This window comes from Schistocerca americana, chromosome 5 (assembly GCF_021461395.2).
Source record: "Schistocerca americana isolate TAMUIC-IGC-003095 chromosome 5, iqSchAmer2.1, whole genome shotgun sequence".
Lineage (NCBI taxonomy): Eukaryota > Metazoa > Arthropoda > Insecta > Orthoptera > Acrididae > Schistocerca > Schistocerca americana.
In genome coordinates, this window is record NC_060123.1 from 463,762,962 (window position 1) to 463,835,050 (window position 72,089).

A 72,089-nucleotide genomic window follows, 5' to 3' on the forward strand; every position below is an offset into this window, starting at 1 on the left:
CAGATGTTGTGAATGAATGTTCTTGTGTTAGTGTTGCATTGATAATAATAGTGCAGCTTGTCTGAACACGAGATATACAGTGAAAGAGGTCATCCAAGAACACGTTCACCGGCTGCGAAGATAAAGAGCCATGGAAGGGGAATTCCAATCTGTGGCCAAGGTCACGAATGTGTGTACCCTGTGCACAGTTATTTTGAACTCGAGTGTAATAACAGTGGTCCGATTTTAGATATTACAAGAGTGGTGGACAGAGCAACTGCTGCACTAACATTCATCAATCAATGGTGCTGAGAATTGGCAAGGAGAAGAAAAGAAAGGAAGACGTGAAACTCCAGGCAAAAAAAGATATTACGACAGACAGATAACGAAGATGGACATGTTGCAGCATGAAGAAATTCGGAGACATGTGTACGCTTATTATCAGCGCAAGGAATATCCTACCTTAAACGAACTTCTTTCCAGCCTCAAAGAAGAAGAGCTGTTCAATGGGAGTAGGTTGTTACTTTGAAACTGTTTACACAAGCTTGGTTTCCGACACGAAAAGTTTTCATCTCCAACATTTATCGTTGAGAGAAGCAATACAGCAGTGTGGAGAGAGAGATATCTGCACCCAGCGAGGAATGTTTCGTTTGAAAACATTGTGTGGCTGGAAGAGAGTGTTAATGCATGTCACACATTGACAATGGGGTGGACAGATCACACAGCATAAAGAATGACGAAAGTGCTGATAGGCAAGGGTGGCAGCATAATCATCCTCCACATTGGCTCTGCTTATAGTTTCATTCCAAACTGTTTATTGCTGTTCCTTTCCAGGAAGCAGGTCAATTATCATGAGGAAATTAATGCCAAAGTTTTCATGGAGTGGTTTTCTGATGTTCTGCTGCAGAATATTGCTCCAAATATGACAACAGCAATGGAAAATGCAACATACTACTCTGTTGTGATAGATAAAGCTCTGACAATGCAGTGGAGGAAAGCAGATACTTCGCTCTGGGTGCAAAGAAAAGTTCTGTCAGATAAGGGTGAACCTGGCACGAATAAGGCATAATTAATGGAACTTATAGCACTTTACAAGCCAAATCCCCTACCCTATCAGATCAACAAACAGTCTACCGATAAAGTGCATAATGTAATCAGGCTTCCTCCATATCACACACATTTAAACCTTATTGACAACATATGAGCACAGGTGAAATGTAAGGTGGCAAACAACAAGAAGAAGTTTATGTTCAGTGTGGTTGAAACACTGACAAAAGAAGCCATTGCAAGTGTTATCCCTCAGGACTGGTTTCGTGTTGTCAGCCACACGAAGAAGGTAGTTGAAGAGACGTGGACTTATGAAGGACTGCTGGAAGAATAGATCGAAGAGGTGGTAACTTCAGTCGGCACCAGTACCAGTTCCTAGAAAGAGGACAGTGACGGTTCTTCCCTTGGACTCGCTCCACTTACACCATAACTGTTGAGTATGTATAAAAGATCATTGATATAACTGTTCTGTTCATTATTGTCATTTCTTTACCACCAAAGAATTTTTGCCTGGCAGCCACGAACTTTCAAGACGTAAGGTAGGCATGGCTTTATTACCAGCCGCTGATGTGCTCGGCACACGCTGGCTGCTACGTTCCCCCCAACTCGCCTTGTGCAGAACTGTCAAAAGTCGCAACTAATTTTAAATGCACTATAACAGGGAAAAATAAAATGAGAATGTAGGTCATTTAAATCCTACATTAGATATATTTGGAACACATTTGGCAAAGTTAAGATCAATGAGTGAACACTCATAAGATCACTGAACCTGTGGCAAACTTGACTATAATGGGATTACACTTTACCAAAGTCTCTTAATGAACAGATTTATTTTACAAGTGCATATATACAATAATCTGAAATATGATATGAGGAAATTACTTTAACAAAAAATGGTTCAAATGGCTCTGAGCACTATGGGACTTAACATCTGTGGTCATCAGTCCCCTAGAACTTAGAACTACTTAAACCTAACTAACCTAAGGACATCACACACATCCATGCCCGAGGCAGGATTCGAACCTGCGACCGTAGCAGTCGCGCGGTTCCGGACTGCGCGCCTAGAACCGCTAGACCACCGCGGCCGGCTAAATTACTTTAACAGTAACCCCCACAAGCTCTGAATTGTGTCATGCAATTTCCAGGGCCTGAAAGTGAATACTCTTATTGGGAGTTACAATGTGTAATATTAAGCCTAGGGTTCATTCTGACCACCTTATAGGGATCTAAATATTTTAATTATTCCATGTATTTATATTTACAAACTTTTTACATGTAGCCTGTTTTAAAATTTAGGATACTTAAGTATCGCCAGGATCTTCAAATTAAAGTAAGGCACTTGGGGGGGCGGGGTTAAACATTGGACAATACAATGATTTCAGAAAATAATTTTAAGAAACTTCCATCTGTAACAATACAATTTTACTGACTTTAGGGGATTGCTGGAAGATGAGAACTGATTAGGTTATCATAGTGGGAATAATATGAGTAACTGGTAGTACGCGAAGTGGAAGTACTTTTATGTATGTATGTATGTCATATAATTGTGGTCTAAGGTCCTTTTATGCTCTGGCTAGAGGGCAGTACCTAACAGAGTGTATTTGACAGACTGAATAATGTGAAGATTGATGAGGAATTGAAACATTAATATTAATTTCAAGGAACCTATTTTTATTACCCTTTTTTGGTGTCAGTACCTAGGTTACTGTAAGAGGAAGAAGTGGGGAGTTGTGATATCCTTTGTCCTCTGTGCAAGGAAGATACCTTCCCCCCTTGCTACAGGAAAATAGCTATTTAATTGTAATTTAATTGTAATTATCTTGGTCTTTGTACCACTGGTACCCTATACAGAAAACCCATATTTTTCTCCACTGCGGATTGGCCAGTTTCTGGTTGGAATTTGTTCAAATAGGAGTGTCCACTGGAAATGTTATAATGCACTGACATGTTATAATTTAATGATGTTGGTCCTCTAAGAAGTTTAAATTAAGATTAGAAAATAAATATTTTTGTCTATTCATGAATAAAAGTAACTTAATGTTTTATATTTTATAATTGATTTTATAGATTTAATTCATTAAATGAAAAAAAGAAGGATGACAGTTTGCTATATACTGTTTTCTGGTCTGTATAGTAATTAAAGGGTATGGGTTCATAACAAAGGAAGTTTGTACTGCTTTGATTTCAGTGAATCGTATGGTTAGGTTTGTGAAATTTTCTTATCTATCTCTCTAACTCTCTCTCTCTCTGAGAGAGTGGCGGTTAGGCAGTCAGGGGGGCATGAAGATTAACTTAGCTTTATTTAGATTGTTAAGTTCACTGCTTACCTTGGTTTATCAATAAGATTAAAGGGTAAGTAAGAGGTGCTAATAACTAAACAGCCCTCTTTGCAGTTTAGTCCACATAAGTACATGCCTTGAAGAAGAGTAGAAACAGTTTTACTACGCTTAATGAATTCAAGAACGGATTACATGAATGGATACTTTGTAGTACCACTCAAGTAACTTCAGTATAAAGCAATTTTTTAAATCTAATCTGGGAAGGAGTAATTAAGGACACATATACATGAGATTTGGTAATTGTAGCTTTTATGAAGCAAATATAATTAACATGAAAGTTTAAATAAAGGGACATTTAATGAACTACATACAAGGTTTATTATACATGAATGTTTTGATTTGAAATTATGTAACAAACAGTAAGACACTCACTTGCTTGGGGCAGATTATGTGAAGGTTCAGAATTTCTATGTAGGTAAATTCAGCATTTTTCCCTTTTAAAGTCAGAAGTGTGAAGTATGTAACTGTTCCATCTACCAATATTGTAATAGTGCACAACTCCACATTTTGCATACGGTATTGTGTGTTAGTATATATATTTGTTTGTATTGTGTTGTTATTCTGTTTGAGGTACTCTTAGCATGGAGTGCAGAGTTCAGTTCACCAGTTGATGCCCAAGTTGCATCATAACAAGAACATCAATGAACTTCCAACACCACATGGATGTTGAAGGAGGACCTCGGAGAAGGCAATGTAGAACTTCATCAACAGTGTATAGGATAAAAAAACTTTGTGTGCATTATCTGCAATTGAGTTCACCAAATGGAAAAATCAGATGAGAACCATGTCACGACTTATCTGTCTAAGATCACTGAAATACACAAATAATTTAACAGGAAGCCTATCAGAAGATGTTTCAGGTCTCTTATAATCATAAGTTAAGGGGAGCCGAAACGATCCATCTCCTCTCTGTTAATGTTAGCAAATAGAGGGAACATTTTTTCTAAAACCTTTTAACATATGGCTCTGAAATTTGGGATACATGTTCAGTGAATATTTCTCTACAAAGTTATAAAGCCATGTTAAAAAGTATTTACTGGTTTTTGTTTTACAATTTTTTTTTAAACAGATGCTTATTTTTTTCCTCCAAAATTTTGCACTTTTTCTTCTATAAATCTTTAATTATACAACATTTTTTTACAATTTGTTATAAAAATGAAGGAAAAGACATAAACAATACTGTGTATAAATTTCATTGATATACTGTTAGCAGTTTTTGAGAAAATGTTCCTCAAAGATGAAAATTTTAAAGTTACAGAAAATGGCTTAAAAAGTTTTTAAATACATTCCTGCCCCATGTGATGGATTATCAGCATCCTCTACTTTTTCCAGTGTTAGTTTTCGTTTCACTGGTCTTTTCTTCACTTTTGCTGCATGTTGTAGGCTTTTGTCTCTTCTTCCTGCACCTCTTAGTCTTTCTTCATCAATTAAGGTGCATTGTGGAAATGGTATTGTGTCCTGGTTGGGAACTTAAACGTTTCAGCACATCACATTTGATAATGTTTCCTCCATTGTATGTTGCCACTGCATCATACACTCCAAAATGCAAGGTTTTATCTGTTCAAACACTCTTTTGGAAATCCTAACACTGTTCCAATAAACTTGGCTGTGATAAATCTCTGAATATGGGCTTAATTACATCAATTACAGCATTTGGCGAACTGTTTTTATGGGCATATTCCTTTCCTGATTGGTACTTACACCATGAGTCATCACTAGGGCCTGGATTTTAATGACAAGTCATATTTTTTTCTGAACTACAGAGTGAATTTTAGAACAATTTATACACAAATCTAGGCATTTTAGTGTCGAAAAATGTATTTTGATTGTACATATAAAGTCATATTTCAACAAATTTTAGTAATAGGTCATATTGTGGCTAATTTTTAATACAATAGGTCATATTTCCGTCAACTTTTGCCAAAAATGCATACACCGTTTTTCTCGTATCTTACAGGACACACAAATAAGAAAATGAATATGTTGCTCATGAGACAATATTTAACGTGCTATTATGAAAGATAAACAGATAAATTAGTACACAGCTTTATTTCTCAGAACTGTAGCAGAATATGGGTGTACCACAACAGTTGTTTCCCCAACATAAAACACTGTTGCGCAGAGTCGACAATACATTCTCAGAGGTAACAAAGGCGGCTTCTGCCGTAATAATCATCGCAGTCACACAGATGTTCCCAGTAACCAGTTTGAATACAGCCTTTGCCTTGTTCAAAATGCCTAAAGCAAAGAGCTCAGACAGTGTGAAGTTGCGAGGATATGTTCGAGAATTTGGAGAGAAGTTCTTTAGTACTGATGGGAAAATATTATTTTGTAGACTGTGTGAAGTTAAAGTTAGTGCAGAGAAGCGCTTTAATGTGCAGCAACACTGTAATACTACTAAACACAGCATCTGTGTGAAACTAAGTGCTGAAAATAACAGCAGGCAAATGCTGTTATTTGAACAGACAGGTCAATCGTCAACCATGCAATCATTCTGCAAGGATTTGTGTGAGATGGTGTTGTAACAACAACAAAGCTGTACTATTGTACATATAAGTAATTTTTTTTCCATCTGAATTTTCGATAAACTTGAGTAATTGATGTTTATCTTTCATTCCTTTTTTTTTTTTTTGTTTGTTTCGTGTCATTATGTTAAGGAAACTGTAAACAAATTTCAATGTGAATATTAATGTTTATGTCAAATGTCAAGCAATATTGTAATAGAATTGAAATGTAACAAATGTCGAGACTGTTGTAACATGTTTAAAATTGTAACTGTGTGTCTGGTCCATACGTAGGCATTGTGTTACGATATGTAGAATGCAAAACCTCGGGTGAATACCCTATCTGTAAGGAAGCGGTAAAAGGTGGATGGCAGATGAGCGTGGGAAAATGCACGCAGGCACTGCACGGCATAAACGGGCTCAGCAGTAGATGTTGGAGTTTGGCATTGGTCTGAGCAACACGTTCTGGAGCGAGGAGGCTCTCCTGGAAGACGTAGTTTCATTGAGCCTCGGGTATGCCGTTCCAACGCCCATACAGCATGGCAAAATTCCATAGGCACTAAATGGAAAAGTATTGCGACGCTATGAAGAAATAAAGTGCCGATACGTCAAGAGCCATAGCTGTGGCTGTATGTGTGCTCTGTGCCTCGCCATCTCGCCGCCCGCCAACCGCCGCATCGATACAAACAGGTTGAAACTTTTAGTACTGTATTCGTATGGACCAGTGTTACTTTTGTTCCATACTGTTCAATAACAACTTAAATTTTACCAGAACTTTCCTATCATTTAATTATCCTCACAACTAACCTAGACAGGGTCCTTTCCAAATGTTGTGCAATCCGAGTGTCCCGAGATGAATAATTAAAGTTTGTGTTAATAATAATTACCTGCAGATCTAACTATGTTAGAATGGTGTTTAAAGAACTGTTTTGTTAATGAACCAGTAAATGAATAACGAAGGTCTGACAAAGTTGGAAGATAACTTTAATATTGATTTAGTAATGAAGTTTAATTATTTCGAGACAGATAAAAAGGTATTTAAATAAACAAGAAATAAGATAAAAAGAGTAGTAACTCGTACACTGGAAATCTTGAGCGCATAATGAATTCAGTAATCAATTTTTTTTTAATACAGTGATCGTAATAGTTTCAGGGTCCCCCCCCCCCCCCCCCCCCTTTTATTCATCTGAATTCTGAAGTGTTCTAAATTGATTTGACCAGCAAAAGTTAAAGTCAATATAAAAGCCAAAATTTATCAGTGTTTTATCTCTATTAAAATTGACATTTTGTTTGTGGCTCGAAGTTACTATTTCTAGGGTAACCTATGCCCGATTTTAATCAGATCAATAGACAGTACGAAGTTTTGTAGTATACATTATAGTGTAGTGTTATGTATTTATGGTTTTTCCATATCAGTACAGAACGTGAAACTATTAGTTCAATAGAGTTTCTGGTTCTAAAATTTACTATATTATGCAGTGTTACTATGTGTTGGTTTGCATGAATATACACCAACTTGTACAGGAAAGAAACTCAGCTAATGCCTACCATATTTACTCGAATCTAAGCCGCACTCGAATCTAAGCCGCACCTGAAAAATGAGACTCAAAATCAAGAAAAAAAAGTTTCCCGAATCTAAGCCGCACCTGAAATTTGAGACTCGAAATTCAAGAGGAGAGAAAAGTTTTAGGCCACACATCCAAATCGAAACAAAGTTGGTCCATTGTAATACGAGACACAATTTAGGTCGAATAAATGACGATACAGCTACAGTAGCTTGGTTCGAGTCGTAAGCTTAGCAGTTAAGCGTCAGTAGCTCCGGCCGTATTTATACGAGTACCCTTCCTTTTTCACATGCTTCGTCTGGTTTGAATTGATTGCTTATTTTTCTTTGATCTGATAAGTGCCGTTCTCTTTGTTATAGGTGTTTACGTCACTCTAAGCTGAAAATGCATTACTGTACTGTGTCATGCATTGTTTGTCGCATTCTGATAATGAGTGCTTACGGCCTGTCGCCGCTCGCGGCATGGGTTGGTTTTGTGCACACTACCGCCGCTTACAATTTTAAAAAGAGAGAGAGAGAGAGAGAGAGAGAGAGAGAGAGAGAGAGAGAGAGGAATCGTCTCATTATCGAAACAATGGCAAGAGACTGCTATTTGTTGTTACTTACACTGCTGCTTTCTTTGATAATGATCAACAAGAACCAAATAATAGGCTGCGTATGATAGAAGCTGTTCTGAACGAGAGTTGAGCGAAAATTTTTCTCCGTTTGAAAATCTTTGCAGACGCCTCTTTAGTACATTATATTCTGCACAGAAATTAGTCATCTTAGATTTAAAAATCTAGTCAATTGCCGTGCTTCAATTCTGACTGTATCACTATTAGGCATAAGAATAATACGAATATAAACATGACATGATATGTGTATTCTTCCGCGTTTGTTGTTGTCTCACTCTAGTTTCGTAGTTTATTAGGAAGACAGGATTTAAATGAGACAGCAGCAAATACGAAAGAATGCATGGCAAAATGTTTATATTCGTAATATTCTTATGGTGAAGAGAATACTGCGTGTGATTCACAATTCATAGAAGTTCCTATTAGCAACCATCTCTTCTCACAGGTAGGAAAAAATTCAGAACGTAGAGTTGGCCATATTGACAAATATCCCAAACAGTCTTGCCAGTCGGATTTTCGTAGTACACTGAAATGCTGCTACATTCGAAGATGAACAATATGGAATTTGTATTTACTTGTTGGATAATGTATGAAAATGAAGTGGTTGAAACTCGGGGCGGAGAAAAAAGCTCGTCTTCCACATTTTTTTAAATTTTTTACTGACGCAGAGGTTTTGGCGCCAGTATTTATCTTTGTGTCTGCAAAGCATGCCTGTGTAGCACTACACATACTCAAAGGCAGAAGTTAGTTGTGGCGGCACCTACCAACATTTTTCAGAACTTCCGCTTACTTTGCACTCGATTCTAAGCCGCAGGCAGTTTTTTGGATTACAAAAACCGGAAAAAAAAGTGCAGCTTAGATTCAAGTAAATACGGTAATTAGGCTGGCGACCGTATTATTAACAAATTGGTAGCATCTGCTGTGCTTTCTTTTGTCCGTCCTGACGTGTAGTTGCATTTCGAACTTACTTGACGTATCATTGTTATTACCGAGTGAGTGTAAGTCTGATTTGCCTCCATTCAGGTACACGCGGTCAATATCTATACAAAAATCCTGTCTCGTAAGGTAAACCCCACTCACTTACCATAGTACAGGGTTTAATGAGTATCGTGTGCCCCACGCGCACGTTACAAGTGGCTCCTGGTGACAGGACATCCAGTTGTTGTCGGTCACAAATTAACGTGAATACCGAACAGTGGATGTTCAGTGGCACGAATTGCAATAATATTCAGTAAACAGCAGTGAACGTCAAGTACGGTAGTGAGGTGTAATTTGCGTTCAGTATGGACAAGAACGTAGACATAGTAGATTTGCCGAGCGTAATGAAAGATGCGGCTGGCAATGACAGGAGTGTATGCGGCCAGATAACAGATGGCGTTAGCGGAAGACAATTGGCGTACATACAATACCACGAACATGTTTACGAACAGATTGAAATGTCGAGATCGCCTCGAACACAGCAAGGAATAAAACAGGAAGTAGAGGATGACTTTGTAGACGATAGTGGGTACGTGAACGAATCCACTGACATGTTTGATTCACCACAGATAAAGAAAGAATCGAAAGAAAATTTTGAAATAGGATCGGAATACACCAATTCCGTAGAACAAAACAATGTGAAAATTTTAAGCATGAACGATTTATTTGAACAATTAACCAAACAAATTGCAGGACAGAGTGAGCAGCTCAAAACACACGTTGCCGAGCAGCTCAAAACACAGAATAATCAGATTAAAACACACGTTGCCGAGCAGCTCAAAACACAGAATAATCAGCTTAAAACACACGTTGACGAGCAGCTTAAAACACAAGTTGGTCAGCTTAAAGCACAGGTCGAAGAACAAGGAATTAAAATTAGTAAACAAATAGAACAGGTAGAACCAAAAGTGGGTAATTTAAGCTCTGTGGTAAATACTATGAAGTTTGAAATTGACACAATTAATAAAAATATGGATACTATGCAGGGGGAAATTAACGACATTAACAGTAGGTTTGATGTTGAAATTCTCAACATCCAAGAGAAAGTAGAGCCTCTAGTTGAAACAAAAGTATACGAAAAAGTTTTCGGTCTTAAAACTGAGATCGTAAACGAATGCCATCATGGAATCTCACAGTTGAAAAAAAGCAGTTTCAGATACTGAAAGAAATTTAGGCGAAAAAGTTACCGGATGTGTTCCAAAGTGTGAACAAAATACATCGAAAATTCAAGGCAAAATTTTCTATCTCGAGAGTAAAATCAAAGATAGGCCTGGTGTTGTCTGTAATGGCACGCCACTTACGAAGCTGTTGGACGGTGAGGAGCACTTCGATCCCGCCAAGAAACATAGCGGATGGCATCCGTTGGATTTCATTAAAAATTGCGAGAGAATGTTTCCTGAACACTTGTCTGGTCAGGAGAAGATACACGTAGTAATTAGCGCCTTAGCAGGTGACGCTAAGTGCTGGGGAATTAACTCGAATACCGAACTAATGACGTTCGAAGAGTTTAAACAAAAGTTTACGGAAGAATACTGGTCCGAACAAAACCAGGATCATTTGTGGTGCGAGTTATCATGGCCAAACTTCATGATAACAGGGGCAGGAATTCTTTGAAAGATTTCTGCGAATATTGGTACCGAAAGTTGACACATTTAAGAGGGAGAAGATCCGATTCTGAAATCGTATGGGAGCTATATAAAAAGCTTCCAGAAGATTCAAAGAGATATGTGGGAAGCAATCATCGTAGCTTCCAAGCGTTTCTCGAAAGGGTCGAAGACAAAGACCACTGGCGCGAAAGTCGTACCAATTATCAGAATTTTGGTAACAGAAATAATCGTAATATGATGAGAGAAATGACGGCGATGGGTTTCGTGTCAACATAATACAGAGAGGCAGAGGAAGAGGAAGAGGGAGTTATCCAGGTCGCGGTAGAGGGTACACCGCGCAAAATAATAACGACGCGGGAAACTGATTTCCGCGAACGTTGCGGGCCAAACGGAAGCGGACAGAACATACCGGCCCCGATTTAAGAAATGTTACTGGACTGACAATAAAGTTATGAGACAGCTTAGAGACAGGCGTGAAACGATGCAACGTGTTGTTGCGAAACAAGCGTCAGGTGCGAGCGCAGATGACTCATCTTTGCCGCGCAGAGCGATACATGTTAACAGACAAGTGGAGCATGAGAGGGCAACGGCCCACCCTAGCAGAACAGCTGTTCAGAGAGAAGCCGCTAGCAATGCGGCAGCATTAGGTACAAACATTGCCGTAAGAGCTGGTGAATACATTATGTGTGGTAATTCCGTGGCGAAGGAAATAGTAGATGGAACAGTGGATACACAGAGAGGTGCGGTTAGCAGTGTTAGCAATGAAGTAAATGGCGAGAATGAATTAGCAGAAGTAAGTAAATGGCATGTGCAGATCGACGATCTGTACAAGGGCCTCAAGCAATGTGAGTGGGAGGATTTTATAAAGGAATATGAGGTAAGGAGGTCAATTAGTGAAAAAGGAAATAGTAAGGACGTCGATAAGGTGACGTGGCCCAAATTTGAAGAGGAGAGAGTAAATAGTGCCACGCAAAGTACGCGTGCTGCCGATAGGACGAAGGTTAAAGATAGGAAGGAATTGGAGGATGAAATCCTAAGCATTGACGAGGAAGTAACTTCTGTTAACGATCCGCCAACAGTACAAGCTGCTACCGAAAGGCACTGTGGGGAAGGAGCAGGTAATTACCTAAGAGTAACTGAAGTCCACCAGGATTACACTAAATATGAAGTAACAGTGGATGTGAGTAAAGCTGATAATGAGGCTGTTTTGCCAAAAGAGGATATTGAGTTACAATCAAAGTCTGACGAAAATGCAGAGGAGGAACTTAGTGCCTGTCTCAGAAAAGCTTTTATGTTAGAACCTGAAAGCGATCCAGAATGGTCGGATTCGGACGATAGTTCAGATGACGAGTATTTCGGTACTAGTGAAAATAATGGGAATACAGCTAATTGCGATATTGTACATACTCATGACGAAGTTTCAAAACAGAACCCAGATGTTGAGACTGAACACAGAAAGAAAGAACCACCTGATGACTCAGTGTTTATTTTGCAAAGAATTCAAGTAAGCAAAGTCTTTGAACTCCAGAAACCGAGAAAGCCACCAGATATAAATGGTTCACAGGTCAGGAACGTATCTTGGGACTATGTCACAGTCGACCAACGTGCGTTGTGGAAAAAAACAGGAAGGGGCATGATGTAGAGCCTGGGGCAGATTTATATTGGACTTTGAGAATGTCATGAACACAGTACATCATGAAACTACTGGGTTCCCACCGGAAGAAATGTTGTTAGGTAGCAGAAGTAAAAGTTTAATTGAGGAAAAACCAGAGTTTCCACCTTGTACAAGCTTGGGGTTGAGTCAAAAGAAATAATTAGTCAGAAAAAGGGCAAGGCAAAAAGCTGAATCTAGATCTAAAAGACATGATGAAAAACTGAAAGTTTCAAAATTTAAAATTGGGGATTATGTTATTTTAAAAACCCACGAAAAATCTAGTGAACTGAACCATGAAATTTCCAAATTTTAATACATTTATAATGGACCGTATATAATACAGAACACTCCACACGATAATGCTTACTACCTGATCTACCCAAAATCCAAAAGACCTTTAGGTGTAAGAAACGTTGTGGACCTGAAACTGTATGTTCCTAGGAGTGGGTGACCTAAGTACAATCAGAAAGCAATTTGCAGTAAATGTGCTGTATCTTATGCTGAAACTATTTTATTCTAAATGTAACAAATCTTTGTAAGTGTATGTATACTAATTTCAGTGTGCTAATGTACTTATGTAAGTTTCAGATTACCAAATGTACTATAAATGTAAAGATGTATGGAAAAAAAGGGCTGAAAAGAAAGGGTAAATGCTGCAAGCCAAATAAAAGATGGGACTGCCAAAAATCAAAGTGGGCAGTATATGAGTCATAATATAAAGGACTGCCAAACACCAAAGAGGGCAGATAAATAGTCAAAGGAGAATTGTAAGTGTGGTGCAGGTGATGTGATAAAAAGATGCGAAATGGACTGCCCAAATCTGAATAACAGGCAGCAAATATATGTAGTGATTTTCTAAACATTATTGTGTGTTTATTAGTAAATAAGGAAATGGACTGCCATACAATGCAAGCAGCAACAAATTGTCTTATAGTATACATAGGTATTTGTATATGCTTTGTAGTTAAGTGTTTCGTGGTATAAACTTTTATGATGGCACATTCACGCAAAGATTCAGAACCCCTGTATAAATATAAAGTTTAGTGTACCCATCAAATTTGCACTTAGTGAAATTTACTGGAAACAGGGGCATGTGTAACAACAACAACGCTGTACTATTGTACATATAAGTAATTTTTTTTTCCATCTGAATTTTCGATGAACTTGAGTAATTAATGTTTATCTTTCTTTCCTTTTTTTTTTTTTGTTTGTTTCGTGTCATTATGTTAAGGAAACTGTAAACAAATTTCAATGTGAATATTAATGTTTATGTCAAATGTCAACCAATAATGTAATAGAATTGAAATGTAACAAATGTTGAGACTGTTGTAACATGTCCAAAATTGTAACTGTGCGTCTGGTCCATATGCAGGCAATGTGTTACGATTTGTAGAATGCAAAACCTCAGATGAATACCCTGTCTGTAAGGAAGCGGTAAAAGGTGGATGGCAGATGAGCGTGGGAAAATGCACGCAGGCACTGCACGGCATAAACGGGCTCAGCAGTAGATGTTGGAGTTTGGCATTGGTCTGAGCAACACGTTCTGGAGCGAGGAGGCTCTCCTGGAAGACGTAGTTTCATTGAGCCTCGGGTATGCCGTTCCAACGCCCATACAGCATGGCAGAATTCCATAGGCACTAAATGGAAAAGTATTGCGACGCTATGAAGAAATAAAGTGCCGATACGTCAAGAGCCATAGCTGTGGCTGTATGTGTGCTCTGTGCCTCGCCATCTCGCCGCCCGCCAACCGCCGCATCGATACAAACAGGTTGAAACTTTTAGTACTGTATTCGTATGGACCAGTGTTACTTTTGTTCCATACTGTTCAATAACAACTTAAATTTTACCAGAACTTTCCTATCATTTAATTATCCTCACAACTAACCTAGACAGGGTCCTTTCCAAATGTTGTGCAATCCGAGTGTCCCGAGATGAATAATTAAAGTTTGTGTTAATAATAATTACCTGCAGACCTAACTATGTTAGAATGGTGTTTAAAGAACTGTTTTGTTAATGAACCAGTAAATGAATAACGAAGGTCTGACAAAGTTGGAAGATAACTTTAATATTGATTTAGTAATGAAGTTTAATTATTTCGAGACAGATAAAAAGGTATTTAAATAAACAAGAAATAAGATAAAAAGAGTAGTAACTCGTACACTGGAAATCTTGAGCGCATAATGAATTCAGTAATCAATTTTTTTTTAATACAGTGATCGTAATAGTTTCAGGGTCCCCCCCCCCCCCCCCTTTTATTCATCTGAATTCTGAAGTGTTCTAAATTGATTTGACCAGCAAAAGTTAAAGTCAATATAAAAGCCAAAATTTATCAGTGTTTTATCTCTATTAAAATTGACATTTTGTTTGTGGCTCGAAGTTACTATTTCTAGGGTAACCTATGCCCGATTTTAATCAGATCAATAGACAGTACGAAGTTTTGTAGCATACATTATAGTGTAGTGTTATGTATTTATGGTTTTTCCATATCAGTACAGAACGTGAAACTATTAGTTCAATAGATTTTCTGGTTCTAAAATTTACTATATTATGCAGTGTTACTACGTGTTGGTTTGCATGAATATACACAAACTTGTACAGGAAAGAAACCCAGTTAATGCGTAATTAGGCTGGCGACCGTATTATTAACAAATTGGTAGCATCTGCTGTGCTTTCTTTTGTCCGTCCTGACGTGTAGTTGCATTTCGAACTTACTTGACGTATCATTGTTATTACCGAGTGGGTGTAAGTCTGATTTGCCTCCATTCAGGTACACGCGGTCAATATCTATACAAAAATCCTGTCTCGTAAGGTAAACCCCACTCACTCACCATAGTACAGGCTTTAATGAGTATCGTGTGCCCCACGCGCATGTTACAGTGTCCTGCAACATCCCATTGGAAAAGCTGAAGAATCCACGCTTCACACGGTTCTTGGAGAAGTACACAACACATCCAGTTCCAGATGAATCTATACTGAGAAAGAACTATTTATCCGTATGCTACAATGATGTGCTCAACAAAATACGAATTACTATTGCTGAGCAAAAGATCTGTCTGTCGATAGGTGAAACTTCGGATATTAGTGGGCAATATATTACAAATGATGATGTTTGTGTTCTAAAAGTTGATGGCCCTGGAGATATGTTCCTACTAACGTGTGAAGCTCTCAACAGAGTAAACAATTCGATGATTGCTATTTTTTTTGACAACTCTCTGAAGCTACTGTGGCCGAATGATGTGAAAAGAGAGAACGTTTTTCTGCTTGTAACAGATAGTGCTTCATATATGGCTAAAGCAGACGGTCTGCAGTTTCTCTACCCCAGTAATGTATACGCCACTTGCCTTGCACATGCATTGCACAGAGTTGCCGAAGAGGTGCGATCAAATTACCCTGACGTGGACAAATTAATTTCCTGTGGCAAGAAAATCTATGTGAAGGCTCCGCTACGGGTGCAGAAATTCAACGCCCCTCCCACCTAAACCTGTTCTTACACGATGGGGTTCTTGGCTTAATGCTGCCGAGTATTACTGCACCAACTACACCCAAATAAAGACAATCTTCTGTGAGCTTGATAGTGATGAATCAAGTGCTATCAAAACTGTGAAAGAAGTTTTTACAGATACATTGTCTCGAAACTTGGCATACATCAATGCCAATTTTTCAGTGATATCAATAGCCATCTAACGACTGGTAGCTGTTGGCACTCAGGTATGTGAGGCCCTGAGTATTGTGCAACATGTGCAGAGTGAGTTGGGTCGACCTTGTGGCCATGCGGCTGACAAAGTGAAAACCAAAATTCAAAGTGTTCTCCAACGGAATCCTGGATATTCTACACCGTGCAAAATTAGTGACAGTCTTTCGGGGAATGCCGCAACATTTGAAGATACTGAAACAAAGCTGAACTCCAGTGACATGGCTGCCTTCAAATAAGCTCCAGTGACATCTTGTGAAGTGGAGAGGAGCTTTTCCAGGTACAAAACTATCCTCAGCAACAACCGTAGATCTTTGAAAATGGAAAACCAGAGAATGCACCTTGTGATCCAGTGCAGCATTACAGATACTGAAGATTGACATACAGTATCAAATAATGTGAAAAGCTTTAAATACTATGCAGAAATAAAAACATTGTTTTACTGTTTCGATAGGTGATCTTTTCACTGTACTTTGTGTTTAGATAATAAAAGATTCAGACATTCAAAAAATAGGTGCAAATTAGCCACAAACCCTACAGAAAGAAAGAACTATACTTACAATATTTTGAGAAGTGCATTTTGTATTACTTTATGGTGAATAAAAAAAATAAATAAACAAACAAGAATGCTTTAAATAAATTTCTATTAAGGTCATATTTATGTAAGTTTTAGGTCATAAATGCTTGCATATTCCACTGTTTTTTAGGTAATTAAAATCCAGGCCCTAGTTTCATTGCCATAAGGTTGAAGTTCCTCTATAGCTTTATATCCCTTAGAATCACCATCCCCTTGATAGACAGTGTATCGTACATTATAATACTACTCCTGTGATCTCGAAAAAATTGCTTTCACGCCCTCTACTTCCATCGCTCCACTCGTGCCATGAAAATTTGCTTCACAACTTTCACTATGTTCTTCCTTGGTATTGCCCTTACATCTACAATGTTTTGAGATAATAGCAACATCAATTACTTTGCAACTGTCTCCACTGGTAGCCGTCACAACTCCATTTAGATATTTATGACCTCTATGTTGCCATGATTCATCTAAAGTAACAATTAAATCTCTACAATTCCCATTATCTGTCACAGCTTCTTTGACTGCTTTCTTCATTGTTGCTTGAGCAATATCTTCAGCAGCAGAAGATCCCACCAATTCATTATAAAATCCAAACTTGGTTGGTTGTTTTGACAACTTCATAATTCCACATAACATTCTCACTGCAGCACTACCCTTGCCAATGCAATGCAAGCCATACACTAGCCTAACACTTATATCATACACCTTCTTTCCACTATTACCACTACGAGGAATACTGTTAGAATTAGAAAACAAAACTTCTGCAGCACATCTGTTACACTTCAATAACATTTTACATGACAAACCAATGTGTGAAGTTATTTTCAATTTCAGTCCTCTTTCATTGCAAACTTGGCATAATACATTGTGTTTCAAAATACTATAGAGCAAGGAAATGTTAATTATTTCATATACATCATAACTGTCACTTTCATAGTTTTCAAATTTTTCTTTGCTGTCACAAAGTTTCTTGCTGGAAGAAGTTCTATCACATTCATTTGTAGTAGTCGGTGAAGCAGTCTGAGCAGCATCTTCCTTTGAAACAACAAAAGATTTCTTCTTCCACTCATTGTGCCTTTTCTTCAACACATGATTGCTGAAATGGGGCATACTGATATCCACAAACCAAATACGTAAAACAGGTGCGAGCAAAATTCGTCAAATACGCAAAATTGAACAGCTAAACAGCACAAAGCAAACTCCACAATAGCGTTTATGTTTGCCGATAAGAATAGTCACAGAGATAAAGACATACAATGTTGGAAAACAAAACACTGTCTAATTCCGCAAAGATACCCTGCTTGCAGCCAGCGAGCGGTGCAGTCAGAGGTGACACACCAAGTCACTACAACCGTTTACACGGTACGTCATTTATTTGCAGCGATAAAAAAAACACTTAGAGGGTGAAACTTGATTTGTTTTATTCAGAAAACTCCAAATAATTTTATAATGAAAAAACAAAAAAACGTTAATTTTGTCATTTTCATCGTTCGGCTCCCCTTAAAGAACAAGTACGTATCATTAAATATAAAAATTAGTACTCACTGATGGGCTTTCTTATTTGGCTATCCTGGGAGATTCCAGTGGTACAACATTATCTTTTCTAAGAAATATATCATACAGTGGTCGACTGAAGAATGCCAGAAGAAAACTGGCAGTCAATAAACCAGCAAATGCACGTGGATTTCGTTTTATCCAGGGTTGGTCTTTCAGAACTTTTCTTCTTACAGGTGACTCCTTGCTCTCTTTCATGCCAACAGCAGTTGTTATACCTTAAAATAAACACTAATTTGAGACATTAAGAACAACTTTGAATAACATTTTCACAATAATGAACTGTAGTTATTCAAGGCAGGTTACTAAAGAATGATGCAAGAAATATAAGAGTGAACTGGAGGAAAACATAAAGAGGGCATATAAGCGGACAAGACAAAATAATTTCCATATTTTTCCCAGTTAAAAACACACTCTTTCCAGAGTGAAAATACACTATACTCCAGGAGAAAGCACATTTTTCTGTGTTAGGTGACAATATACTTTTCCTCAGAGCTGTAAAACTTATCAACCCTTTGAATGGTAAGTGTCTTGTATACTGGTGTAGAACTTTCCAGCACTTCTGGAAATGAAATCCATCACAAAACAATGCATTTTGGGAAGATCTTTGCTGTACGGTAACCTGAACTGTACATATTACTAAAGTATAAATACAAATTCCACCAAATACAGCACAGTAGCTTCCAATGGACTGAAACTGAGATTGCACTGCTTTTGTCTGCCAATCGTAGCTTGTGTCACTTTATCTCGCCAGCCAATGAGAACAGATACTCAGGGAACAGGACACGTGATGTAGTCAGCCAATATCAACATCACTGTTAAGTAGCAAGAACACACATGAGAAAATAATGGTTTAAGTTAGTACACATGCTGTAGAGCTATAAGATAAGCTAAGCTTTCATGTATAATAGTGGTCGTCAAAATCTTTCCGCAGCTGTTTTCTGAGGGTGTGGGTAGGCAGGATCCTAAGAGCATAGCTTAAATTGCAGCAGCTGACAAGCATGATCATAAACTTCACTGCTGTGCGCCGAACATTTTGTGGGTTACCTGGCTGATTACATGTTCCGCTGAGCACTTCAGCTTTTCCATGGAATAGTCAATTACGCAAGAAATTGATCAAGAGCTCAAATCACACTTTTTTGAAGGTTAGTTATGGTTTTTGTAATTATTGCTGTCTAATCTGTAACCTATGAAAGAACTAAAATAAATATGAAAAACTAACTTTAAAGCTTGGTCTTTTTTTAGCAAGTTTTACTCTTTAAATACATCAAACACAAATGTGCCAGTAATATTTAAATAATGGCATAAATGGCTGTTGTTCTAGATCCAGAATAAAACGTAAAGTTTTGAATGAGACTCTAACATTCCGTGATTTAAGAAGTTCATCCCACATTACCACAAATAAGATAATTCATCTTGCATGCAAGGAAATTTATGTTGAAAGCAATGATTCTCAAACCACCAGTCACAATATTTTCCCACGACCTGTTAAAAATGTAAACAGTTGTGATATCACACTCATCAAAAACAGCTTGTTGTTATGAAGTACTGCATAGTCTTCATCCTAAAGCCTTTTGACCTATTTTGATGTGGGCAAACAATTGCGTGTGCACTGTGTTTTGTTGTTGTAAATGGCAAAATTTCTTTGAAACTTAATTTTTATTTTGGTGTTAATCTCTCATTTTTGTTTTACTGCTGCATTATTATTCTTTAGTAGCAGGGTAATGCAAAATTCTGTGTTAGATTATCAGTTCTTATCAGTCAAAATTATAAATATTTAACTGAAAACTAAAACAATAAAAAATTCCGACAATTCAAAAAATTTCCCAGGTTTTTCCCAGATTTCCCAGGGCATATAGAAGATGATAAAGCAACTGAATATGGTCACATGAATTCATAACTACATTTTTACAGAAAACAAGTTATAAGACACCTACTTGAAAAAGGTCTCTGTACAAATAGCTGAAAAATATTCACCAATAAACTCCAATAACGATGATATTTTCATTGTGAAGCTGATTTTGTGGCTCCTCTGATTACTGCCAAATTTCACACACAATTTTACGATATCGTGAATTCAACTCTGGCAAAGATCATTGTCTGTGATAGATGTCCCCTTGCATCTAAGATTCAGATTTAATAGTAGAAGTAATTTGTACAGCGAGCCATTACTATGGTTGGAGGAAAACACAGTTGTACTATCTCCAATACATGAACACTTAACCCTTAATCGTGTTAGTGTGATCTGCGAGAGAGTACCCAATTTGATGTTACCATTACTTTTATTAAACAATGGAAAATCGAGGACGCAATAGTGACAATATTATAAAAGAGTAGGAAAAGACAGATTACTACTTACTGCAAAGAAGACACATCAAGTTGCAGATAAGCACAATTCAAAGACACTTACATGAAGCTTTTGGTAACAGCCTTCATCAGTAAAAGAGAGAGAGACACACACACACACACACACACACACACACACGCCATCCACACACACAAGCAAGCACACCTGATGTAAGCACAACACCAAATTCCAGCATCTCGGGCCGGAATGGCTACTTCACTACCTGAGCCATCTGGATCCTTGCCCCCATCACCACCTTCTCTGAACTGCACAGATGGGAGTTATCCTTACAACACATTCTCCGCTCCTGTAATCATCCTGGCGTCAATCTACATTAACATACTGTCTCAACACCCTACAGCCAACAGTTTCCAGCCCCTCTGTCCTATTGTCTCCTCCTCATTCTCATCTCCCATCCCGTTTATTTGCAGCCCTCTATCAATGTGTCTGCCTGTCATTGACCGCTTCTCTCCTTTGGCGATTGTGTGAGCGTGAGGTTGCTTGCGTGTGTGGAAAGTGTGTGTGCCTGTCTCTCTCTCTCTCTTACCGACAAAGGCCACTGCCAAAAGCTTAATGTAAATGTTTTTTAATTGTGCCTGTCAGCAACTTCACATATCTTCTTTACAGTAAGTAGCAATCTGTCTTTTCCCACATTGTTGATATTCCTACCTAGAGTTTCCATTGTGTAATTTTATGAGAATGACAGATTTCTACTCACAATATAGTGGAAATGTTGAGCTGCAGACAGGCACAACAAAGAGACGGCTAAACAATTAACCTTTCGGTCAAAAAGTCTTCCTCTGAATTACTTACACTTACTTACACACACACACACACACACACACACACACACACACACATGCAAAACCACTGACTCTGGCCTCAGCAACGAGAGACAGTGGTCATGCATGTGAGAGTTGTATTTGCATGAATCTGTGGCACAGAAGCTCACTGTTATCTTAATTTACACTATTGTTTGAATGCTGGGGCATGCATTACGCATTACTGCAGCTCCAACGTGATATCTTGAGTAACTAGCTAAAGAATTGAGCAGCTTTGCATCTGCAGTGCAAATATAATCAACTGCAACTAACATGAACATGTGAAAAGTAGCACATACAAGTTACTCTAAATCCTAACATAGAGCAGTTACTAAAGATACGGAGAAAAAGTCATTCAGAATATGTGCACTGTACACCACAGAGAACCCGTCACCCATTATTTAGAAACGCAAAAATATTAATTCCCCTATTGGTCTATACTTGTTATGAAATTGTTATCTTTTTAAAACCAAACATGAATTATTTGTGGGAAAGCATTCTGCTCATTCACACTACACAAGAAGCAAACTCGTCAATACATGTGCATGAACATTTATGATAAATTAAAAGGGAACAAGTTAATGCAGATAAAGTTAGGTCTGCCAAAAAGAAAGCTTTCGTAGGCATAGATACTGAAATGCCATGTTAAGTTCAGTCAAAATGTCAAAACAGCTATTTCTAAAACTATAATGATTTGCTATAATGTTCTAAACAAAGAAGGGAAAGCAGAAAGGTGAAAGGAGCATTCAGAGGATCTATACAAGGGTGATGTACTTGAGGACAATATTATGGAAATGGAAGAGGATGTAGACGAAGATGAAATGGGAGATATGACACTGTGTGATGAATTTGACAGAGCTCTGAAAGACCTAAGTTAAGAAAGCTGCCGGGAGTAGACAACATTCCGTTAGAACTACTGATAGCCTTGGGAGAGCCAGCCATGACAAAGCTCTATCATCTGATGAGCAAGATGTATGAGGAAGGTGAAATACCACCAGTCTTCACAAAGAATATAATAATTCCAATCCCAAAGAAAGCAGGTGGTGACAGGTGTGAAAATTACCGAACTAGCAGTTTAATAAGTAATGGCTGCAAGATACTAACAGGAATTCTTTACAGACGAATAGAAAAACTAGTAGAAATCGAACTCGGGGAAGATCAGTTTGGATTCTGTAGAAATGTTGGTACACACGAGGCAATACTGATCCTAGGACTTATCTCAGAAGATAGATTAAGGAAAGGTAAACCTATGTTTCTAGCATTTGTAGACTTAGAGAAAGAATTTGACAATGTTGGCTGGAACACTCTCTTTCAAATTCTGAAGGTGGCAGTTGTAAAATACAGGGAGCAAAAGTCTATTTACAAATTGTACAGAAACCAGATGGCAGTTATGAGAGTCAAGGGGCACGAACGGGAAGCAGTGTTTGGGAAGGGAATGAGACAGGGTTATAGCCTATCCCCAATGTTGTTCAATCTGTATATTGAGCAAGCAGTGAAGGAAACAAAATTCTACCAGGCGGCTCCCTCTTTCATGTCTTACCCCCAATCCATATTCACCTACTATGTTTCCTTCTCTCCCTTTTCCTACTCTCGAGTTCCAGTCATCCATGACTATTAAATTTTCGTCTCCCTTCACTACCTGAACAATTTCTTTTATCTCATCATACATTTCATCAATTTCTTCATCATCTGCAGAGCTAGTTGGCATATAAACTTGTACTACTGTAGTAGGCATGGGCTTCCTGTCTATCTTGGCCACAATAATGCATTCACTATGCTTTTTGTAGTAGCTTACCCGCATTCCTATTCTTTATTCATTAATAAACCTACTCCTGCATTACCCCTATTTGACTTTGTATTTATAACCCTGTATTCACCTCACCAAAATTCTTGTTCCTCCTGCCACCGAACTTCACTAATTCCCACTATATCTAACTTTAACCTATCCATTTCCCTTTTTAAATTTTCTAACCTACCTGTCCGATTAAGGGATCTGACATTCCACACTCCGATCCGTAGAACGCCAGTTTTCTTTCTCCTGATAACAACGTCCTCTTGAGTAGTCCCCGCACGGAGATCCGAATGGGGGACTATTTTACCTCCGGAATATTTTACCCAAGAGGACGCCATCATCATTAACTATACAGTAAAGGTGCATGCCCCCGGGAAAAATTACAGCTGTAGTTTCCCCTTGCTTTCAGCCGTTCACAGTACCAGAATAGCAAGGCCATTTTGGTTAGTGTTACACGGCCAGATCAGTCGATCATCCAGACTGTTGCCCCTGCAACTACTGAAAAGGCTGCTGCCCCTTTTCAGGAACCACGCGTTTGTCTGGCCTCTCAACAGATACCCCTCCGTTGTGGTTGCACCTACGGTACGGCTATCTGTATCGCTGAGGCACGCAAGCCTCCCCACCAACGGCAAGGTCCATAAACAAAAAAGAAAAGTAAGGGATCCTAAGATCGATCCTTGTGAGATACAACATCTATTAGTTCCCAGCTCATAGTACAACTATCTTCATCACTACTCTTCTGCCTCCACAAGGTATAAGCAAGCAAAATGGTGAAGTGTTATGACACTGGACGTGATTAATGCACTGATGAGTATCACCTTGACCAATAACATTGTTTGTTACAATTTATCATCATCTGCAAACAATTTGAGCAGTTATGTTCTTTCTCTAAAACAAAGACAGAGCCTTGTCTGAGGCAATTACCTTGTAATTTTTTCCTTTATCACTTATGTCAATACCGGAACAGCAAAGCGAAATGTGTGCCCACTTCCTGCAACACTCTCTCATTTCTTCAAGCACATCCTGACAAGATGGCTCCTGAAATCTGTTTTCTGCAACAAAAATTAACAATAAAATTATAAGCACATATAGAGGTAAAATAAATGAACACTGAAAACTGTATATTCAACAGTAGTGTTTAGCTCATGTAAGTTTTCAATAACAGTGGAACATTCCAGTCAAAATAAGCTCATTTTTAATACGAATTTTAAATCACCATCTCAGATTTTGATGACACGTTTCACACAGATAGCCTACACACAGATTAAGAAAAATAACCAGGAAATGCGACAATCATTTCTAAAGTGTGGTGATTTGAAGATGTCAAAAATTGTCAAAAAATGCCGCTCTGGCGTTATTTCAAATAGCTGTAGCAACTCTTCTAATTAAGCTAAAATGATGGGATAGGAGCAATTTTGCATCATTTTCCACGAGCTTTCCTATGATGTACAACACAATGTGGGTTTGGGATAGAAATTTTTTTTCAAATTCAAATTGTTAATTTATCAAAAAGTTCATCTTCAAAACTTTTCAAAAAAATTATACACAACACTTCCCATCACAATTGTTAACTAATTCCTAAGTATGAAAGTGGAACTGTCATGGGTTCACAGCTATATAAAATTTCCGAACAACCTATTTTACTAAAAAAATTTAAAAAATTGGGTATCTGCAAAATTTATACTTTCAATCAGAAATATACATACCTTGCCTGTAAATAAATTTTCGGTTGTTCATAAATTTATTTGCAATATGGTTTAGACGTAATTAGTGACTATGATGGGGGATTATTTTATTTGAACTACAAAAAACGTAAGTTTTTACTACAACTGTAATCTCATAGCAGTTCCAGAGCTGGCGTGGCCTAGAGTGTTCAACGGCAGATGGTTTACTTGGTTAACTCAGTCACACACACAACAAGTGCCTCATTGGGTGGACCAATAGTGTTTTCGTTGAACAAACACACACGCACGCACATGCACGCACGCTTTGAACACACTCCCTGACTAAAACAAAGGGAAGCACCATTAAAGTAATGAGGAAATGAAATGAAACTTCAAGGATTTAAAAGGTACCTTAAAATAGAGTCAAATTTACAAAGAGCTACACGCTAGGAGTCCACTTACCAGCATGATGTTGCCCCCCACTCTGGTCTAGATGCATGCACTGATATAGTAGGGAAGTATGTCATAATGTACTGGTATCCTGTTCTGAGGCAAGCTGACTCACAATTATTGTAACTGGTATGAAACTTCCTGGCAGATTAAAACTGTGTGCCCGACCGAGACTCGAACTCGGGAACTTTGCCTTTCGCGGGCAAGTGCTCTACCATCTGAGCTACCGAAGCACGACTCATGCCCGGTACTCACAGGTTTACTTCTGCCAGTATCTCGTCTCCTACCTTCCAAACCTTACAGTTCGAGTCTCGGTCGGGCACACAGTTTTAATCTGCCAGGAAGTTTCATATCAGCGCACACTCCGCTGCAGAGTGAAAATCTCTTTCTGGATTGTAACTGGTCCTTGACATCCTGGATACTGGCACTGGCATGGAGTTGACATCAGAGCTGGTCCCATACATGTTCTATTAAGGAAAGGTCTGGGGATCCTTCTGGCCGCGGGAGTACCTCAACATCATGCCAAAAGTTCATATAGATACATCTGCCATGAGGATGCACAATGTCCATGACGTACTGAGTAACGCCGTTATGCCTCTCCAAAACACTGGAAGAATGGGAACTCTCCTCAGGCCACCTCCATATTCACAGATGGTCATCCAACCTCTATACTCACAGATGATGGTAATCCAGGGTACTGCAGAATTGTGATTCATTGCTGAACACAATGTAACATAAATTATCAATGCTTCCTAGTCACAGTAGCACTCCAAATGCATTTATTTGTGTTGTATGCTAACAGCAGCTTATGCACGGGACAGTTACTTCTAAGTGTGACTGCTGCTAATCTCCAAACAACAGTGTGAGATGACATAGAACGTTGCAGGCAATCAAATACTTGTACTCAGCTGGCAGGCACAGATGTAAAGGGCTTAAAATGTAATTGGTGCACAATACAAAAATGTAATTGGTGCACAATACAATGATCCCTCTGTGTTGCAGTCAGACTTGTTCGACCAGAACCCTGACAATGAGTACGCCAACCCTTACTCTCTTATGCAGTCCAATACTGACCCACTGTCACATCCAAATTCACCACAAATCTGGATGTAGCATGGGTTGTACAGTCAGCCAGATGAGACCCCTTTCTAACTATACAGAGTGCTGACAACACTATCTCAAACAAGTATCCTGCATCTCTGTATCCTTCATAGTGATCACTCAACATCTGACACTGCTCCTTCCATACCCTACCAGGCCTAGTAACAACATTAAACATGAACAACAGTAATGCACTCTGGCGGTCGTTCTACACGCCACAGAGAATTTCAACTCTAATCACTGACACCTGCCAATGATGTGTACAAATTACACTGACATCTAACAATGTCTTCTAGGTGCTTCTCTTTTTCTGTCGAGCAGGGTATTATACTACAAACTCCCTAGCAAAATATAACATATAAAATAGATGATAAATTTTAAGTCCACCAGTGTAACAGTAACAAGAGTTCAATACTCAGCCATTTTCTCATTCTCATATACAATGATGAGCCACAATATTATGAGCACTGCCCACTCCACGACTGAATGCTGCTGTGTAATGCTGGGAGTACACGATGTGGCAACAAAAGCAGAGGCAAATCTTGAATCATTCTAGCAACAATACAAGCCACAAATGGGGAAATCTACTGCTTACCTGTCAACTTTAAAAAACAGAAATCTGGAAGATCCCAAATCCCAAAAATTTAACGTGTGCATGCGTCACAAGGTGTTCAAACATAGTGAGAAAAGACTACATAGAAAGAGATTACAAATAATATTAACACATATAATTTAGGCTACATTTTAAGATCACTAATTTTGAACTCTACAAAGTTAGATACTTACATAAGTTATTTGCTGATGAGTGTTCATTTGCTGTCACTTAACATTGGGAACAGTTCACACACTACACAAAAATAAGCTTTCCCTGATTTCCCACTTACAAAAAAACTTTCTCCCAGGTAGAAAAACACTTTTTCTGTGTTAAGTGACAATATACTTATAGCAATTCTTTGAATGGTTAAAGTTTAATACACCGACATAGAACTTCCTGGCTCTTTAGACAACGAATGCCAGCCAACAGCAGTATCAGTGTTAAGTAGCGCGAACTCACAAATAGGAAAAGTTAGTAGTTTAAATTAACATACAGAGTGAAGTTACAAGAAAAGCTAAGCTTTCACATATAATATTGGTCTTTTTGCATGTGTTACACTTTAAGATACATCACACAAAAGTGCCAGTAAAATTTTAAATAATGGCATAAATGTCTGGCCTTCTGGGCCTGAAATATTTTAAGTGTCTGGCCCTTAAAGTGTTAAGCTTTAAATGAGAGTCAAACACTTAGTGATTTAAGAAATTCAAAGCACATTCTCATACATAAAATAATTCATCTTGTGTAAAATGCAGTTTACTTGTAAGTAATGCTTTTCAAATCACCATTTGCAATATTTTCCCGTGACCTGTTAGAATTTGTTACAGTAGTTGTCAGAGCACACTATAAAAAAGGTGTTACTGCACACACATAACTACGATGACGTAGGAAGCCTGTAAGTTCGTATGTACAGAGTGAAAATTATTGAACTATATGAAATAAAATCATCACAACTTCTGAAAGGTTTGTGTTACGATGTTCAAATTGCTGGGTTGGCCATTGGGCACGATGGGAATCAGTATGGTTTGGTTTAGCGACAAAGCCCACAGACATTTGGATGGGTTCGTCAACAAGCAAAACTGGCGCATCTGGGGGACTGAGAATCCATATTTCACAATCAAAAAGTCTCTTCACTCTCAATGAGTGACTGTGTGGTGTGCAATGTCCATCCCGGAATAATTGGTGCAATATTCATTGATGGTATGATGACTACCGAATGGTACGCGGATGTTTTGGAAGATGATTTCCTCCCCATGATCCAAAGTGAACCTGATTTCGACAAGATGGGACTCAACATGATAGTAGCAAAAGAGTGTTTGATGTCCAGGAGGAACACTTTATGGACTGCATTCTGGTTCTGGTCCCAGAGACCACTGGTATGGGCCCCAATTGGCTGCCATGTTCTGATCTGAACACTTGTGATTCCTTTTTGGTGGCTATATTAAAAACAAGGTGTACAGCAACAACCCCCAAAACCATTGATGAGCTGAAAACAGCCATCCAGGAGGTGATCAACAGCATTGATGTTCCAACACCATGTTCCAACACTCCAGCGGGTCGTGCAGAATTTTGCTATTCGTCTGCGCCACATCGTCAATGATGGCAGGCATATCGAACATATCATAACCTAAATCCAAATATCTCTAGTAACGTTTACATGTTGAACAAAGTGTATGCACATTGTAGTTTTTAACTGATTTTCATTTTTTTCATATAGTTCAGTAATTGTCATCCTGTATATAGAATTGAGAGATCTTAAAACTACATCATAAATGAAACAGGATATCAGAGAATACTCCAACAGCATCGGAATTTCGTAAATCACACTTAAATGCATAATTCGGCTTAAAATGCACATTCATATGCCCAGATTCACAAAGAAGTAGGCCTTCAACCTGATGTCGAGCTTTTGAGTGTGGTTTTTGGCATGCAAATTTTCTTGGAGTACCAGTACTGTAGTATCTCCTGTTTCATTCTTTATTATGGCTTAAAGCCATATGTGCCAGATGAAAACGTGCACTTGAAATTCAGAAAACAGTTGAAACTCGACAATAGCGTGGAATGAAATACTTCATTACAAATAAATTGATTGCCTCTACAGAAAAGATTAACAAACGCCAAATGTCTTCAGCAAATCAACAAAAATAACTTCGTTGTTCTGCAAAGCGACTGATTAATGCTTCACTGCCAAAAACGTGAAAATAAAATAAAATTTAAAAAACTGAAACTAATAGCTTTCTGTAATTGTGTGAATGTATTTTAATTCAATTGATAGCTCCCAGCCACAGAAATCAGTTTTGTTCCCATTTGACATGGGAGCTGTAAACAAAAACACAGATCATGTGGGGACCCCACCCTCCCCACTACAACTCAAAACTGTCATGTGCGGGCACGAATCTGGCAGCTTGGGTGCGCCAGAAAATTTTTTCTGGGAAACATTTGGCTACTTGTTGCTACTGCTGATAAAGCTAACAGCCACACTTCAAGTAGGCAGAAGCAGATGGTACAGTACTGCTCATACGCAAATCAACTGTGCAAGCGCATGAGCCCACTGGCAACTGCTCAAAAGTATCTAATGCAAACAATTATGATGTCACACTCATCAGAAGCAGTTTGCTGTTATGAAGTATCGCACAGCCTTCATCCTACTGTGATTTGTTGCTACATATGGCGCATTTCCTTTGCAACTTACTTTTTTTCTCTGTAATTTATGTATTACTGCTGCAGTATTATTCTGCAGTAAAATTCTTTGTTAGAGCATGAGTTTTTAGCAGTAAAAATTACAAAAATTCAACTGAAAACAAAAACAATGAAAAATTCCTGAAATTCTATAAAATTCCTGGGTTTTTTCCCAGTTGTTCCAGGGCATATACACCCTATTGTTACACCAGGTTGATTGCCATGCCAAGATACATTGTCATCCAGGCGAACAGTTGCTCAAAACACGCATAACACTACTGACAGTATTATCCCCGGCTTCTACGGGACCTGTGTTAGTCATCAAAGGCACAATGACACCTGTAAATACAAGACCCTCACAGAACACATCCAAGATGCTATCAGATGCTATCTCTACAACTTTAAATGACCGGCCTTCAATTTATGGGAACTACCTGACCTGTGCGTATACATCTGGTGCCACATACCTTTGTAATCCTGCCAAAAACATTACGAATCCATGCCAAACAGAATTGCTGCTGTACAGTCTTTTAAAGGTAGGCTGAAAAGCCATTAAACAAATGGTCATAATGTTTTGGCCCATTAGTGTGTACGAACGACATGGCACAACCCTATAATTCGAACATAATATGCTACACAGATGACTCCTTAAATCAGTTTCTACACTAAAATTGTTTGCAAATAGAGTGTAATGGAGTTAATAAATACAGTACTTCAATGATAAAGACCTGCAGATGAACATTGGTAAATCTCTATTATTCATATTTGAAATAGCAGTTGCATCTTAGGTCATAGAGAATTTTGAGTGTGAATGTGAAAGGTTTGTGCAGCATAAATACTCAACAATGTAATCTTTATACCCTTTAGATTAATTAAAACTCTGAGACCCTCAAAATGAAGCAAATACATGTTTGATGTTCATGATCACAACAGTAGGAGCAAAAAGAGACCTAAGAGCTAATAAAAGTAAAATGACAAATCTAAGCCCATCTACCAATGGTCAAATTTGGTTTAACAAGTGGCCAAACCAATTAAGAAAATTTAAGGTGAATGATTTCAAATTTCAACACAAAAGTTCATAGCAAAATGTTTGTATTCTTCAAAAAATTTTAAGTAGGAAGGTGATGTATTAAATGAGATTGAACCAGTAAAATATACATTGAACGGCCAGAACATTATGACCACTAACCTCCTATCAATTTAAACCTGTCCTTGGTATAGCAGCATCCCCTGGCTAGGAATGACTGCTAATCAAATGCACACACGGTGCAAGTAGCATCAGAGCATGCTGTCCGTGTGTACAATGGAGAAGATTTACCAACTATCTGAGTTTGATTGAGTGCAAATTGTGACAGCCTGGAGGCTCGACACGAGCATTTCAGGAACTGCATGATTTGTTGGGTGTTTGAAGAGAGCTGCAGTGGGTGTCTTCAACATGTGGCGAAACCAAAGTGAAATCATCTCCAGACTTTGTGGGCTTCAGTGGGCACCCATCATTTCAGATGTTGGACATCATAAATATTATACACCTGCAGTCGTGCATATTGTAAATACAGATGAATTATGTTGCACCATTATGCTAATTGTAAGGTGTAAGTACATCGATACAATTCGCTGATAACATTGCTCTCATAAGTGAAAGTAGAGAAGTATTATACAATCTGCTGAACGGAATGTACGGTCTAACGAGTACAGAGTATGGATGAGAGTAAATCAAAGAAAGACGGTAGTAATGAGATGTAGCAGAAATGAAACCAGTGAGAAACTTATCATCTGGATTGACGGTCACGAAGTAGATGAAGTTAAGGAATTCTGTTACTGACACAGTAAAATAACCAATGACAGACAGTGCAAGGAGGGCATCAAACACAGACTAGCAATGGCAAAAAGGGCATTCCTGGCCACGGGAAGTCTACTAGTAATCAAACACAGGCCATGATTGGTGGAAGAAATTTCTGAGAACATTGGAACACAGCATTGTATGGTAGTGAAACATGGACTGTGGGAAAAGGGGAACAGAAATGAATTGAAGCATCTGAGATGTGGTGCTACAGACGAAAGTTGAAAATTAGGTGGACTGACAAGTTCAGCAATGAGGAGGTTCTGCGCAGAACCGGAGAAAATAAATATGAGGAAAATACTGACAAGAAGAAGGTATACGATGATAGGACATCTGCTGAGGCATCAGAGAATGACTTCCATGGTACTAGAAGGAGCTGTTGAGGGCAAAATCTGTAGAGGAAGACGGAGATCAGAGTACATCCAGCAAATAATTGAGTACGTAGGCTGCAAACGCTACTCTGAAATAAAGAGGTTGGCGCAGGAGAGGAATTTGTGGCGGGCCGCACCAAACAATTCAGGAGACTGAAGACTCATCAAAAAAGAAAGAAAGAAATTAAAAAATGGAGGTGGGACGTTGCTAATTAAGGTTTCGGTCTGTTTGAAGTACCAAAAACTGAACATTTCCTATTTCTCTATGTTCGATAAGACCATCGGTATAGCTCCTGGTATTCTCCAAGACATGCTGAACAGACTGTACTGATAGCAAAAATTAATGATGATTATTTTTTCTTCAGTTGTCAGGTGGTTTTCACATATTTTGAGTGATAACTATTCAATATGCGTACAAGTAATAAGTTTTATCCCTATACTTTTATAATCTTGCAAAAAGGTCAAAATCTTTGAACAATTCGAGTAGGAGCTCACATCCAGGTGTTAGAAATAACAGTGAACCCATTGCTTGAAACTCAGATCGACGTGATCGGAGACAAATCTTTACAAGCTATTTTCTGTCTCCAACTACATAACATACATAAACCAGCTGAGCCCACTACTACATTTGTAACTTCTTCACAATGGTTGTATGGTCCACACAACCAAAATCCTTAGCTGTGGTGCAAGACATTTCCAAGGGCAATAACATCACGTTTTAAATTTAATACGTTATTATCAGAGAGCACTATTCTGTATTAAGTGCTTAGCATCAAAACAAAGCTCCAGGAGTAGACACCATTCTGTTATAACTACTGGGTCGACAGAAGCGTCCGATACCACGCGTTGGCTTTGACACGTGACATAAGTGTGTTGTCGTTTGTGATGTCATGACGGCGCGGAGTTTGGTTTGTGAGTGTGGCGTGTTTGTCGATGTCGTGTTGTGATTTGTTGTGTTCTCTGGTGGTATGTTCAGGGTTTTCGTTTGTGTGGTGTGATGGGCTCAGTTTGCTTTTGCTCATTATCCAGAATTGTTCGAGTGTCGGCTGTGTTTGTAGTGGAATTCATTTCAGTGAGCTAACGATTTTGTGTGAAGGTTAATTAGTGTTGTTCCCTGTACATCGTGTGGTAATTTTAGTAAAATTAATGGACTGTTGTTTTTGTTCAGGAATGGATATGACTGATAAAATTAACAGTGCGCAGGTCAAGGGAAGTGTTCGATCATAATGTGTGGCTGTGTATGTTGATATTGGTATCGGGCAATATTTTTGAGCTATATGGGCCAAGGGAAGTGTTTGATCCTAATTTATGGGATCGGGAGCTGCTGTTGAGTTATTTAGGTCAAGGGAAGTGTCCGATTCAAGATGATATTGTGTTTAGTGGTATTTGGGGAGTTTTGTGATGTCGGTTTTTTCGTCATTTTGTATGGTTTTGTATGGGGGTGGGTGTCTAAATTTGTTTATATTTAGTTTGCCCCCACCCAGAAACACCCCATTTCCCGCGCTTGTTCCGTTAGTGTCATTAGGCTTTTTGTGGAAAGTGTGCGTGTTTGTTTTTCGATGTATTTTCGTCCTCATAATGTGTACATACCGACTTTATATGCGCCATATTGGAATCGTGGTTTATGGTCATACTAACATGAATTCTTGCGATTACAGAAGTGTAGGATTCCACCCGACTGCTTTGACGCATGATGTTATCAACATGGCGGAAAAAGCTATTCTAAGCGTCTCCAATATGGCGCCTATGATGTCACGAACACACACATGAATATACGTATACATAAGACAATAACATCTCCCTACAAATCAAACTAAGGGGGCAACTGCGGCAAATTGGGAGTATTAGGGAGCGGAAAAGATAACAGTAAAAAAACACACCACGATCCAAAAACACACAAAACAACGGAAAAAATGCACAGGAATCGGACACTTCCCTTGACCTATTTAGGTCAACCGCAGCTGACGATACCACAACAGCAATACCTACAGCAAAAACGACACCAAATGGAAACAGACATTTCCCTTGACATGTGACAATACCAAAACACCAATAAATAAAACTACGAAAAATTAAAATCGGTAATTTCCCTGTACCTATATAGGTCAACCATAACTACTGATACGAAAAATCCAACAACTGAACTAAGAAAAACAAAACAAAAACCACAACATCTCAAAAAGTCAAAAATTCCTGTATGTAAATTGAACCACCACCACCACCACCACACACACACACACACACACACACACACACACACACACACACACACACACACACACACAGAGAGAGAGAGAGAGAGAGAGAGAGAGAGAGAGAGAGAGAGAGAGACATCACACATAACAAGACATCTACAACCAACTCATGAACCGTAAGTCTCTAGAGGAACGGAAGGTTCCAAATGATTGGAAAAGAGCACAGGTAGTCCCAGTCTTCAAGAAGGGTCGTCGAGCAGATGCGCAAAACTATAGACCTATATCTCTGACGTCCATCTGTTGTAGAATTTTAGAACATGTTTTTTGCTCGAGTATCATGTCGTTTTTTGGAAACCCAGAATCTACTATGTAGGAATCAACATGGATTCCGGAAACAGCGATCGTGTGAGACCCAACTCGCTTTATTTGTTCATGAGACCCAGAAAATATTAGATACAGGCTCCCAGGTAGATGCTATTTTTCTTGACTTCTGGAAGGCGTTCGATACAGTTCCACACTGTCGCCTGATAAACAAAGTAAGACCCCACGGAATATCAGACCAGCTGTGTGGCTGGATTGAAGAGTTTTTAGCAAACAGAACACAGCATGTTGTTATCAATGGAGAGACGTCTACAGACGTTAAAGTAACCTCTGCCGTGCCACAGGGGAGTGTTATGGGACCATTGCTTTTCACAACATATATAAATGACCTAGTAGATAGTGTCGGAAGTTCCATGCGGCTTTTCGCGGATGATGCTGTAGTATACAGAGAAGTTGCAGCATTAGAAAGTTGAAGCGAAATGCAGGAAGATCTGCAGCGGATAGGCACTTAGTGCAGGGAGTGGCAACTGACCCATAACATAGACAAATGTAATGTATTGCGAATACATAGAAAGAAGGATCCTTTATTGTATGATTATATGATAGTGGAACAAACACTGGTAGCAGTTACTTCTGTAAAATATCTGGGAGTATGCGTGCGGAACGATTTGAAGTGGAATGATCATATAAAATTAATTGTTGATAAGGCGGGTACCAGGTTGAGAGTCATTGGGAGAGTCCTTAGAAAATGTAGTCCATCAACAAAGGAGGTGGCTTACAAAACACTTGTTCGACCTATACTTGACTATTGCTCATCAGTGTGGGATCCGTACCAGAACGGGTTGACGGAGGAGATAGAGAAGATCCAAAGAAGAGCGGCGCGATTCGTCACAGGGTTATTTGGTAACCGTGATAGCGTTACGGAGATGTTTAACAAACTCAAGTTGCAGACTCTGCAAGAGAGGTGCTCTGCATCGTGGTGTAGCTTGCTCGCCAGGTTTCGAGAGGGTGCGTTTCTGGATGAGGTATCGAATATATTGCTTCCCCCTACTTATACCTCCTGAGGAGATCACGAATGTAAAATAAGAGAGATTAGAGCGCGCACGGAGGCTTTCATACAGTCGTTCTTCCCGCGAACCACACGCCACTGGAACAGGAAAGGGAGGTAATGACAGCGGCACGTAAAGTGCCCTCCGCCACACACAGTTGGGTGGCTTGTGGAGTATAAATGTAGATGTAGAACTCTGCACTACAATGACGTCACACGCAACACCCTCACGTCATGGGGTCAAAGGGGACGGGTGGAATCGGACGCTTCCAATGACCTGAATTCTTTACAGAAGAATGGACAACTGTTGGAAGCCAACCTCAGGGGAAATCAGTTTGGATTCCAGAGAAATTTAGGGACATGTGAGGCAATACTGACTGATTTCTAATGGAATATAGGCTAAGGAAAGGCAAATCTATGTTGTTGAGTAGAATATTCTCTTTCAAATTCTAAGGATGGCAAGGGTGAAATACAGGGAGTGAAAGTCTATTTACAATTCATAAAGAAACCAGATTACAGTCACAAGAGTCAAGGGCCATGAAAGGGTAGCAGGGGCTGAGAGAGACAGAGTTCTAATGTATCCCCAGTGTAAATCAATTTGTAAATTGAGCAAGCAGTAAAGGTAATAAAAGAAAAGTTTGGAGAAGGAATTAAAGTCCAGGAAGAAGAAATAAAAACTTTGAGGTTTGCTGATGACACTGTACTTCTGCCACAGGCAGCAAAGGACTTGGGAGACGAAATGAACAGACAGGATCTTGAAAGATATAAGATGAACATAAACAAAAGCAAAATGAGGATAATGAAATGTTCTCAGATAACATCAGGTGATGCCAAGGGAATTAGATTAGAAAATGAGACACTTAAAGTAGTAAAGGAGTTTTGCTATTTGGGGAGCAAAATAACTGATGATGGCCAAAGTAGAGAGGATATAAAATGCAGACTGGCTGTAGGAAGGAAAACATAGTTTAGTCAAGAAGAGAATAGAAGCTTTTGAAATGTGGTGCTACAGAAGAATGTTGAAGATTAGATAGGTAGATCATGTAACTAATGAGGATGTACTGAACAGAATTGGGGAAAAAGGATTTTGGGGACAACTTGACTAGAAGAAGGGATTGGTAGGTAGGACATGTTCTGAGGCATCAAGCGATCACAAATTTCGTATTGGTGGGAAGCGTGGAGGATAAAAATCGTAGAGGGAGACCAAGAGATGAATTCTGTAAGCAGACACAGAAGGATGTAGTTTGTAGTAGTTACTTGGAAATGAAGAAGCTTGCACAGGATAGAGTAGAATTCAGAGCTGCATCCAACCATTCTTCGGACTGAAGACCACAAAAGGAAGAAGTTTTACTGTACACGATCTCCAACTGTATTTCAGTAATTTGTCAATGAGTGGGTATGTAATTATTTGTGAACAAGCTCCACAAGAAAGTACTGCTTTACGTTCCTTGTTAAGGACTCAATACATAGGCCTTCAGTATATTCACCATGAACGATTTTCATAAAAGTTTAATCAGGGTAACAGGTCATGTTCATTGCGCTCCACAGCAACATATAGGTAATTAAGTAGACTATAGCAGAAAAAAGTACGTCCACTGAACACCATACAGTGTAACATTATGATTGTTTTAATCTCTCTACGGTACACACGCATACAACAGTTGGTCTTCCGTGTACAGATGATTTTCTAACATAAAAGCCCTACATACGTCGAAATAGTATCAATACGTAACATTCCTTCCAATGCATATCTGTCGGAAGATCAGACGCTATCTTACCTGTCAAGCACTTTTGTATTTTACAGGCTATTGGTTTACAAGGATCCTTTTTCATTCTTGAGCCAAGATTACAACAATACAAAAGTTCACTTCCTTACCTCACAACATATCTACAAAGGTGCCCTTAACATAAACAAGTGTTCATTTGTTACTTCTTTGCCTCGATTTAATAAGTCGATTATCGACAGATAGCGGAAGACACGATCGAATTCTCTAATATTGAAATGCATTTTTCAAATGTAACAAATTCCATACACTTGTATGTTCTCTTACAGTTTGCTTACCTTTCGGTTACAAGATTAAAGTACAGCCAAAGTTTCAGTACTGATGATAACAGTGGTTTTCACATTAGAGGAGAATTGGCACTGGCCGCCACGTCGCATCAAAATATTGCCCAATGCATTGCAATTCGTACAGGCAACCAACGGACTGTGACGTCACGTCATGACACGTGAAGGTTTCTTGGCAAGAAAGTTTTGACGATGCAGTCTGTCGGCATCGTTAGTTAGCCTATTTTCGTAGTAGTGGATTTTGTGCTTTTAGTTCTTATTACTCTTCATCTTTTAGTGTTGTACTCCATAACAAACTGCTTTTTGGTTGCCGGTGCTGTAATTTGTCCAGGAAAAAGCTCTCCCTCATACTGCATAATGTCATAGTCCACTGTTGAGAGATTTTTGGAAGACATTACAGATAGTGCATGATTACTGTAGGAGCCATTACAGATGCAGACACTGTAGTAAGGGTTCTTTACGTTTCACTGTCTATGGTCAAGCCACTACTACTATCCAGCTACAGAATGTTTTCTCCTTCGATTAGGTTAGAATAGATTTTCTTTCATTTCAATTGATCCATAGTGAGGAGGTCCTCCAGGATGTCGAACATGTCAGAAAAACAATATTACATGACAAATATTTACAATATATTATCAGTTGGTCCTACTGAGAAATTCATCAATGGAGTCACTTGAACAGTCGGTTTTTGGTGGTCTCTTCTTTTTGTTTTACCCATTGATTTGTTAGATGATGAAGCCTATGGTGTGGGTGACAATGACTATGTGTCACAACCTGCTTAGCCTCGACCAGTTCTTCACATGAAATACTTTTACCAGGAGACCATTGAGGCGTTTTTGCCTTTTTGTAGTTGGTGTTACTATATCACGTCTTGTGTTCTGTAAATGTTCTTTAAAACTCTCTTCCACCATGCTCCGAATGTTACCAAGCTCAAGGTTGGAAGGTAAACGAGACAGCCTAGTGGAAACAGACAAGCCTTCCTAAAAGCACTTTTTAAAATGTTGCATCCAGACTCTTGCATCTTTTACATTAGCTTCTTCCGAAGAGAAGGAAAAATCTCTTTAGCATAGTCTACATCTACATCTACATGACTACTCTGCAATACATATTTCAGTGCTTGGCAGAGGGTTCATCGAACCACGATCATACTATCTCTCTACCATTCCACTCCCGAACAGCGCGCGGGAAAAACGAACACCTATACCTTTCTGTTCGAGCTCTGATTTCTCTTATTTTATTTTGATGATCATTCCTACCTATGCAGTTTGGGCTCAACAAAATATTTTCGCATTCGGAAGAGAAAGTTGGTGACTGAAATTTCGTAAATAGATCTCGACGCGACGAAAAATGTCTCTGCTTTAATGACTTCCATCCCAACTCGCGTATCATATCTGCCACACTCTCTCCCCTATTACGTGTTAATACAAAACGAGCTGCCCTTTTTTGCACCCTTTCGATGTCCTCCGTCAATCCCACCTGGTAAGGATCCCACACCGCGCAGCAATGTTCTAACAGAGGACTAACGAGTGTAGTGTAAGCTGTCTCTTTAGTGGACTTGTTGCATCTTCTAAGTGTCCTGCCAATGAAACACAATTTTTGGCTCGCCTTCCCCACAATATTATCTATGTGGCCTTTCCAACTGAAGTTGTTCGTAATTTTAACACCCAAGTACTTAGTTGAATTGACAGCCTTCAGAATTGTACTATTTGTCGAGTAATCGAATTCCAACGGATTTCTTTTGGAACTCATGTGGATCACCTCACACTTTTCGTTATTTAGCGTCAACTGCCACCTGCCACACCATACAGCAATCTTTTCTAAATCGCTTTGCAACTGATACTGGTCTTCGGTTGACCTTACTAGACAGTAAATTACAACATCATCTGCGAACAACCTAAGAAAACTGCTCAGATTGTCACCCAGGTCATTTATATAGATCAGGAACAGCAGAGGTACCAGTACGCTTCCCTGGGGAACACCTGATATCACTTCGGTTTTACTCGATGATTTGCCATCTATTACTACGATCTATGACCTTCCTGACAGGAAATCACGAATCCAGTCGCACAACTGAGACGACACCCCATATGCCCGCAGCCTGATTAGAAGTCGCTTGTGAGGAACGGTGTCAAAAGCCTTCCGGAAATCCAGAAATACGTAATCAACCTGAGATCCCCTGTCGATAGCGGCCATTACTTCATGCGAATAAAGAGCTAGCTGCGTTGCACAAGAACGATGTTTTCTGAAACCATGCTGATTGTGTATCAATAGATCGTTCCCTTCGAGGTGATTCATAATGTTTGAATACAGTATATGCTCCAAAACCCTACTGCAAACCGACATCAATGATATAGGTCTGTAGTTCGATGGATTACTCCTACTACCCTTCTTAAACACTGGTGCGACCTGCGCAATTTTCCAATCTGTAGGTACAGATCTATCGGTGAGCGAGCGGTTGTATATAACTGCTAAGTAGGGAGCTATTGTATCAGCGTAATCTGAAAGGAACCTAATCGGTGTACAATCTGAACCTGAAGACTTGCCGTATCAAGCGATTTGAGTTGCTTCCCAACCCCTAAGGTATCTACTTCTAAGAAACTCATGCTAGCAGCTGTTCGTGTTTCAAATTCTGTAACATTCCATTCGTCTTCCCTGGTGAAGGAATTTCGGAAAACTGCGTTCAATAACTCCGCTTTAGCGGCACAGTCGTCGGCAACAGTACCATCGGCACTGAGCAGCGAAGGTATTGACTGCATCTTGCCGCTTGTGTATCATCAGTGATGTGCACGCCTTAGATGTGTTGCAAATTCTTTCTAGTTATTTGGCACCACGTTTGGTAATAACTCTTTTTGTCCTTGGATCATCTACCTAGGTTGTTACGTCATAACTCCTACATGTGGTGAAGAAATGCCTCCACTGTGACGTGTCAAAGGACTTAGCCCGTTCTTTGCCTGGCAAGTTATTTTGAAAATCGGCGAAGATATGCTTTTATAGTAAACCGCAAAACCATCAATGAAAGTGGGAAACCATAATCACACATAGTCACAGCACATCCAGTAAACATATTCTCCTCTTCTTTACTAAACACAGCTTTTCCGCCAATCTGTGCGTTATGTTCCCCATGCAACTTGTTCATAAGTGTATTGTGGTGAATACCATATTTATTTGCTGCTGCATAAACTGAAATTTTCGAATCACGAATTTCTGTAAGCGCATTCTCCAAGACATCATCAGTCTAGTAGGAGTAAGGACGACAACCAGCTGGTGCAGTATCAATAGAAAAATCACACAAAGCATTTGTGGAAATGTGGCACAAAGTCAACCAAAAATCTTTCAATATTTAACAAATATCGCTAATGTGCAAAAACCATCAGGGACAGAACAATCGGACTGTGGCAGCAGACTAATAAAAAATGTAGCAAAACAATATACTAACCTGAGTTAGCTGAAATTCTTCCTTCTGTAAGACACAATACAAAATTATCGACAAACACGATCGCATCGCGAAACACACAAGACAGTTGAGACGATCTAGCGGGAACATCTGAAGTATGACGTAAATGATGAATACACCTGCAGATGGCACCACTATCCAGGAATGTTGACAGTACATCAGTGCGTTTGGTGGAGACACCCTGAACCGCTAAGGCATATTTGTCCAAAAGAAAGTGCGGGTGGCACAAAATCACTCCAGTTTACGGTATATATTCTGCGAACTGCCGTGAATTGCTTGGTTGATTGTACATTCCGCTATAACATTCTTTTTATCAGTCTTCTGGGTCGTTTGATGTGGCTCACCATGAATTCACGTGCCAACCATTTCATCTCGGAATAGCACTTGCAACCTACATCCTCAATTATTTGTTGCATGTATCCCAATCTCTGTCTTCCTCTACAGTTTCTATTCTCTATAGCCCCTTCTAGTACCATGGAAGGCATTCCCTGATGTCTTAATACATGTCCTATCATTTTGTCCTGCCATCTTGTCATTGTTTCCCATATATATCTTTCTTCGTATATTCTATGGAGAACCTCCTCATTCCTTACCTTACCTGTCCACAGGTTAATCAACATTCTTTTGTAGACCGACATCTCAAAGCTTCTATTCCGGTTTTCCCACAGTTCATGTCTCACTGCCATACAATGCTGTGCTCCAAACGTACATCCTCAAAAATTTGTTCCCCAAATTAAGTCTTGTGTTCGATACTAGTAGGCTTCTTTTGCCCAGGAGTGTCCTTTTTGCCAGTACTAGTCCGGTTTACATCCTCCGTGCTCCATCCATCATCGGCTATTTTGCTGCCTGGGTAGCAGAATTCCTTAATTTTGTCTTCTTTATGATCACCAAACCTGATGTTTAATTTTTCGTTGTTCTCATTTCTGCTACCTCTTATTACTTTCATCTTTCTTCGATTTACGCACAATCCATATTCTGTACTCGTTAGACTGTTCATTCCACTTAACAGATACTGCAATTCTTCTTCATTTTCACTGAGGATAGCGATGTCATCAGCAACCCTTTATATAGACATCCTTCCTTTCTGAATTTTAATCCCACTTTTGAACCTTTTATTTCCATCACTACACAAAAAGACTACATCTTTGTCCTGCCTCCTCTTTAATCCGAGCACTTGGTTCTTGGTCTTACAGTCTTATTGCCCTCTCTTGGTTCTTGTACATGTTGTATATCATCCGTCTTTTTCCTTATCTTACCCCTATTGTTCTCAGGATTCCGAACATCATGCACCATTTTACAATGTCGAACACTTTCTCCATGTTTGGCATATCCTATGAACATGTCTTGATTTTTTTCCAATCTTGCTTCCATTATCAGCCACTAAATCAGAGCTGCTTCTCTGCTGCCTTTGTTTTTCCTAAACCTAAACTGATCATCATCCTACAGACCCTCATTTTTTTCATTCTTCTGTCTATTAGTCTTGTCCACAACCTGAAAGCATGAGCTGTTAAGCTGATTGTGCAATAATTCTCACACGTCGGCTTTTGCAATCTTGGGAATTGTGTGGATGAAATTTTTCCTAAAGTTTGATGGCGTATGGCCAGTCTCATACATTCTACACTCCAACATGAATAATAGTTTTGTTGCCACTTCTTCAATGACTTAATAAATTCCGATGGAGTGTTATTCTTACTGCTGCCATAGGTTCATCTTGATATTACTGCATCGCCACTCAGAAATCAAGCAATGGTAGAAACAAGCTCCAGGAATTCGTGTTCACAAAAACTTTTATTTCGCACGCTATATGTTCGGCGGCGAACTACATGTCAAATCGACTTAACACTGTCTCATGACTGACGTCAAACTGAACTCCAACTGAGATGTGGTGGAGCACAAATCGACCCTATTTATATGATTTTAAACCATTACTGGCATTGTTACATATTAAATTTTTAGGTTTAACAATTAAAACTTCTACATACATCTTCCAAAATAACACAGAAATTTACATGAAATAACATTGAATAATTTCATACAAAGACAGGAGAGAATTAGTTTCTTTTAAGCTTACAAATTACATGTTTTATCATTACAACAATGTATTTCGTTAATTTGCATATATTATTTTACTTACTTACAGGATAATCATCCTATCATTTTCAGGTGAACATATGGATTAGTTTTATTGAATGAAAGGCCGAGATCCAATTAATTAGATTTTGTGTGAGTAAAACTGTACATTCTATTATTCATAATTACAATTCCATTAACTAACACCAATTAAAACATAAGTACTGGTATGCTTAATCCTGACTGAAAAATTATCATGTCAGATTTCTATTATGGACAGAATTTGTTTTTTAGTTGAAAACATAAAAATAGCTGTCTTTCGATGACTACAAATATCGGAACTTTAATCGTTAATTACAACAGCAATTTTATTCCTATCATGTTTCTGAAGTTTGTATACCCTAAAAACTGTCATGGTACATCATCTTTTAGCCTAACATGTTTCTTGCATTCTGCATATTGGTGAGGCCCCACGTAAACAATTTCAGAACAGTGGCTTAAAGAAATGCAAATCATTAATTTGCTCCGAAAGAAAATCTTCAGTGCATTCGAATCCAGATAACGAGAAAAGACAAAGTCAAACCAACACATTGATATTACACATATGCCCTCTTTGGTAGAGTGGGAATGAGACTGGAAGAAGGATATAGGACCCCATAGGGTTGTGGTATTACGAAGTCTTCCAAAGCTCTTCTAGATTCAGATTCTGATACTGGATCCCACATCAGGTAAGTCCTTTCACTCATAGAGGGCCTCAATGTAATCCTTCCAGCTATGAACTCCCACCTCTGCATTTGATAGTGGTATTCCCAATGAATGCCACCGCCCTCGTTTTAATTTCAGTGAAGGTTGTTTTGACTTCTATACGCTGAGTCAGTCCTTCTGAGAATAATTTCTTTTTCGATTTCTTCACATTTTTCATGTAGCTATTTTGGCTTAGCTTCCCTGCAATTTCTGTTTATTTCATTCCTAAGTGACTGGTATTTCTGTGTTCATGAATTTCACTGAACATTTACGTACTTTCTTCTTTCGATGGCCAATTGAAGAAATTTTTTTCTGTTACCCATGGTTTCTTTGCAGTTACCTGCCTTGTACCTATGTTTTTCTCTCCAGTTCATGTGACCATCGTTTTTAGACATGTCCATTGCTCTTGAACTAAACTGCATACTGAGCTGTTTATATCACAGTACCTATAGCCTCAGAGAATTTTAACATATCCAGAATGAGATTTTCACTCTGCAGCAGAGTGTGCGCTGATATGAAACTTCCTGCCAGATTAAAACTGTGGGCCAGGCCGAGACTCGAACTCAGGACCTTTGACTGTCAAGGGCAAGTTTCATATCAGCGCAAAGTCCGCTGCAGAGTGAAAATCTCATTCTAGAAACTTTCCCCAGGCTGTGGCTAAGTCATGTCTCTGCAATATCCTTTCTTCCAGGAGTGCTAGTTCTGCAAGGTTTGCAGAAGAGCTTCTGTGAAGTTTGGAAGGTAGGAGACAAGGTACTGGCAGAATTGAAGCTGTGAGAACAGGTCATGAGTTTAATTTTCTGTCTTTGTTCTTTTCGTTTTATACATGTAAGGTATGGAGCAGACAAGAGGAACTTTGCGAACAGCAATCTGGCATCAGTATTGTTATGATCAGGACTACTTACAATGGAATTGATGTGAAGAAGTACATAACTTAAAAGATGAATGTTGATTTTAAATGTATTGACATTGAAGGTCTGCTGATATTAGTAGCAGTTAAATTTCACCCAGGATATGTATACCTTTCAATTTCTTTCAATTATTCTTTCCAATCAATTTTTTAAATTATTCAAGCAACAATTATTAATCAGTTTCCATTATTTATCCACGCTCCTATATGCCACTATTCAATTGCGACCGTTTAACGTACAACGCTGAGCGAAATATGAACAGACCTTTTTTTTTTAGATAAATGATTCATTTTATTGCTATCAGTAACTAATGAAATTTTCATTGTATTTTTTGTGTGTCCACGAACTTGGGACTCATAAAAACTTGAAGGAGCAAATTAAAATTAAATTCTGCCTACAAAAGAGACGCGCCGGGAATGCTGATTTCAGCGGTAAAGGAAGGAAGGTGCTACGCTGTATGCTTATATGGCCGCGCTAGGTGCCGTCTCTCTGGCAGTAGATAATCTCTTAACCTTCCAAAGTGCATTTCTAACGAAAAGACGAAAATTTGCGTAAAGTCGTTATTAAAGTGCATGGTGAGTCATCAAATTGTAGAAGACTGTGTCAGATAATGATCACATTTGTTAGTGAATACACAGCTAAATCTACTTTAATTGAAAAGTATCGATCCAGACAAAATTTCATTTTTGAAAAATTTTATTCGTAATTTTGTTAAAAACTGTTCACAATGGAGTCAAAGGGAACGATCATTGTTGAAAATTCATTACAAAGTGCAATATGCCAAGATGTCAGAAATCCAAGCTTGGCAACAGTTGAAGGTAAAGCGCCAACTCGTGAACTGCCCGACGCCAAACAAAACAACGAGGTTGGCATCCCACTATCAATAAATAATGTCACTGGTAATATAACTAATCATGATGTCACCTTTATGACGCTCGATGAGACAATTTCTCAGTTCGCCCCTGGAAACATTTTTCCAATTAGTGAAACTGAAGTGCGCGACAGCGAAAATTACTGTGATTTTTTGCTCACGACGTCTCTAAGCAAGAATGGGAAACAGTTCGCAAAAGCAATGTAAATACGAGTGAGACACACAATTTGACACAACTCAAGCAACTAAAAACACAAAAGTTTACACAGCAGTTCTTAAAACATCACGAAAATATAGAAGAACAGTTTACACAGCAGTTTACAAAACATCAGGAAAATATAAAACAACAGCTTACACAGCAAAATCAGGCATTTAACGATTTCAAGAATAGTATTAGTCAACAGTTCAGTGAGGTGAGCAAAACTATACCTAATGAATTATCTGACAAACTATCCAGGAAGTTGACAGAGCTAGGTAAATAACTCAAACAGGAAATAATTACTGACATGTCCCACAACATACACACGTTAACGGAAGAACTATCATCCATAGACGATAAACAGGAACAACTTGCAGATGAGTTACAAAACCTTAGTGAAGCATATTCTCAAATTCAGGAGACGCAATCCCAAGTGGATGCGTCGGTAAAAAATGTGACGAATGCATTCAGTGAGCTGCAAGACGTATGCAAAAATGTACCTACAGAAGTACAAAAGTTAAGTGCAAGAGTAAACCAGTTTATACGGTCAAAATTTGCCAAAAGACAGAGAGATAAGCTATGTGCAGATGTAAAAGAAATAACGAAAAAGCTGAAGCCAGGGTGCTGGATAAGGGCAGCACTCTTGTTGAAAAGGTAGTGTCAGAGTGCAAAATTTATGTAGATACCGTAGAAAAAGCATTAAAAGAGAAAGAAAGTTCGCGGCGTGTTTGTCAACATTACTTGCAGATGAGGGCTTACTTAGGCATCAACAATTTTTGGAATTTACCTCTGGAGGGAAAAGAACAAACGCAGTGCTCTTTATCAGTGAGCATTTCGAACTGTTTTACCTCATACCTGGATCGAAGCCCAGGAAATTAGATGTGTTGTTGGATACACACAGGGTGACGTTCTGCTAAGGGCTATGGATATGGCAGAACATTGCCACCACTGTGAACAGTCTGAGAGAGTCTTTCTGGGCAAACATTGTTCAGAGACCATACAAGAGAGGCTCGAACACTACGTATTCATCCCAGCTCCATTCAATAGCATACATGGAAGCTTAGGGGCTATTTTGAAAAATATTTAAATAAAACCAGATGCTGGACGAACCCAGTATCTCAAGTAGATGTGCTGAAAATTTTAAAGAGCCATCTTCCTCCCCACATTAGGAGAAAACTCATTATCATTCTGGAACACGTCACCAAATACTTTCTGTCTACTGAACTCAGTAGATTTCATATACGAAGAGAGGCCAGTACAGCCCAAGCCTGTTAATACACAGATAGTGAAACAGAAATTTACGAATTCGTAGCCCAACACGGATGGCAACTTTACCCCGCACAGACCTATAGTAACGGTAACGGTGATCACTAAGGGAATGGAGAAAGCCTTAAATTCAAAGGCAGATATAAAAGAAATGGGAAAAAATTAACAAGAATAACTACAACGGACAAGTAGCGCATGGCTAGCCTGTACAATACGGACAGACACCAGCTATGGGCAATAATGAGCCGATCGCTTGGCAAACACAAAACAATACCAGACAGCCGAATAATCCACAGATAGCGGGATTCGGCCAGCAAAGTAATGCACATATGCCAAATAACGCGCAAAGGCAAAGAGAATTTCAGTCGAGAGCCTCACAGGACACTAACTGGCGCAATCAAACACCAACAGTCCATATAGCAGAAGTTACACTTAACCCAGAGACTGATGCCATCGCGACGCCAGAAAAATTAAACCGGTCACGATAGGCCACAGTTCTGTGACCTTGGAGGAGAGTGGGGGCACGAGCTTGATCGACACTTGCTTCGTCAGACTCAATCATGGTAGTGATGTGAAAGGTGATCTGTATCAAAGTAATGAGGGTATACAGAAAGACTTAACAGAGTGCAAGGTACAAGCTACTATTAAAGCTGAAATATCTGACCTAAAATATTTGACCTTCATGTACGGTACCCATTGTGCTTGACACAGGTGCTACAGCTAATTTGATGTCACAGGGATTCTTTCATGAACTGAAGAAACGTGGTTGTATACCCACACTGCCAGTGCAAAATTGCAAGGTCAAACGACCACTGGTCAGAAATGAAAAGGAGTCAAAATACAAGCCTTAATTCCCATCCAATTAGGACAGTTTTCTGTAAGATCCAATTTTTTGATAGTAGAGAAGTTAATAGAAGACTGTTTAATCGATATGGATGCATTTAGGACATACCAAGTACAAATTGATATGGCCAAGCGCCAATGTCATTTCACTGTCAATAAGCAATTATTTGCAATAGACCTAATCAGAGGAAGTACTGATAGACGTAAAACTGAAGTTACTCACGACTCTGAGGTTCAATTGGTAAATCCCATAGTTATGATTGTCAGTATATACAATAATGAACAGTCCGCAGCAGAAGACGTAAACGTCAACACAATAGGCACAAAGGTGAGTGAATCAAAGGGCTTGTCTCAAGAACAAGTAGAGGAACTTAGGGAACTCATACTTGCTTGTATACATGTATTTGAAAAAAGACCAGGTATCAAAAAATGTTCAAATGTGTGTCTAATTGTATGGGACTTAACAGCTAAGGTCATCGGTCCCTAAGCTTACACATTACTTAACCTAAATTATCCTAAGGACAAACACACACACCCATGCCTGAGGGAGGACTCGAACCTCCGCTGGGACCAGCCGCACAGTCCATGACTACAGCATCTTAGATCGTTCGGCTAAGACCAGGTATCATTAAGCATTTTGTATACAAAATGGAAGTATATTCTCATGAAACTTTTTGTTCTTCTTCATACCAGATACCCTGGACAAAGAGGGAAGCAGTAAGAAAAGAGATTAACAGGATACCTGAGTGGGGCATAATATAACCATAATTTTTCCCTTATTGTAATCTTATTTGGCAACGAGTAAGCCAAATGGCAAGGTGCGCTTGGTCCTCAACGCGCGTAACATTAATAAGATTGTTGTACCATTCCGAACCCGTCAAAACAATTTAGAGGAACAGCTTATGCAATTCAATGAGGCTAAATTTCTTACTATAAATGACCTACAGTTTCATATTGGCAAATAAAACTACATGAAGAAAGTCGGAAGTATACCGCGTTTGTATGTGTGGACAGGAGCTTCGAATTTCAAGTACTACCGTTTGGACTGAACATAGTGCAGGTGTATTTATCTCTGCACTGGACAAACTGCTAGGCGCCTATGGGGTCTTGCCCACTCGTCGCTAATAGGGTGCCTACGGCATGCAGAGTTCTCAGAATGTTTATGCAACAATTCAAACAAATAACATTAGTAGTTTTATTCCTAGAAAGCAGATTGACAATACTTAACTTTGGACATTTACAAGTAGTAGTCACAAGTGAGAGGCGACAAGCAGTATCATTTAGAGTCCCTGATATGTGAACAGTTTGGGCAAGCTGACACACATCACTGATAACTAATGTCTGAGATCTGGTGCTGATCTGAGCCCCTGAGGCTGGCAACAGTGGCGTTTATATTTACTTCTTCCAGGTGTTACTCTTGGTGCGGCATAGGCCAATTCCATGCACCATTGACCGGCGTTTCCTCACCGCCTTCTCTGCTCTTGCTTTCTGCATCTTCGTTCTGGCACTTGAGGTTACGCCAGGACATTCCTCCTGACCCAAAGTAATGGACCGTCGTCGTGTATGGAGTGCGACCACGGTGGGGGATGCAGGAGTGTGGGTGCTCTGATGGACCAGAAGCTGCGGCTGCAGATACGTCCAGCTTCTGGCCGTATCCCGCCATCCAGCCTGCGACTGGTGGAAAAATGCCCCGGAAAATGAAAAATGACCAGAAAAGTATGTGTCCACCTCCTGCTGCCAGGAAAGAGAGGAATAAGGTGGCAACTGCTGTGGTCTGGGTGGGTACAGCTCCATCGGTAGGACAAGAGGAGGCAGACAAGGTGAAGGTTCCGTCTCCATGGGGTTGTCCTGCAGTGTCATGATGACACCCTGTGGCGGCTGCTGCGGCTGCGCTCTCCTCTGGACCCATGAATCTGGGGGAAGAAAGACTGAAAGATCATTGTGTACGTGACAGAGGTGAAGATGATTTTGATGGCAGTGCTGCAAGGCATCGGAACCTGAAATAAGATACATGCAAGCGCCGAGTCAACGGACGATCTCGCCTTGCGCCCACCGTCTGCTGCCGCTAAAAACCCTGTAAAAGACAATATCATGCAGCGTGAAGTGATACTTGCGGCCTTCCTTCGGTGCCGGATGCTGAGGAGGGTGGAGCAGCATGCGATGGCAGCGGCCGTGACGCAATTCCGCCAGCACTGGTCCATCTCATGGGTGCGAATGTTACAAGGCAAGGAACAGTTGCAAGGCTTGATCCCTGGTGTATGTGGAGTGAAGTTTGGCTATCTGCTGCTTGACTGTTCTGCAGAATGTTTCACTTCGCCGTTGGCTCTGGATGGAATGGTGCATTAGTTAGGTGCTGTATGCCATTGCGTTCACAAAATGTTTCAGATTCATTTGATGTGAACTGAGGTCCGTTGTCTGACACTATTACTTCAAGTAAACCTTCTAGGCAAAAAATCGACGACAACACCTGAATTCTGCTATGTGATGTTGCCGAGTTCATTGGCACAGCATAATTACACTTGCTATACAAATCAAAAACAATCAGCCAATGAAAGTTCCAAAAAGGTCTCGGAAAGTCTGTGTGCACACGTTGCCATTGCGATTGAGACTTAGGCCAAGCAGAGAATGTTTGTGGTGGAGCGGACTGATTTTCCGCACAAGCGTGACAGTGTGATGTCATCTGTTCTATTTGGGCGTCAATACCCTTCAAGTACAGTGCTGACGCCCTAACTGTTTCGCACGAACAATCCCTCGGTGTCCTTGGTGAAGTAACTGCAACTCTTATTTTTGCAAAGCTTTAGGGATCAACACACATGACTGTCCATGTCAGTCTGAACAAGAATCACACCTTTCTGTACAGCGAGGCCACGCTGACATGCAAAGTATCTGCGCACTGCAGAGTTCTTTATGCTATGCAAGGAATGAGGCCAAGATGTGCGAACATAATTGAGCAAAATGTTCAAATCTGGATCAGCTTCTGTGGCCTGTGCAATTTTCTTATAGTTTAGTAGAAAAGACTGAAGCAATTCGGAATCCTGAGCATCGATGTGACAACAAGAGGCAGTGGAAGCATCAAAGTCTGTGTCAGAGCCAATCGGAAGGCATGGAAGTGCATCCCCATTACCATGTTGAGCTGTCGGATGATACATAATGTCGTACTAGTATTGAGATAACAACAAAGCCCATTGTTGCAATTTTTGGGCAGTCTTGGCGTTTGTGCCATGAATAACTGCGTACGTTGTAGGGAAGGTTGTATACTTGGTGTGGCTAGCGCACGTCGTCGGTGCGGAAAGGGGCAACCACAATTAAAGAACTGCGAGCACATTTGAATTTGCATTTGCTTGTCATCCACTGCAAATCTGTTACCCACCCACGATATGTTTGTTATGACCATTTTCTGCAATTAAAGAATTCTTACCTAGCTGCTGCCACATTCACTTGTTGGTGATAATAGTTTGTTAGTGAGCCTATCACTGTCTTGTATGACAGTTCACTCGGAATGACGTTAGGAAAGAGTTTTTGGACTAATCTGAACACTACACTTCCTGCAGTGGACAATAGATAGGGAAGTTGCACAGTACCTGCAACATTGTGGGCGAGTAAATGTGCCTCAAACTGTTGTAACTACTCGAGTCATTCTTCATCTCCTTCACTAAATTGACGAAAATGTGGTATAGCAACTGTAGAAGGCGGTGCTTGTTCTATCAGGTGCTCAGCGTCAGCGAGGAGCCGTTGCACCATGTTGAGCAGGGTAGAAATCTGGTTCGTCTGAAACTGAAACAACTGCATTAGCTGTGCGGCATCTAATGCTTGCAGCTGTGACGCTGGAGCAGTAGGCGGGGCAGGATTGGTGGGCATGGTGGAAGACACAAATGTAGCAAAAAGACATAAATTATGACAAAGCAAAGAAATGTTCTGCAATGGCCACCCGAAAACACTGATTATCAAAAATGACAAGTAACTGGTAAAGCAAAGAGAGAATTAAGGTGCCAGAAAAAAAAACACAAAAAAGTTTGTGGCCATCAACACATAGTTTGGTTGATGACTCGTTGCCAGTTGTGGGGTCTTTCCCACTCGTCACTAATAGGGTGCCTATGGGATGCAGCGTTCTTGGAATGCTATACAACAATTCAAACAAATAACATTAGTAGTTTTATTTCTAGAAATCAAATTGACAATACTTAACATTGGAGATTTACAAGTAGTAGTCGCAAGCGAGGTGCGACAAGCAATATAATTAAGAGTCCTTGATATATGAACAGTCAGGCAAGTTGACTCACATCACTGATAACTAATGTCTGTAATCCAGTGCCGAACTGAGTCCTCGAGGCTGGCAGGAGCGGCGTTTATATTATTTACATCATCCAATGTCACTCTTGGTGTGGCGCAGTCCAAATCCATGCACCATTGGCCGGTGTTTCCTCACCCCCTCTCTGTTCTTGCATTCCACATCTTTGTTCTGGCGTTTGTGGTTACAACAGAACAGGCCCAAACTTTTGAGTAAGGTAACAGTAGTTGCTACACCCACATGGGCAGAGCACTTATGATTAACTGAACAAGTATTGAGCCACTTTTCTGAATATGGAGTAACAGCAAATCGCAAGAAATCTGATTTCGGACAAGAAAAGGTAAAATTTTTAGGACACACAATCTCTTTGGAAGGCATACGGCATACGACCAGATCTGAAAAAAAACTTGATGCCATTAGGAAATGCCCGGTTGCTCAAAACAAGTGGGATACTTAGGCATAGTCTCATTTTTCAGGAAATTCATCCTACCAACTTATGAACAACGATGCTTTACTCAATCTTCTCCGGAAAAACAGACCTTGGTTATGGGACGAGCAATGTCAAACTAATTTTGAGAACATTAAGCAAACCTTATTAAAGGCTAATATTTTATCTCAACCAGACATGAAGAAGGATTTTTGTTTATGCACTGACACATCTTCTCATGGTGCATGCCTTTTTCAAATGGTAGATGAAGAGGGAAAATTCACCCCTAAAGTAATTAACTTTACCAGCCACATCTTATCTGAAGCTGAATGTTCATATTCAATTACGGGGTTGGAGGGTTTGGCTGTAATTTGGTCCTTTAAAAAATTTGAATATTTCCTTTGGGGTAAACACAAAAGTATACTGTGACCATCAGTCCCTATAATTTTTGTTAACTTGTAAACTGCCACATCAATGGATGGCCAGGTGGTGTATTTATCTTCAAGAATTCTATTTTGAAATAGTATACATAAAAGGAAACGAAAACATCACCACAAGGCTTAGACTAATTCAACGATCTTTTAGAGCCGGAAGGTGAAATATGAGTTATGTTGATGGAAGACAAAACACTCAGACCTACTGTGTCCAAATGTGTAAACACATGGAGCAATTACAGCAGGAAGACAAATGCTTGAGTAAGGTAAGAGTGAAACTTATGCAAAATGGTGATGAAAAGTTAAAAACACTTTTTCAGTTTTCACAAAGCTGTTCTATGCCACAGGAACCACCCAGAACAAGAACAATGGCATGTGTGTTTGCCAGAGGAATATGTAGATGATTTTATCTTATACACACAATACTTGGGGCCATTATGCCACTGTAAAATGCACTGACAAAATAGGTAAATATTCAGCTTGAGATTTAAGCTCTTATATCTGTGTTTGCTTTTACAATAACATATGTTTTTGGTTGGGCATAAAACACAATTTTATTTTTTGTCCCATCATCATCATTAGTGAGTTTTTTATTCTTTGGCTGTTAAACATAAGGAATGTTCTTTACTGTTTAAATACATGTAAATATTAGTTTCTAATTCATGATCACAGATTTCTGAAGAGCACATAAAATTATGTATACATACCTTCTTACAACATGGTGTGGTTTTCCTGCTGTATTACGTTTTTACAGTGTCTGTTTTTTTTTTCGTTTTTTTTTCCATCTGCAGTCATATACAACTTAATGTAGGCAAAAGTTCTGCATAAATATTTTGCAAGAGTAGGAAAACCAGAAGTCATGTTAACAGGTAATGAATCACATTTTGTTGGATGTAAATGGAAAGAGTTTGTAGATTCCAACCAAATCAAACACATTTTAGTATCTAAATTTCAATCCAAAACATCCCCCATAGAAAGGGTATTAAGGAATTAAACGGGTTTTTGAGGACCTATACCTTGTAAACATACCAAGTGCACTGAATATGTCACTCCCTTCTTACTAGTTGTTAACAGCCTTCCCCATACTTCAACTGGATTTACACCAAATGAGCTGATGTTCAATTGCAAACAAGTAGACGAGTGGAAAAAACCTTTGCCCAAGATACCGATAATGGGATTATCACTGGATGATAAAATACAACAAGCTGTAATCAGTCTTGAAACCTGGGCCAAATATAGGAACGGAATTTGTGACAGAAAGCTGAAATGTACAACACAGTTTTATATAGGACAAAGGGTGTTACTTAGAACACATCCCAAATACATAAAAATTGGAAAACTGAACCATAAGTGGCAATTACTATATGCCAGACCATACACAATTACTAAAATTTCCTGTCCAGGGGCATACAGATTGGCATACACGAACACGGGTAAAGAGAGGGTTTGTATATTGATGAAGGGCTGTTTACCCTCTAAGTTTTATATATCTGTAATAATTTAGATTTAGAATGCTGGAAAGTCACATTCCAGAATTTATGTTGTTAGTTGATAATGAAAATTTTTGTTTGTATTTTTCCTTAAATGTCAAATGCATAAATAAGAAGATGAGTGTTTGTAACAAGGAAGAATTTTACTTTTATGTGTCTAGAGACAACAATACTCTAAATACAATGCTTCGCCTTGCGCGTAGCCCAGTTGTAAACAAATAAACGAACTTGTGAAATGCACAGTAGCGCGCAATCCAGTACGCAACTCGCCACGACGTAAGTGGTATCAGAGCAACACAGCTTATGTGCAATGGGGAGCAAACCAGTCAACAAACCACAAGCATGTGCATGCTAGACAGGCACAGCTGGGAGTGTTGGAGCGTCCAAAAGAAACAAATCCAATGAGCTACAGCCCGCACTAGCATTAGTAAAGCTTATTGCGTAAAGAGGGACATTGAAAATGAAGGGAGAGTGCATGCTACAACTATGACTATCTACACAATACACACATAGAAAGATAAGTTAGGGGATTATATACACAGGAAAGGGCTGCTGGACTGCGAGATATTTACTTAAGCTATGCTACTATACACATTACATCTATATATGCACAATATTTACAAATTTAAATATTGAAAGTGCACACACTTGATGGATGAGAATAGTCTTGCTGCAGGTAAGCAAACAAGTACAGTATAAGTGACAAACTGAATAAGAGTTCGCAACATGACTCTAATGCATTTTACCTTTCAGATTTATTAGGTAACTAGAGACGCATACGTGACATTTTGCGATAGCACGACTGCATACTGAAGTGAATGAATATATGAAAAAGGTATTAGTAGTCATCGAGACACTACACACTTATCAATAAAGATTAGTTTTAAATTAGTATTAAGCTTTTTTTTCTTCCAGGGAACGATGCGTCAACAGGTCCGAAAGTGAAGAAAGATAAATGCTTGTATAGTGTTGGGTACCATATAAACGTAAGAAAGGACCACACCACAAGGTAAATACAGTTATAAGTTTATGATACATATGTATGTGATAGTGTGAAAGTATGTGAAGAAGAAAACAGTTTCAGTACGTCACATATCATGATTCTGAACTAAAGTTGAGCACTACCAAATAATCAAGGGGTCGAAACCTAACTACTGTGAGTGTCAGCTACCCAAGAAAGTCTCAAACACCTGGTTTATGTTGACATTTTAATGCACGTTTGTTACTTATGTAAACAATTTTTATGTTCATAGTATGTAGCATATCGTATTCATGATACAACTCTCTATACCTCAGCATATGAAATGGTTACCCTTTATACAATGAACATAACAAGTAAATACTGAGCTGTAATTTTAAACACTAAATAAGTATTTGATACACTTGGTATCGTCAGTTTTGAGTTGTATTTATAAACAACACCCTATTTTGCTCTTGGGATCACAGTTAAGTCTATAAACGAGACATAACTGAGCACATAAATGGCTTTCCGTGGAATTTCCTCAACCCTATAATGTGTAGATCATTCCCAGAGAATGCTAGAGGGGCGAGACCATGTATAGTTACCTGAGCGGTGAGTAGTATCTATTATAGCAAACATTGTTTACTTCTTTAATTCTTTGGAACTGATAAATATGCTCCGACAAGAAATCATTGTAAATTGAAATGAAATGTATGTCAATTTATGCCATAAAAGAAAACAGAATCTGTTACTGTGTGAATGTTATATGAAAAATGTACAACCTAATGTGAGTAATATGTGTACTCATATAATTGGAATCAAATAATGTAACGAAATTGTAATTTAACAAAATGTACTAAAACAAAGCGATGAGCAATGAAAATATGTATAAAAAGGGAAGAGATATCTTACAGACTATAACATATATAATCAACGAGAATGGTAGGTCAGAAAATGAATAGGAACGTGTATTTTGTAATTGTATTTTTTTCATTGTTATGTGTATAGTATGTGGAAAGGACACTACAGAAACTTTACGCAATGCAACTGTATGAAAGACGCTCAAAAACATAGTGCAAAAACATACGAAACCTGGCTGCAAAGCGTTAAACGCGCTTGTGATATACTTGGGCGTTCACATGATAAATTTAAGATGTCAATACTTTGTGTAACATGAATTTTCTGTGCTCAACATTGTAAAAACATGAATTTTGTGTGCTTGACAACTTCATAGAAACATGAATTTTCTGTGCTCAACAACGTCTTAAAAGCAGGAAGAAACTTATCTTGTCAATGGATGTCAGATGTATGGCTGATGTCCCCACTGAATAAGTGACAGCGATGAGGTGAAATAAATTCCTCGGGCCGCTGATATGGAAACCAGCTGATCTCTCTTTAAAATGTGAATTATGTGTTCAGTATCCTCATATATTCTCTCTCTCTCTGTCTTCTGCTTACAATGTCAGTGTGTGTAACTGAAATATTGTGGTCGGTAATGGCTTGCTGTCAATTCTGATGAGAACAACCCTGTCACTGAACTGTTTACAGTGACTCACTCTCTGTCCTGTCTTGCAATTCACCGTGAATATTACTCCTGTTGTACCATTTTCTGCTGCTGTTGATATTACCCTATACTTGTCTGACAAGAAACCTGTGTCTTCTCTCTATTTCACTTCACTGACGCCTGCTATATGTAGACTGAGCCTTGGCATTTCGCTTTTCACCTTTCCTAGCGTCACTATCCCATTCAAATTTCTGACATTCCATACCCCTACTTACAGAAAGTTATCCTTTCATCGGTTATTCAGTCTTTTTCTCATGGTCATCTCTCCCTTGGCAGCACTGTCCTGTAGATCCATATGGTGGACTATACCAGTTATAAGAGTTTTTCCCATTCCTTCCACATATGGAACAAAGGAATAATGATTGTTTAAATGCTTCTGTGCTGTAATTAAGCCAATATTGTCCTCATGATTCCTATGGGAGCAATACATAGGAAACTGCAGTACATTCCTAGACTCATCATTTAAAGTTGTTAATTGAACCTGTGTTACTAGACTTCCTTGGGAAAAAATTCTGTCTGTGTTCAAGAATCTGCTAGTTCAGTTCTTTCAACATCTATGTGACGCCCTCCTACAGGTCAGACAAGTATTTTAACTTTTGCACTGCCCTTGTCTGTATATGTTCAAAATTCAAAGCTAGAGTTATTTGGTAAGGGTCCCACACACCAGAGTGATATTCTGGGATGGTTTGCATGAGTGATTTGTAAGCAGTCTCCTTCGTACACTGACTACATTTCCTCAAAAGTCTAGCAATAGACCAAAGTCTGCCACCTGCTTCACAAATGACTCGGCCATTTCATGTCTCTACTAAGTGCTACACCCAGATATTTGTATGAGTTTACCGATTCCAGCTTTGACTCACTGATATCATTCCCAGGGTAGCAAATTTTTCATTTTTTAAATTGCACAACTTTACATTTCTGAACATTTAAAGCAAGTTGCCAATATTTGCACCACTTTAATTTTCTCAGGGTCTGACTGAATATCTGTGCAGCTTAGTTCACACCGTGTTTCATCATAGATAACTACACCATCTGAGAGAAGTCTGAGGTTACTATTAATATTGTCTGCAAGGTTATTAATATACAATATGAATGGCAAGGGACCCAACAAAAGGCCCAGGGGTGGACCTGAAATTACTTCTACATCTGTCAATCATTCTCCATCCAAGGTAATGTGCTGCATCCTCCTTATGAAGAAATGCTCAGTCTAGTCACAAATTTCACTAGGTACTCCATTCGATCATACATTTGACAGTAAGTGTAGGTGTGGTACGAGTCAAATATTTTTTGGAAATTCAGAAATACTACATCTGCCTGACTGCCTTGATCCATGGCTTTCAGAATTGTTTGTGAGAAAGTATGAGTTGGATTTCACATGTTCCATGTTTTCGAAATCCATGCCGAATGGCACACAGGAGAATTTTCTGTTTGAGACACCTCACATGTTTGAACTCAGAATATGTTCTATGTTTCTACAACAAATGGATGTCAAGGATATTTCACATAATTTTGTGGGTAACTTCTGCTAACCTTCTTTTAGGCTGAGTGAGCTGTGCTTTTTTTTAGCTGTTGGGCATGGTATTTTTGTTTGACAGATCTATGATAGATTACAGGAAAAGACAGATTGATACTTACCATAGAAAAGACACTTACCACAGAAAAGACACTGTTTGGTGATGATCGTTTGCTCAGCCGCTACTTTCGTCATGCTTGGCCTCCCAGCTCCCCAGACCTCAGTCCGTGTGATTATTGGCTTTGGGGTTACCTGAAGTCGCAAGTGTATCGTCATCGAACGACATCTCTAGGGATACTGAAAGACAACATCCGACGCCAAAGCCTCACCATACCTCCGGACATGCTTTACAGTGCTGTTCACAACATTATTCCTCGACTACAGATATTGTTGAGGAATGATGGTGGGCATATTGAGCATTTCCTGTAAAGAACATCATCTTTGCTTTGTCTTATGTTGTTACGCTAATTATTGCTGTTCGGATCAGATGAAGCGCCATCTGTTGGACATTTTTTGAACGTTTGTATTTTTTTGGTTCTAATAAAACCCCATGTCATTCCAAGCATGTGTGTCAATTTGTACCTCTCTATCTACATTATTCCATGATTTATTCTGTTTTCAAATTTATACTGACTTTTTGATCACCTGGTATATTAAGAAAAGGAAAGGCCCAAGCACTGAGACTTGTGGCACACCTCTAACTACTGGCAGGGCATTTGATTGACAGTTATTTACCATGACCACTTGAGTTCTGTCAGTCAAATATGATCCAATTAGCGTCAGTTCATTATTCTTGATACCATAGCACTCCAGCTTATTTATGAGTCTTTCATGTGACACAGCATCAAATGCTTTGCTCAGATCTAGTAGTAAGGCACACGTGTAGGAATTGTTCTCAAAGCCATTAAGAATGTCTGTTACAGGAGTTTCTACTGCATTTACTGTATACAGACCTGGCCTAAATCCAAAGAGTGATGAGGAGATAAGATTATGATCATCAAAATAGTTGCAAAGTTGTGATATAATACAACATTCTATTACCTTGGATATTATTGGCATGAGAGATATTGGGCGATAACTTTCAGGTTTGTTTGTTTCCCCTTTTTTATAAATAGGGACAACAATAGTAGCCTTCAGGACCTCAGGAAATTTTCCAGTTTTAAAGGTATTATTGATCAGAAAGGTAAAGGGGCAACAATTATTTGTTTCAGGATGTTGTTTGAGATACCATACAGATCTTCATTGTAAGATGGTTGTAGGTTTGTGACCACTTTGTGTACAATTTGGCAGGTAACCTGTTTCCATTTAAAGGATAAGTTATTGTCAGGTATGTTATGGAAAAAGCTTCCAGAAGTTGCATCATTTGGTGCAGAGGTAGGAGCAGCTTCATACTTAGTGCTGTTTACAAAGAATTCATTCAATTTATCAGCAATATTGCAATTTCTTGTCTGTTTTTATGTTTTCCTGCTATTGTGTTGATTACCTTCCAAGCTGCTTTGCATTTGTTGCTGGAATTTTCTATGAAAGCATCATTGGCTCTTTGCTTTGCTGTCTGTATTTCTTCTCCTGTACCTCTTTCTGGCTTCTTTGTACCTCTGTTTCCATTCTAGGTTACTAGTTTTAGCCATTTTATGTAGGGCAATAAGAGTTTTTCTCTGATCATGCAGGTTAGGAGTGAACCAGTTGCTCCAGTTTTACTTGTTTGATAGACCATGTGTTTTCACCTTTTTAGTTACTTGTGGGCAGCAGCTTTGAACTGAGCTCATTAGTATGTTAATAAATATGTTAAAAGCAATGTCATTGCTATCACAATTATATACTCTATCCCACTCAAGTTCTGATAATTTTTGTCTTACCTGTGTGTTGTTGGCTGGAAATAACAGTCTGATCCTCTTACTGTGTTTATGTTGCTGGATAGGGTATGTTTCATGGTTGACCATCAACCATAGGCCATGGTGATCAGATAATATTGGATCTATCACTCCATACTGATATTCATCCTTTGTTAAATTGGAAATTATGTTATCCAGGCATGCCACTAATCGTGTTGGCTAGTCATTCACACAGTACAAGTTGTTGGATCTTAGCAGGTTTTGAAAATGTGTGACAGTTGGTATTTTTTGTAGAATGTCAATATTAATATCACCAATGTATACTATCTTGTGGTGCCTGTATTTTACCAACAGGTACTTATTTAGAGTCTACATTTGATCAATAAACTGATTCGTATCAGAGCTTGGGGTGCGATAAATAGAGATGAGCACTGACTTTTGGTTTGGAAGTAGCAATACAACAATTTCAAAAAGTTGGTCTTTGCAAAACCAATCAACTTTCTGTGCTACATGCTCAATGTTAGAGTTTTTATTTACAAAAATTACAACTCCCCCATGTCTGCCTTTGTTTCTACAGTATGAACTTGCTAACTCAAATCCTTCAGGGACTTGCAGAACAGTCTCATCAGGTGTGAGCCAGTGTTCATTTACACAAAAAATGTGGCAGGGGTTTGAAATTAGGAATACATCTATGTCATTATTTTGTTTCTGATTGACTGCATATTTAGATGCAAAATTAAAATTCTGCTGTCAGCAAGGATAGGCAAAGAATTTGATACTTCTGTATATACAGTTTTTGTGGCACTGACTGGGGCACAATAGTTCATAAAAAATCTTCACTACAGCTATTCACTTTCCTGCATCTGGCAGATGAGTGAGTGGCAGCATTATCCTTCCTCTTGGGTGTTGATGTGGCTGTATCTGCAGTTCTGGCTGGTACACTTCGGTTGCAGGCTGGTGAGGTGGCTGCTGCTGTTGGTTCAGTAGTGGGTTCATGCCACCCTAGTTCTCTGATAGTCTTTTGGGACTTACATTTAATAGCTTCATTTATCATCTTTCCTAATGTATACTTTCTCAACACCACTGACACCAATATCTACATCACTAATCTTTTCAGCGGCACAAGAATCAAATTCGGGCAAAATAGAAGGGTTTTCTTTCCAAAAAGCAACATTTGGGGAGGAAAAAAAATAAGAGTTCAGCATTTCTGGCTTTACGCTGCTACTCTCAATTTCAATTCCTGTCGTGTTCACGAGTGAATGGACACAAATTTTGATGCCACTCCTGGCCTTTACATATGATGAGAATATTCTGCTATGGTAGTCAGCGAAGGCTTCACACATTGCTCCCTTAACTACCAAATGCATTTCATTCGGTATCTCTCTATCTACAGCCCTATGCTTTGCTTTATACCCATTATGCAGTAGCCTCTATTTATTTAGAAGTTCCTTTACATTGACCATATACTGTGGTGGATCTCTCCCATCAGGAACTTCTAGTGGGCACACACTGAAAGAATGTGTGGTCAACTAATCATTGAAACATGAACCCTAGTTCCTCTACATGCTTCTGTCCCGAGCGAAGGATTTCAAGTTCTTCATTGAGATATGACAGAACTGCTTCTTGTCTAGTTTGCTGAATACTTGGTTTAGTTGCCCTTTTTTCCATTAAGTGTTCTTTCACAAGAAAGGTCAGATATCTGAAAGCAAAAAATTATTTGGGTTTTGCAATAAAATAACAGAGCTGATACACACATACTACACAAACAAGAACATAAATTGAAGAAGCAATTTTCATTAAATGTACATTTCAAGTGAAAATATTAGTTCTAACGAAGGAGAAAAATACTGTTGTTTATGATGTCATTAGAAATGCTAGAGAAAAAAACACTATGGATAAGGTAAACAGGCTGTATTAATTCCCTTCCAGATATTGTTTAATGGATTTGCATGTATTTATTTTCACTAACAAGTAATTGTCAATGTTTTGAAAGTTGTTCTGCTTCTTTACACTTAGCCACACAAAATGGATCAGGAACCATGAAGTTTGCTTTGACCATTAACAAGCTTTATCATCGTTAGTTCCTCAGTTCCAATACTACACAAATCAAAATAAGTTATGCATCACCTCGGTTCCGAGACTTCCGGAACCTGTACAGAAAATTGGAATAGAGGTCAACATAAACATCATTTTTGCCCATTTTATTGCTCATGAAAACCACACATTGCATGTTGTACCACCATATAGGGAGACCTTCAGAGGTGGTGGTCCACATTGCTGTACACACTGGTATCTCTAATACCAAGTAACATGTCCTCTTACATTGATGCATGCCTGTATTCGTCGTGGCATACTATCCCAAGTTCACCAAGCCACTGTTAGTCCAGACTGTCCTACTCCTCAATGGCGATTCAGCATATATTTCTGAGAGTGATTAGTGTGTCACATTGTCCATAAGCAGCCCTTTTCAATCTATCCCAGCCATGTTCGATAGGGTTCATGTCTGGAGAACATGCTGAACACTATAGTTGAGCAATGTCATTTTCCTGAAAAAAGTCATTCACAAGATATGCACAATGGGGGCACAAATTGTCATCCATGAAGAAAAATGCCTTGCCAATATTCTGCTGATATCATTGCACTATCAGTAGGAGGATGGCATTCGCGTATCGTACAGCCATTACGGTGCCTTCCATGACCACCAGCAGTGTACGTCGACCCCACATAATGCCACCCCAGAACATTGAGGAACTGCCGCCTTGCTATACTTGCTGAACAGTATATCTAAGGTGTTCAGCCTGATGCGGTTGCCTCCAAACACGTATCCGACAATTGTCTAGTTGAAGGCATCTGGGACACTCATTGGTGAAGAGAACGTGATGCCAATCCTGAGCGGTCCATTCGGCATGTTGTTGGGCCCATCTGTACCGCACTGCATGGTGTCGTGGTTGCAAAGCTGGATCTTGCCATGGACATTGGGAGTGAAGTTCTGCATCATGCACCCTTTTGCACACAGTTTGTCGTAACACGACATCCTGTGGCTGCATGAAAAGCATTATTCAACATGGTGGCATTGCTGTGAGGGTTCCTCAGAGCCATAATCAGTAGGTAGCGGTCATCCATTGCAGTAGTAGCCCTCGGGCGGCCTAAGTGAGACATGTCATCGACTGTTCCTGTCTGTCTCTGTATCTCCTACTTGTCCAAACAACATCGCTTTGGTTCACTCCAAGACACCTGGACACTTTCCTTATTGAGAGCCCTTCCTGGCACAAAGTAACAACGCGGAAGGACCAAACCGCAGTATTGACCGTCGAGGCATGGTTGAACTACAGACAACACAAGCCGTGTACCTCCTTTCTGGTGGAATAACTGGAACTGATCAGCTGTCAGACCCCCTCTGTGTAATAGGCGCTGCTCATGCATGGTTGTTTACATCTTTGGGAGGGTTTAGTTACGTCTCTGAACAGTCAAAGGGACTGTGTCTGTGATACAATATCCACAGTCAACGTCTATCTTCAGGAGTTCTGGGAACCGGGGAGACGCAAAATGTTTTTTGATGTGTGTATATTCCTATTTGTTGTATTGCACATGGTAACTTACGACCTCACTTCCACAGTTTGGTACGGGCTATGATGTGAAGTGACGAAGAGTGTGAATTGGCACTTGGATAAACTCTATTTATTCCCTTATATTTGTAAATAATGTTTGATGTGTGTTTGTATACAGGGTGGCACATTGATTGTGACCGGGCCAAATATCTCACGAAATAAGCGTCAAACGAAAAAACTACAAAGAATGAAACTTGCCTAGCTTGAAAGAGGAAAGCAGGTGGCGCTATGGTTGGCCCACTAGATGGCACTGCCATAGGTCAAACGGATATCAACTGCGTTTTTTAAAATAGGAACCCTCATTTTTTATTACATATTTGTGTAGTACGTAAAGAAATATGAATGTTTTATATAACTGCGTAGGCTTCCACGGCCAGAGTCAATTGACATAAAAGCACCATGTCATAATGTAAAAAACTACTGCTGCTGGAGAAAAATGAACGTTTCGGCCTTCTTCTGGGTCTGGGTCAGACCATACCCAGAAAGCTTTTTTGGTCGAATGAATGTTTTAGTTGGACCACTTTTTTCCCTTTGTGATAGATGGCACTGTAATAGTCATGAACATATGGCTCACAATTTTGGACGAACAGTTGGTAGCAGGTAGGTTTTTTAAATTAAAATACAGAACGTAGGTACGTTTGAACATTTTATTTAGATTGTTCCAATGTGATACATGTACCTTTGTGAACTTATCATTTCTGAGAACGCATGCTGTTACAGCATGATTACCTGTAAATACCACATTACAGCAATAAATGCTCAAAATGATTTCAGTCACCCTCAATGCATTTGGCAATATGTGTAACGACACTCATCTCAACAGCGAGTAGTTCGCCTTCCGTAATGTTCACACATGCATTGACAATGTGCTGACGCATGTTGTCAGGCATTGTTGGTGGATCACGATAGCAAATATCCTTCAACTTTCCCTACAGAAAGAAATACGGGGATGTCAGATCCGGAGAATGTGCAAGCCATGATATGGTGCTTCAATGACCAATCCACCTGTCACGAAATATGCTATTCAATACCGCTTCAACTGCACACGAGCTATGTGCCAGACATCCATCATGTTGGAAGTACATCGCCATTCTGTCATGCAGTGAAACATCTTGTAGTAACATCGGTAGAACATTACGTAGGAAATCAGCATACATTGCACCATTTAGATTGCCAACGATAAAATGGTGGCCAATTATCCTTCCTCCCATAATGCTGCACCATACATTAACCCACCAAGGTCTCTGATGTTTCGCTTGTCGCAGCCATCGTGGATTTTCCGTTGCCCAATAGTGCATATTATGCCGGTTTACATTACAGCTGTTGGTGAATGATGCTTCGTCACTAAATAGAACTCGTGCAAAAAATCTGTCATCGTCCTGTAATTTCTCTTGTGCCCAGTGGCATAATTGTACACGACATTCAAAATCATCGCCATGCAATTCCTGGTGCATAGATATATGGTACGCGTACAGTCGATGTTGATGTAGCATTCTCAACACCAACGTTTTTGAGATTCCCAGTTCTTGCGCAGTTTGTCTGCTACTGATGTACAGATTAGCCGCGACAGCAGCTAAAACACCTACCTGGGCATCATCATTTGTTGCAGGTCGTGGTTGACGTTTCACATGTGGCTGAACACTTCCTGTTTCCTTAATTAACGTAACTATCCGGTGAACGGTCTGGACACTTGGATGATGTCATCCAGGATACCAAGCAGCATACATAGCATACGCCCGTTGGGCATTTTGATCACCATAGCCATACATCAACACAGTATCGACCTTTTCCGCAGTTGGTAAACGGTCCATTTTAACATGGGTAATGTATCATGAAGCAAATACCATTCACACTGGCGAAATATTACATGATACCACGTACTTATAAGTTTGTGACTGTTACAGTGCCATCTATCACAAAGCGAAAAAAGTGGTCCAACTAAAACATTCATATTTCTTTACGTACTACACTAATATGTATCGTACTCTTATGGATTTATGGACATCCCTGCAGGATTCATGGAGTCAATTCCCTCCAGCACTACTTCAGATTTTATTTGAATCCATGCCACGTCATGTTGCGGCTCTCCTGTATGCTCGCGGGGAACCTACACAATTTTAGGCAGGTGTACCACTTTTTTTTGGTTCTTCAGTGTGTTAGTAAAGATTTCCTGATGGCTGTAAGAGAGTAGAACTAATTTGATTACGTGTTATCTAATGACAGAAAGCAAGTAATTATTCAAACATTGGTAAGTCAACAAAGAACTCCACAAGCATCTTTGTTTGCATCTTTGCTGTTTATAGTTTACATAAATGACTTGCCCTGTACTATAACTTTTAAGTTCATACCCCATGAAGGTGGCACTATTTTTTTTTCCTGCTGAGAAGCTAAGCAAGTACTAAATGAAAAAAAGTGAAGAACATCATTAAATGTTTAATATATGGTTTGAAGCCAATTAATTACAAATTAATCACTCTAAAACTGTAAATATTCTTTTTGGAAAGCACAGTAATGACAGTGATGAAAGCTTAATTAAAATCTTGCTATTCACCTCGATACAAAACATACGTACTTCATGTGTACTAAATTAGCTTGAGTCACCTGTTTGGTATCCATGCTCGGGACTAGTGAAAAGGACATGTTGTTGCCCAATTATTGCTGTTGTTGTTGTTGTTGTTGTTGTTGTTGTGGTCTTCAGTCCTGAGACTGGTTTGATGCAACTCTCCATGCTACTCTATCCTGTGCAAGCTTCTTCATCTCCAGTACCTACTGCAACCTACATCCTTCTGAATCTGCTTAGTGTATTCATCTCTTGGTCTCCCTCTACGATTTTTACCCTCCACGCTGTCCTCCAATACTAAATTGGTGATCCCTTGATGCCTCAAAACATGTCCTACCAACCGATCCCTTCTTCTGGCCACGTTGTGCCACAAACTTCTCTTCTCCCCAATCCTATTCAGTACCTCCACATTAGTTATGTGATCTACCCATCTAATCTTCAGCATTCTTCTTTAGCACCACATTTCGAAAGCTTCTATTCTCTTCTTGTCCAAACTATTTATCGTTCATGTTTCACATCCATAATTGGCTACACTCAATACAAATACTTTCAGAAACGACTTCCTGACACTTAAATCTATACTCAATGTTAACAAATTTCTCTTGCTCAGAAATGCTTTCCTTGCCATTGCCAGCCTACATTTCATATCCTCTCTACTTCGACCGTCATCAGTTATTTTGCTCCCCAAATAGCAAAACTCCTTTACTACTTTAAGTGTTCCATTGCCTAATCTAATTCCCTCAGCATCACCCGACTTAATTTGACTACATTCCATTATCCTTGTTTTGCTTTTGTTGATGTTCATCTTATATCCTCCCTTCAAGACACTATCCATTCCGTTCAACTGCTCTTCCAAGTCCTCTGCTGTCTCTGACAGAATTACAATGTCATCGGCGAACCTCAAAGTTTGTATTTCTTTCTCCATTGATTTTAATACCTACTCCGAATTTTTCTTTTGTTTCCTTCACTGCTTGCTCAATATACAGATTGAATAACATCGGGGACAGGCTACAACCCTGTCTCAATCCCTTCCCAACCACTGCTTCCCTTTCATGCCCCTCGATTCTTATAACTGCCATCTGGTTTCTGTACAAGTTGTAAATAGCCTTTCGCTCCCTGTATTTTACCCCTGCCACCTTCAGAATTTGAAAGAGTATTCCAGACAACATTGTCAAAAGTTTTCTCTAAGCCTACAAAAGCTAGAAACGTAGGTTTGCCTTTCCTTAATGTAGCTTCTAATATAAGTCGTAGGGTCAGTATTGCCTCACATGTTCCAATATTTCTACGGAACCCAAACTGATCTTCCCCGAGGTCAGCTTCTACTAGTTTTTCCATTCGTCTGTAAAGATTCACGTTAGTATTTTGCAGCTGTGGCTTATTAAAGTGATGGTTCGGTAATTTTCACATCTGTCAACACCTGCTTTCTTTGGGATTGGAATTATTATATTCTTCTTGAAGTCTGAGGGAATTTCGCCTGTCTCATACATCTTGCTCACCAGATGGTAGTTTTGTCAGGACTGGCTCTCCCAAGGCTGTCAGTAGTTCTAATGGAATGTTTTTCTACTCCCGTGGCCTTGTTTCAACTCAGATCATTCAGTGCTCTGTCAAACTCTTCACACAGTATCATATCTCCCATTTCATCTTCATCTACACCCTCTCCTATTTCCATAATATTGTCCTCAAGAACATCGCCCTTGTATAGACTCTCTATATACTCCTTCCGCCTTTCTGCTTTCCCTTCTTTCCTTAGAACTGGGTTTCCATCTGAGCTCTTGATATTCATGCAAGTGGCTCTCTTTTCTCCGAAGGTCTCTTTAATTTTCCTGTAGGCAGTATCTATCTTACCCCTAGTGAGATACCCCTCTACATCCTTACATTTGTCGTCTAGCCATCCCTGCTTAGCTATTTTGCACTTCCTGTCGATCTCATTTTTGAGACGTTTGTATTCCTTTTTGCCTGCTTCATTTTTACATTTTCTGCTTTCATCAATTAAATTCAATATTTCTTCTGTTACCCAAGTATTTCTACTAGCCCTCGTCTTTTTACCTACTTGATCCTCTGCTGCCTTCACTACTACATCACTCAAAGCTACCCATTCTTCTTCTACTGTATTTCTTTCCCCCATTCTTGTCAATTGTTCCTTTATGCTCTCCCTGAAACTCTGTACAACCTCTGGTTTAGTCAGTTTACCCAGGTCCCATCTCCTTAAATTCCTACCTTTTTGCAGTTTCTTCAGTTTTAGTCTACAGTTCATAACCAATAGATTGTGGTCAGAGTCCACATCTGCCCCTGGAAGTGTCTTACAATTTAAAACCTGGTTCCTAAATCTCTATCTTACCATTATATAATCTATCTGAAACCTGTCACTATCTCCAGGCTTCTTCCATGTATAAAGCCTTCTTTTATGATTCTTGAACCAAGTGTTACCTATGATTAAGTTGTGCTCTATGCCAAATTCTACCAGGTGGCTTCCTCTTTCATTTCTTAGCCCCAGTCCATATTCACCTACTATGTTTCCTTCTCTCCCTTTTCCTACTACCGAATTCCAGTCACCCATGACTATTAAATTTTCGCCTCCCTTCACTATCTGAATAATTTCTTTGATTTCATCATACATTTCTTCAATTTCTTCGTCATCTGCAGAGCTAGTTGGCATATAAACTTGTACTACTGTAGTAGGTGTGGGCTTCGTGTCTATCTTGGCCACAATAATGCGTTCACTGTGCTGTTCGTAGTAGCTTCCCCGCACTCCTATTTTTTATTCATTATTAAACCTACTCCTGCATTACCCCTATTTGATTCTGAATTTATAATCCTGTATTTGCCTGATCAAAAGTCTTGTTCCTCCTGCCACCGAACTTCACTAATTCCCACTATATCTAACTTCAACCTATCCATTTCCCTTTTTAAATTTTCTAACCTACCTGCCCGATTAAGGGATCTGACATTCCACGCTCCTATCTGTAGAATGCCAGTTTTGTTTCTCCTGATGACGACGTCCTCTTGAGTAGTCTCCGCTCGGAGATCCGAATGGGGACTACTTTACCTCCAGAATATTTTACCCAATAGGACGCCGTCATCATTTAACCATACAGTAAAGCTGCATACCCTCGGGAAAAATTACGGCCGTAGTTTCCCCTTGCTTTCAGCCGTTCGCAGTACCAGCACAGCAAGACCGTTTTGGTTAGTGTTACAAGGCCAGATCAGTCAATCCTCCAGACTGTTGCCCAATTCTTACTATGCCTTTTACCATAGCCACTTAAATCATGAGTTGCTGTGGTGCAATTTTTTAGCTGCAAAAAAGTATTTTATTTGGCAAAAAAGGCAAAGTACACCTACCTAGCGAGAAATCACGAATTTTGCATAGAAGGAATGGAAAAAAAAACCCCTAGAAATACTGACCGGTACAGCCATTTCCATAAAGTACTTAGTTGTTTGGTATATACAAGGTGTACACGCAGACAAAACAAAAAAATTCCCGGATTTCCCGGTTAAAAATTCACTTTTTCCCACGCGAAAAACCACTTCTTCCAAGAGGAAAATACTTTTTTTCCATGATAAGCAACAGTGTAGTTTCCCTCGAAGCAGTAAAAACATCAATCCTTTGAATGGTAAAGGTTTTATGCACCAGCGTAGAACTCATGGGGACTTAGAAAGCAAAACTCGTGAAAGGGTGGGTGGGGGGGGGGGGGGGGGGGCACACGGTTTGGAATGATCTTTGATGGGCACCAACATGTATGCTGCATATTTTCATATTACGATATCGGTACATTGCATATACTCATATTACGAAAGTATAAATTCAAATTCCACCAATAGCACATTAATTTCCGAAGCATTGAAATAGAGATTGCCAGTCATAGCTCATGTCACGTGATCTCACCAGCCAGTGACATCAGATATTCAGAGCATAGGATACGTGGTGTAGTCACCCAACCTGATATTAAGTTGTTCAGTGGGCTTTTCAGGATGCAAATTTTCTTGGAGTGCCAGTATTGTCTCATGTTTGGTTCTTTATTGTGGCATAATGCCATATGTGCCAGAAGATGAAAATGTGCACTTGAAATTCAGTGAACAATTGAAACTTGCCAATAGTGTGGAATGAAACATTTCATTTCTTATAAATTGACTACATCTGTGGAAAAGATTAATAAAAGCCACATTTGTTTAGCAAAAAGACAAAATATCTTTGTTGTTGTTCATAGCGATTAATAGTTCACTGCCTAAAATGAGGAAATAAAATCAAATTAAAAAAACTGAAACTAATAACTTATTTTAGCCATTCATAATTATGGGAATATATTGTAATTCACGTGATAGATCCCGGTGACAGAAATCCATTTTGTTTTCATTTGATGTGTGAACTGTAAACGAAGAGAAAGCAGAAAAATCACTAAAAGTAAACACGGGACACTATCCCCCTCCCCACTACAACCCAGACTGCTCTGTGCGAATCTGGCAGCTTTGGCGCGCCAGAAAATTTTTTCTGGGTAGTGTGACTGCTTCTTGCTGCTGCTGCAGCCACACTTCAAGTAGCCAGAAGCAGAAGGTACTACTCATAAGCAGCTCAACTGCGCAAGCACAGGAGCCTGCTGGCACCTACTCAAAACAAACTTAATGTAAACAGTTGTGATGTCACCCTCATCGGAAGTAGATTGCTGTCATGAAGTAATTGTCTTCATCCTAAAGCCTTTGACACATTTTGCTTTAGAGAGGTGCTTGTGTGAGCACTGTGTTTTGTTGTTGTAAGTGGCACATTTCCTTTGCAACTTATGTTTTATTCTGTCGTTTTGTTGCTGCAGCATTATTCTGTAGTAACACGATACAGTAAAATTCTTTGTTACACTGTCAGTTCTTACCAGTCAAAGTTACAACAGTTTAACTCAAGACTAAGACAATGAAAAATTCCCAGAATTCTAAACAAATTTCGGGTTTTCTCCCGGATAATAAAATTTCCAGTTGTCCTGGAGTGTATACACCCTGTATATAGCAAAGAAAACCTGCAGAAGCACAAATAACAACAAAAGTCTGTACATAGCCATGAGAAATGTCACAGGCAGATTGTTAACATCCTACTTACAAGGCCAAAAAAGGAAAACACAAAAATCATATGTATACAGGGTACACGATTTAACATGCAAACAATTCAAGCAGCGCAATACATGTACCAGAATACCCTGTAGCAATACAGAATATTCCCATAATATCAGTTGCATTCTTGTCAGAGCGACATCACGTAAAAATTTATAAGTTTATTTTTAATGTATTTTATTAAATATAGATTAGTGTGGTTTTCTGTTTCACCTGCAGCACGTGTCAAGGCAACAAGGCCTGGTTCTCTTCTGTGGATGCAGCAGTGTTGCAGTACCTATAAGTTTAACTCGTTCAACATTACCAACAAAATTAGAACAAGGAGGTTAGAATAAGGGAGATGGCACTATCTATGCCGAACTCAGACATCAGCTGAAGCCAGGGCCAGGGCCAGGAAGTGAGTTCCTCGGTTAAATACTGTGTGACATTTACCCTCTTAGCTTTCATTCATTCAACAGGCATGCATGTCTCAGTATCTACTGTTAAGAAACATTCAACAGCGTAGATCAGACAAAACATTTCTTTATTTAAGACAACTGTTTTCAACAGATTTTACTGTCACCTTGAGG

The 72,089-nt window shown here is 39.2% G+C and overlaps 1 long non-coding RNA gene across 1 annotated transcript; it reads right to left on the reverse strand.

Moving 5' to 3' along the window:
• Window positions 1–24,006: 24,006 nt before the first annotated feature.
• On the reverse strand, window positions 24,007–37,263 carry LOC124615572. The gene is made up of 2 exons (XR_006979802.1): window positions 37,203–37,263; window positions 24,007–24,120 (listed from the first exon to the last, which is right to left on the reverse strand). It is a non-coding gene; the product is annotated as an uncharacterized LOC124615572 (long non-coding RNA).
• Between the last annotated feature and the right edge of the window lie 34,826 nt (window positions 37,264–72,089).